At 39.6% G+C, this 62177-nt stretch overlaps 2 protein-coding genes across 3 annotated transcripts; both read right to left on the bottom strand.

Annotated features, from left to right (window-relative positions):
* Nucleotides 1-5119: 5119 nt before the first annotated feature.
* Nucleotides 5120-18613, bottom strand: pkp2 (plakophilin 2). Of its 2 annotated transcripts, XM_046072515.1 has the most exons (13): nucleotides 18390-18613; nucleotides 16566-16636; nucleotides 15002-15621; nucleotides 14753-14891; nucleotides 14019-14226; nucleotides 13606-13783; nucleotides 10349-10466; nucleotides 9874-10023; nucleotides 8137-8313; nucleotides 7012-7165; nucleotides 6674-6866; nucleotides 6415-6502; nucleotides 5120-5870 (listed from the first exon to the last, which is right to left on the bottom strand). In XM_046072515.1, the coding sequence occupies exons 1-13, from the start codon at nucleotides 18580-18582 to the stop codon at nucleotides 5808-5810; spliced, it is 2352 nt and encodes a 783-aa protein (XP_045928471.1). In that variant the 5' UTR covers nucleotides 18583-18613; the 3' UTR covers nucleotides 5120-5807. The 2 variants fall into 2 exon arrangements, 1 of the variants encoding a protein (XP_045928471.1); XR_006828614.1 differs by lacking the exon at nucleotides 5120-5870 and having other exon boundaries at nucleotides 6674-6861.
* Nucleotides 18614-22032: 3419 nt separating this feature from the next.
* nudt4b (nudix (nucleoside diphosphate linked moiety X)-type motif 4b) lies at nucleotides 22033-37229 on the bottom strand. Its single transcript, XM_046072514.1, has 5 exons — nucleotides 36757-37229; nucleotides 28467-28577; nucleotides 26742-26786; nucleotides 26334-26421; nucleotides 22033-25638 (listed from the first exon to the last, which is right to left on the bottom strand). The coding sequence occupies exons 1-5, from the start codon at nucleotides 36850-36852 to the stop codon at nucleotides 25418-25420; spliced, it is 561 nt and encodes a 186-aa protein (XP_045928470.1). The 5' UTR covers nucleotides 36853-37229; the 3' UTR covers nucleotides 22033-25417.
* Nucleotides 37230-62177: the final 24948 nt, after the last annotated feature.

Raw genomic sequence — 62177 nt, 5'->3', positions numbered from 1 at the left:
CGTTGGTATCTTCACCTGAGGCCAATAGGTTACGTTTGTTGAGTTTCCTGGGAAGTGATGAAAGGACAGCATTGTAAGTGGGGGATAAGTGGTGGCGTAGACCCCCTCCCCTGTTCAATGACGGCTTCTCGACCCTGGTGTAGATGGCTTCCTTGACACCTCTTTCAAACCATCCATCTTCTCTGTCTAAAATGTGCACCTGGTGGTCCTCAAACGAGTGTCCTCTGTCCTTCAAATGTAAGTAGACTGCAGAGTCTTGACCTGAGGAGTTGGCCCTTCTGTGTTGAGCCATGCGTTTGTGTAGTGGTTGTTTAGTCTCCCCAATATACAGGTCTGTGCATTCCTCACTGCATTGGACCGCATACACTATATTGCTTTTCTTGTGTTTGGGTGTGTGGTCTTTGGGGTGTACCAGCATCTGTCTTAGTGTGTTCTTGGGTTTAAAAAACACAGGGATGTTATGTTTGTTGAAAATCCTCCTGAGTTTCTCTGATACTCCAGACACGTATGGAATCACAATGTTGTTGCGTTTGACCTTCTTTTCCTCCTCCCCTGTAGTTTTGTTCTTCTTGGATCTTGTGGCTGTCTTCACAAAGGTCCATTTAGGGTATCCACAGGCTGTAAGTGCCCCCTTCAGGTGGTTCTGTTCCTTCTCTCTGGCTTGGGCGCTTTTTGGTATGTTTTCCGCTCTGTGGTGCAGTGTTCTCATGACCCCTAGCTTGTGCTCCAGTGGGTGGTGTGAATCGAAGAGTAGATATTGGTCTGTGTGTGCGGGTTTGTTGTAAACACCAATCTGCAGACTCCTGTCCACTTCAATGTGTACAGCGCAGTCCAGGAAGGCCAAACTGTTGTTGTGAACATCTTCTCGTGTGAACTTGATGTTACTGTCCACAGAGTTGATGTGTTCTGTGAAGGCTTGTGAATATGTTTCATTCAAAACATTTTATTCATATACATACATACAGTCCCCTCCAAAAGTATTGGAACAGTAAGGCAAATTCCTTTGTTTTGGTTGTTCACTGAAGACATTTGGGTTTAAGATCAAAAGATGAGTATGAGACAAGAGTTCAGAATTTTAGCTTTTATTTCCTGGTATTCACATCTAGATGTGTTAAACAACTCAGGACATCCCACCCTTTGTTTGAACCCACCCATTTTTCAAGTGAGCAAAACTATTGGAACATGTGACTGACAGATATTTCTTGTTGCCCAGGTGTTGCCTTTTAGGTTGATTGTCCAAACATTAAATAGCTCTGCATGACTAGTCTAAGTTTTCATCCTTGTTTCAAACCTATAAAGACTGGATTTCCTGTTAAAGAGGATAAACCAACATGAAGACCAGAGAGCTGTCTATGGGAGAAAAGCCAGCCATTGTCAAGCTGAGAAAAGAAGGAAAATCAACCAGAGCCATTGGACAAACATTGGGCATAGCAAGCATAACAATTTGGAATGGCCTGAAAAAGAAAACTACTGGTGTACTGAGCAACAGACGTCGAACAGGTCAGCCAAGGAAAACAACAGTAGTTGATGACAGAAATATTTTGAGAGCTGTGAAGAAAACCCCCAAAACATCAGTGAGTGACATCACCAACGACCTCCACAGTGCAGGGTGAAGGTATCACAATCCACTGTTTGAAGAAGAATCAGAGAGCAGAAATATAGAGGCCACACCACAAGATGCAAACCACTCATCAGCAGAAGAATAATAAGGCCAGATTAAAACTTGTAAAGAAGCACAGAGATGAGCTGCAAAAGTTCTGGAACACGATCTTATGAACTGATGAGACCAAGATTAATCTCTACCAAAGTGATGGAAAGGCCAAAGTGTGGAGAAAGAAAGGAACTGCTTATGATCCGAAGCATACAAGCTGATCTGTGAAGCATGGTGGAGGTAATGTCATGGCTTGGGCGTGCATAGCTGCTTCTGGAACAGGCTCATTAATATTTATTGATGATGTAATTGTTGATGGTAGCAGCAGAATGAATTCAGAAGTGGACAGAAACACTTTGTCTGCCAATTTATGGAGAAATGCATTTAAACTAATGGGGAGGAAGTTTATCATACAGCAGGACAATGAGCCAAAGCACACTGCCAACAAAACAAAGGGCTTCATCAGGGGAAAAAAGAGGAAGGTTTTAGACTGGCCAAGTCAATCATCTGACCTGAACCCAATAGAGCATGCATTTCACCTCCTTAAGAGGAGACTGAAGGGAGAAACACCCCGAAACCAACAAGAAATGAAAGAAGCTGCTTTAAAAGCCTGGAATAGCATCACAAATGAAGAATGCAGCAGTTTGGTGATGTCGATGGGTCCCAGGCTTGAGACAGTTATTGCAAGCAAGGGTTAGGCCACCAAATATTAAATGTTACTTACATTTTTTTTTTTTTAAATCTGTCCTGCCCAGCAGCCTGGTATAGAGTATGATGAGCTGGATACCATAATGTGCCAGACAGATTTTACTTTAACAAGAGAGCATTAATATACTCCTTTGTCTGTTTTATTATTTATTTAATTATGTATTGATTTGTCACCGGGCCGGGAAGGGGGGAAGACACGGGGATGGGGGGACACAAACAGACAGCACAGAGAAAGAACAACACCTGTAAGAGAAGGGGGATGGAAGGTGGGGACAATAGGGAATAGCAGAGGGAAACACCAATTGCAGAAAGCAACAAAACCTACAATAGAACAGAGAGGGGGGCATGGGGAGGAGAAAAACAACAACATACAAACAAACACAAACAAACAAACAACAAAAATAATAATAATAGTAAAAGACAACCAGCTGAACAGCAGCAATAAACAGCTGACATAGTAAGACAACTAAGAGAAAAATGAAAACAAGAAACAGTCACGCACACTAAATAACCAACACAGCACAGCCAGAGAGCTGGAATAATAACTATTAATTTAAATAAGTAACTGAAAGAAAAGCATCAGGAATAATTCTACCAGGGACAACCTAAATTTGTTTGTGTCTATGTGTGAGACTGTGTGTCAGTGTGCGTGTGGGTGAATGTGTCTGTATGTGTGTGTGTGTGTGTGTGTACATGTGTGTGCACATAAGCCTGTTAAAGAATGTAATTGTTAGTGAGAGTGGGATGCCACGACTGTGCCACACCTACCCCAGCAACAGGCAGGCAAGAACCCCAGTAGCCAATAGGGGTGGGAGAAAGAAAAAAAAATAATCATCAGTCATCAACATCAATGCACAAGTGACGAGCTCAACGCGCACACAGCGCAAGCACGGCGACACCCAATGCCCGGCAGCCCCCCACTAATCCCGCGTGCAAGGTCGGGCAACCGAGAGAGAGCGAGCGGAAGAACACGACAGCGAAAGACAGCGGAGAGAAAAACCAGCAGCAAGTCCCAGCCCGGCATCAAACGCGCCGCGCAGGTCACAGTGCACCCGCCAATAAAGGTCCCTGTCCCCCCAGCCGCCGGAAAAACTAAGGCCGCCCGTGCCAGCCGACATCCCCCATGCACAGCACGCCCCCAGGCTGCCTTGCAACACCAGCCAAACCAGGCAAAATCAACCAGCTCAGCTGCATGCCACCACCAACCCACCCACACGTCAAGGACCGAGAACTCCAGGCACAAGCCCAGAATAATCCGGAGCACAGCCCTGCCCCGCACCCACACTGCACATCCCGAAAACTAACTTTATACTTCAGTATCCAGAGGGGTCCAACAACTGGCGGACAGAGAAATGGGGAAGCATGGATCTGAGGTCAACGAAGCAAACCAGGGACGCAAACTGGTCCCTCCAAGCCAACGAGGAAATGCCTCCCCCGGACTCCAATGCACAAACTAAACGCCCAGCAGCCATTCAGAGACCCTGCACAGGGAAAAAGCACAATGCATCAAGATGCATCGACAATCGCCCTACAATCCCACCGCAGCCCTCCAAACCGCAACCGGATCAACCCACGCAGCGCCCAGAGACCCCCACCCCCAGTAGCCAGGGCACCCCGCAACCCCCCAAAGCGCAAAGGACCCCAGACCACATGTCCCGGGGGAAGCTGCACCCCGCCCCGAGGAAGAACAGCAGAAAGCTGTGCCGGGAAGCTCCCCGCCGCCAGGGAGCGATAACGCGGGAGAACCCAGCAGTCCCCCAGCCCGACAGTCCCCCAGCCCAGCCAGAGGCATCCCTCCCCAGAGTGCAGGCAGAGCCAGCAGCCCCCGAGCCCTGTGAACCTGAGGCCGATCTCATCCCCGGACGGGGGCTCAGCCCCCCCAGTCAACCACCCCCAAGGAGGAGCACCAAAACCTACCCCGACAACACCGGCCATGTGCCCCATAGACTCCCGAATGCCCCCACTGTGAGAGAGCCGGCAGGGGGAAGCAGCGGGAGCCGCACCCTTGCCAAAGAGGGCCCAAGCGAGGAGAGAAGACAACGGGCCCCCAGGCCCAGGGACACACCACCCGCCCAGAAATGAGCAAAAGCCACAAGCCCGTGTCCCCAGATCCAGGTCCAGAGCGGGCCCCCACGCCAGGGGAGCCACGCCCCCCCTCAGTCCACCAATCAAGCAAGGCCGTCACCAACCCCACGGCACCCCCGAAAATTGAGGGGTGGCCAGTGGGGGAGGAAGAAGGGCGAGGCCGCAATAAAGCAGCCCCACCCACCAAACGCCCTGCAGCCTGCCCGCCCCCCAGAGTCCTAAGGGTGTATGTAGTGAGACATGACCAAAGGGGGAAAGGTGAAGGAGGTCATAGGGAGGCTAGAATGGTCCTCCTCACTGGGACCAGATTCTTGACTGGCCCCATCATGTTATTTACTTTAAGATTATTTGTTCCATTACTTCTGCTCACCTAAGAATGCTGTGGTCTAATACAAACGGTGATATGTCCTAAGTTGTTTAACACACCTAGATGTGAATACCAGGAAATAAAAGCTGAAATTCTGAACTCTTGTCTCATAATCATCTTTTGATCTTAAACCCAAATGTCTTCAGTGAACAACAAAAACAAAGGAATTTGCCTTACTGTTCCAATACTTCTGGAGGGGACTATATATGTGTGTGTGCATATTATTTATATATATATATACAGTGTGTATGTGTGTATATATATATATATATAATAGATGGATACAACTCAAATCAGAGAGCAAGAGATTTACAGCAGGAAATGATTTTAATTATTTAATAGACTATATACATTTACATATAAATTCATTGGTTTGTCATAAATAATGGTTGGTTTGATTTTCATCCTTCACAATTTCTTTAGTGTGAATAATTGAAATTTTCCATTGTAGTTTTTGTTAAATGACTGTCGCTTGAAGTGCTCAAAAAAAACAACAACACACAAAACAGTATACACAAATGTTAAGCTGCCGCTACAGTAAAACTACACAGTCATAAAGAAATACTTCATTCATTATCTTGAACATAGCATCTGAGACCGGAGAGACTTTGTTTTCAGGATGTGTTATGTTTTCTACATTTATCCGTCAGTTTTTCTGATGAAGTATCTGATGAGGAATGTGTTCTGAAATGTCAGTGGGTTTATTGTTCTGTTTCTCCATTATCTCTTTTTCAACATCCAGCTCTTTCCCCATGTCATATAATGAAAATGCAAGTTTATCCTTCAGCTAACACACATGTCACAGGACCTTTAAGGGAAATAAATGTGTTTCACAATATTTTGTTTGCAGCCTTGAGGAAAAAAAACAGTTACTAAAATGTGACACAGACCATCCAACCAAGGAGGAAGAGCGCATTAAGTGATTTGAGACCACAAGCGCAATTTTTGTTGACAATTACGGCTTGAGTTTGGTATTTACAGATCCACGGCTCAGTCTCATACAGAGTTCACAGCCTTTGTTGTCCTTGCATTGATGAAATCAGCTTTCCTGTAGCCACACTGTTGAGAGAAAAGGTTTTGAATATGGACACTATATTTAGAAGAGATTCTTAAAGCCAAAATGTATTTGTTTGGAATTCTTTCACTTGCTGCCCACAGGGGTAGTATCAAAAAAGAGAGCAATGCAAGGTGGCCAAACAAGTGAATTAAATACCTGACAGACCCAATCCTATTAATGTAATATTGCCATGAAGCATCCTCTCTCTCTCTCTCTCTCATAGCCGACACTGTCGAATTTTCTACAACAGGCCTAAATTGTCAGTGTTATGTATGTTATGCTGTACAAAACTGAAATGACTGGCGGCTATTTGCTTTGTCTACGGTATAAAACATGACACCTCAAATAAAAATGTTTTTTAAAGCTTCTAATGGTTCATAAATAGAGCCGATAAACATCAAAGAGGCTGCAGAAATACATGCAGATGGGATGGCAACATGTGTTGAGCAGCATCTAAACAATGACTCCAACCTGCTCACTGTGTGCAGAAAACTTCAGGACAAATGACTAAGACAATAGTATTGTATTGCATGAATAGGAACCCACCTTCTTGTAGGCCCCATGGAGATCACTGTGATTCCACATGGTGTGCAGCAGGACGCATGCTGCCTGACCTTCTCTGGTTGGTCCATGACTAGGAAATTTAAAATAATTAAGAAAAATGCTCTTGTAATATAAGTATTAAAAGCTAGACATTCCAGGCTCTTTGCCGTCACTACATTCTTCATAAATAAATCAAACAGGACATTATTCAGTTTCATATAGGAGCACTTTATGAGCAGCGATAAACTTAGCGCAGACTAACCCGTTGTCCTTGCTGCTGATGTTGATGATCTTTGGGAGCGCTCTCTGGTTGACGATGGCCCTGACGTGCTGCATGTTGCTCTGACTCAGGTTGATGAGGATTTGACACAGAGAAACAGTCACCTCAGTGGGCAGGTCTGTGCCGGTGTCGTTGTTGGGTAGCATGCCCACCACCTCTGGCAACACCTGCTTCACTTCAGGGTAACAAATAAAAGATATGTTGAGAGTGTGCTGTTTTTTAAGGTAACATTCATGGTCCAAATGTAAACAAATGTTTTGTGGAGAGAAATAAACATGGTTAAACATCAAAGTATCTCAGGTTTGAATGGAAACTGTTACCGATGTCAGGGTGCAGTTTTTGGTAGCGCGAGAAGTTTTTTATTAGCGATATGGCCGTCCTCCTCACATCACTCTCTCCTTCCTCTAACATCTTCTTGACATGCTGAAGGCCATTTTCCCGTTGGACAATAGTTAAGGCAATAGCTTCAGTCACCTGCAAGGCCACAGAAAACACATCAAATGTGTGAGTTTGAATTTGATTAATATAACAATGTTTTTTTGATGCTGTTAAAGCAGTAGTTCTCTAATGGGGGGGGGGGGGGGCACTTCAGATGGGTCATGGATGTTGAGCGGACCTAAACTTGCATGAATATGATTCAAGCCGTGACATAAAAAAACAAAGGTGCTCTGATGCTAACAAGACTATTGTGCTAACCCGAATCTTGCTTATTCCAATCGCCTGTATTGTTAATGATTGATAAAAAATGACATCCACTTTTGCTGGGGAGGAGGGGCATGAACTTTTTTTGGCTTCTTAATGAGGGTGTGACAGAAAAAGTTTGAGAACCACACTGTGAAAGGTTTGTTCAATAGTTTTTGTAAACAGTCTGACAAATAGTTTTTATTGTGATCAGTTTTCCATCTACAATTCCCTGTACACTTTGTCAAAGAAATACTCAGTGTGCCTTTAAAAAATAATAAAATGAGTGACATGAATGAGTCAGATTTTTTCCATCACATGAATTTCTCCATAATCACCAAAAATACCTCATAATTTTGAAAATTAATTATACATAAAAAAAAATCAAGAATTTGCTTGCTTAACTCTGTGTTATATTATAAATTTAAAATTAATTTCCATAACTTTCCAAATGTCTCTACTCATTTTGTAAAATCACTTCAACTTAGTTTCAGTCATCAGACAGAGATGTAATCCACAGACTGCTGGTAAAATAGGTGCGACCCCACACTCACTAACATTTAGTATCCAAAACATTTATTACATTTAGTACTTTGGCGTTTTGACTGTGGTTCAGGAAAGTACAGCAGGTACAAGTAAAACTAAAAATACAGTAAAACTAAAACATTAAATCCAAATATGGATCTACAGAAGTCTACAGCTGTATATGTCAGTAGTCTTTATATGTTATTTTCCTCTTTGCAGAATGAACCTGTAAAACTTACCACTCCGTTCCCAGCTGTGATGTTCTGCAGGGCTCCGATGGCAGCTTCCTGGGTGTAGTGACGCACACTGCGGGCCATCAGTGACAGGTACATCCGGATAGTGATGGTGCTCCACAACCACTCTATGCCACGGGGGTTGGCCTTCTCCTCCAGCAGGGAGCACTGTTGCTCCAGATGCTGCAGAGAAAAAAGGGTTTATGAGCTGCAGCTGATTTTATATTGGTGGTGTTAACTGGGTTCATAATGACGATGAGGCCACTATTATGCAGCAGATTAACCATGAATTACATGCCTACTTTTTTGTCTGTGTTGTTTTTCTTGCTTTTTGTGCTTGAGTAGACATTTAAAGTTTATTTTATGGCTGACCATCCATGCCATTTTGCATCATACTGTAAATTCATAGAATTATAAAGAAATCACACTGCCTAATGCAGTCAATGAGCAGCTGCAATGCAGATTGGATGGGCATGCAAAGACTTTTTTCATTAAAGACACAGTGAAATGAATAATACATTTTCCAAACTGTTATCCCCTATCCCTGTGTTTATTTTCTATTTGCTTGTTACATACTAGAAGTCTTGTTACATGCTAAATATATGTTAAAAAAAGAGAGTATTATTTTATCAATATCCCTCTACTTTCTCATCCTGTAGAGCAGTAAAATATTTTTGATGGCTTTCACTCCCCTGATTTAACACACAAAGTTCAGTTTTCTCATCACAAGAAGGGCTACTCTGCCTTTGAGAACTGTTGTATAATGTCTTCTGTGACTCTGGAGGAAGTAAAATAACCTTCATTATGTAATCAGGGTTATCCATACTAGGGACAATACAGTAAGTCAGGATACCTCCACATAAATATGACACCCCTCTCCACACATATGTGTACTACCCTTAAATTCAAGTAAGGGAAATCTTAATGGTATCGCATACACTGACATTTTATATAATTGTGAGCTTCTAACTTTTTGCAAAGCCTGTGGTGTGGCAGACCTTCACTGGCCTGCATAGAGGCCTGAACTCAACCCCACATATACACATACATCTCAAAGATATACTAAGATAAATGCAAGCATTCATTTGGAGTTTTGTTTCTGTCCACCTGACAAAAGTCCATTTGGTCACTCTCCTTTTAGCTCTGGTTTGGTCTCCACCAACTCATGAGGGAAATATCAGAATCTTTAGCTCTACTATGCTGCCTAAATAGTTGCTAATTTTGTTTTATCTGCCATTGGGTGCTGGACAGGAAGCATACAGTCAGTTTTTAGCGCTCCTTTTGTCTGGAAACAAAGGCAGTGAGAGTGAACCTTGAACTAAAAACACTGCAGAACTGAGGGGAACTGCAGTAGTCATTATTCTCTGTGGGTTTCTAACTGCTTTTGACACCTTTCATATTAAACATTTCATACACTGTTAATCTAAAAATATTTATTTGATCTAATTTCTTAGATATTAGAATGAATTTATTAGTAGATATTAATTCTAGATTTCATGAAGAATTTAAACTTTAAGTTCTTTGCACTGTTGGCACAGACGCACCAGGAAACAGCAGGAATGTAAAATGTATTATTTGGTTTGACGTTTCTCTCCACATACATACTTTGTATATAAACCTTTTAAGAAGCTGTTTTATGGGTTATTAAACCTGCAGCAGTTTTCACAGAATATCGCTCTCAGATATTATACAGCAAGGACATCTTTTATACTGTCAATGTGGATTATTGTCTGAAGGGATTACCTCTGTGATCTTTGCACTGCGATAAGCAAAGCAGCCGACGGGAACCAAGTTTTGTCGAGATTCCCGAACATCTCTGATGTACTGGTTAGGAAGCTCTGCCTCTATCTGATAAGACAGGTTGTGCAGGATGCAGACACAGTTTTCTGTGGACTTCATAGCAGATACATAGATAAATATCAAATTAAATGCAGCATGGCAAGCTGTATAGTCCAGTGAGTTTGGCTTTGTAAGTGAGACCCAACTGTTCCTGAACTATTGACTTTAATCCAGTGAGAAGCAATAGGATTTATATGAATGACCTGACATGCACTACAGGATAGAAAAGTTACAAAATATGTGCATGTGGAGGAGAACGATTTAGAAATTCCGACATGTAGACCAGTTATAAGTTGCACAATAGATCAAACCACTGAGCCGGTTGATGTGAAACAGACGATAAATGGTATCTCTGGAATGCTTATCATTTTCATTTCACCTTGTCATCTGTCTTATAGTCAGCTATGGATCCCCGGATGTAGTAGACCAGAGAGTCAATAAGATTCTCACACTCCCTCATTGCTTTCCTGCTGTGTGGTCCAGCAGAGCTCAGATTTCTAGAAACAGAAACAGTCAAAGTAATGTGATATTTGTGTTTGTTTCAGTCAGATGAGCATTTTTCAGTCCCACTGAAACCATTTTAGAAAACTTAGCAACATTAATGACAAATAATTCTGATAATTATAGTAAGCCAAATGAAAATTGCATCTTATGTCAAACACATCTTTTAAAAAAGTTAATGGATGCACCATTTTGGATCTCAGGCATTTTCATAACTAGTAGCAAGCATGAGAAATTATTTCAGACTACCAAACCATTTTTATGTAATCCTACTTCCCTAGGAAAATAAATACAGCTATTAACATTGTAACTCCACACAACAGGTTCTTTGTGCTGTGATGAAATTTAAATTGGAGAGGAACTCATCATTTTTCTCATCCACAGGGAGCTCAAAAGGTTTGAGAACATGATTAGGAGAACATGATAACAGCAGAGCGGAGAGAAGAGAGAGCCCAATGAATAATTCAGTCTTCTCTCATTTGATTTGGCTATAGTTGCCAAGGGAGTAGTACTTCTGATATCTCCTGCTTGGTAAACAGAGAGATGATATATGTCTTAACAACTAAGCCAACAATATGATACATAATCTTAGACCACAACATTTAAATTGTAGTTTTCCACAATACCATGGCAGTAGAGAACTTGTATAAAAAATCGGATAGGGATTACTTATGATTTTTTTGTGACTAGGCTTAAATAGAAGCAGTATTAGTCTTGTTGTTTTTAGCCACGCTAGCTAGATGTAGTGGAGAATGAGGCTTTTCGCCACACTTTATACTTTCATTTGAATCCCTCAAAAACTGAATATATAATATATTCCCTTTCAATGAGTAATGGAGGTCTCAACTCGAAATGGAGTAACCTGACTCTCCTTAAGCTTATTCAGTTCAACTTCAAAAGATATGGACTGTCAAATACGTCTTGTGCACTTGTGACAATCATTCTCATCGTGGGGTTGCTGTGTCTCAATTCGCGCCCTTCCATACTAACACATACTGTTATGAGTGCATAGGTGCGTTCACACTGACAAGTATGGCAAAATGAGTACCCGGATGGAAAACTCTTAACGGTCAAAAAGGTGAGCGTGGAACACTGGACACTTTTCACCCTCAATGGTTTCCATCTTGGCTACGTAGCGGAAGAGGATGGAGCATCATCTTATTTTCAAATAAAATGGCGGTAGAGGAAGCTGCGGCAGTTGCAATTGTCAAGTACATTAATTTTACTCATAAAACTGAAGTTATTGTTTAATAAGAACGACTGAAAGTCAGTGCTCAGCTTCAATCGGTAATATTAAAAACCACAGACCAAGCCAGAAATCTTGGTGTAGTCATGGACTCAAACCTGAATTTAAGCAGCCACATTAAGACAATTACAAAGTCAGCCTACTATCACCTGAAGAATATTTCAAGGATTAAAGGACTTATGTCTCAGCAGGACCTGGAAAAACTTGTCCATGCATTTATCTTTAGTCGATTTGACTACTGTAACAGTGTTTTCACATGGCTCCCTAAAAAATCCATCAGACAGCTGCAGCTGATTCAGAACGCTGCTGCTTTCATCCTCACTAAGACCAAAAAAGTGGATCACATCACTCCAGTTCTCAGGTCTTTACACTGGCTTCCTGTATGTCAAAGAATTGATTTTAAAATCCTGCTGTTAGTTTATAAAGCACTAAATGGTTTAGGGCCTGCTTTCCGATTCCTTTCTGAGTCTAAACTAAACAAGGAGAAGCAGCTTTCAGTTTTTCTGCTCCATATATCTAGAACAAACTCCCAGATAACTGCAGGTCTGCTGAAACAGTCGGTTCTTTTAAATTAAGACTGAAGACTTTTCTTTTAACCACTGCCTTTAATTAAATCAAATGTAAGGCTGCAGATCAATATTGTACAATGCACTGTGACTTTTACAGTCCTGTTTTACCCTGTTTTTATTTCCTATTTAACTCTTTAAAATTAATTTTATCCTGTTTTTCTATTTTACCCTTTCTAAAAATTATATTTTAATGTGTTTTTTTTCACTTTCCCTATGTTGCTTTTATGTTTTATGTAAAGCACTTTGAATTCCCTTGTTGTTGAAATGTGCTATACAAATAAACTTGCCTTGCCTTAATGAATGTGAAACCCAACCCTGTTCTCCCCTATTGTCATGACTTTGGTAATCCGCTGACTTTTGCTCTTGCACCACCAGCAGTTTTTTGTGGTTTTAAATAAATGTCTTGACAACTATTGGAATTTCAATAAGTTAATTACTCTGGTTTATAAGCAAATTCCTGCTAAACTAATGACATTCCCATCAGCTTCTCCAGTACTGTGTGATTAGTGCTCACTAGCAAATGTTAGAATGCTAACAGGCTAAACAAAAATGGTGAATATAAACCTGCAATACTGTGAGCATGTTTGAATAATGATGTTAGCATTTAGCTTAAGTAGGCTACAAAGCTACAAGCATGGCTGTAGACTCTCATTGTTAAGATGACTGATAACTGAAACTGAAGACACTGAATATTTCTTTACTGCATCATCAAGTTACTGTCCTGTTTGTTTCCTTCTTTAAATTCCTTTTATTGGGAGTTTGCCACCAAGATTAATTGGAAATCAAAATGACTAATAGTCCTTTCCACAGAAATCCTTGTCAGTATTTCTTGCTTATTATTGTAGCACAATAAAGCTGAAGCAACAGTTAACACCTTGTTAATACCTTGTTGTTTACGCACAGCCTGACACTGAATTGTAGTTCAGCCATCTGTAAACTCTTGCCCTTTGTAATATCATCAAGTATTGCCTTATTCTGCACAATTACCAAACAATAATTCTACTGTGGATCTTTTTTACTGCTGATAGACTGTAAACTCTTTAACTTTTTCCACCAGTTTTTTTTTCCAAATGTGCCATTCTGTTCCATACTGATCACAAAGTATGACTTTGTGGTCGTTGGTGATAAAGTGAAATCAATTTTTATGTATTTAATGTCCAGCAAAGCACATGCCTATTGTTGTAGACATTCTCAAATGCCATATTTAGTTTGGTACGAGCTGATTATCTAACTCCAGTAATGTGTCTGTTTACTTTTCTATAATCAACACGCCACAAGCCCTCTGAGTATCTCGTTTTAAAGCTAACAAAAGAAGCTTACCGCAGGCAGCCAGTAGCACTGTAGAAAACATCAGCATCAGCTAGGAGCTCGTCTTTTGGGTTTTCCCCTTCAGAAATGCCAGAACTGGGCACCAGGACTGACTGGGTGAGGACTGATAACGCCTCTCTTGAGAAGCGCTCCTTCAAAAGGTCATGAGAGGAGAGGTTCCACAAAAGACCTAGGAGTGAGATGGAAATTTACTTTTTTATTTGCAAAGAGCTTTATGTCAAATGTTTTGCTAAACTAGGTCTATATTTAAAACCCCTACAGTGCCACCCTTAAAGTCAGCATGTGTATATAAAACAAGTACAGTCGGGGTGACAGTATTACCAAATAGTGCAGCAATCAAAAGTAGAAAATGTGGTTTTAAACATTGTCGAGATCCTCTTTATGTAGGTAAGTAAATAGCTGACCAGTAAGTTCCCTTCTGGTCTCCACATCTCGGCTGCTCTTCAGTGCATGCAAAATGGTGGCCAGGCCGTCATTTTCCTTCACCTCCATCTTGTTTTCGCTGCTCTGGTAAACTACATTGCGTAGTGCCCCAGCTGCGACACGCTGCACTTCCTCATTGTCGATGCTAAGAAGCTGCAGGAGCTTTCCAATCCCACGGAGATAGTATACCTGGGAACAAGAGTGGATTATTGATTGACAGATTCATTGGCAGACAGACACAGAATCTAAATAAGCCGTGCCATTCAAATGTCACGTATTAATTCATTGACAACATGAAAGATAACACTGCTGTTTCCCAATTTTATTGTTCCTTCTAAATGCTCTGAATCTACAACATTTAAAGTGTGTCTGAGATGTCTGTTGTTATGTGATTGAGCTAGGGTTTGAGGAGAAAAAATACTTAAAATCTTATATTTCAAATCAGGCTTGGACTATTTTGTTTAAAAACGGTTTGGATACACTACAAATGATAATAATACACTTTATTTAAATAAATAGTAGGGTGGGTCATATGCAAAAGACACATTTCAACCCCACTTAACATGACTTGTGTCTGTTGAAATGTTGCAGTAAAACCTACTACAGACATTATCTAGAGTGATAAGATGTGGTAATATGTTGCAATAAGTGCCACAAATGAAAACTTTGAAATCACTGCAAAATGATCCCAGACAATGCATATGATAAAACATACCATCTTTTTAGCATCTGCACTCTTGAAACATTGACTCTGTATGTGGCTGGCTGCACAGATCAGGGTTTCGTCATTATCCTGGGTCAGCAGGTTCACGGCCCTCTCTAACGTCATCTCTGGGGGCTTCTTCTCTGACTTCCTGTGTGAGAAGACAGCCATGAATGCAAAAAAACCCCCCCCAAATGTCTCAAAATGCAGTTCATGGCCTGAATCAGACATTACAGGACACAAACAAACACATAATCTTACAGTGTCATGACATTGTGTGCCTGTATCTGCTGAGTGGGGAGTTCTACTTCCATCTGCCTCCCCATGTCCACCTCCATGCTGGCGACCGAGGGTGGGTATGAATTCAGTCTCCGGGGACCCTGACTCACCCTCCTCATTTGACTCAACCAGGACAAGCCTTCATCATGCTGGATAGCTCCAAACACCATATCACCATTTCTCTGCACTGTATGTTTCTCCTGTTTGACAACACTTTGGTTAGGATTCCAGGAAGAGCCATATTTGCCACTCTGAAACGCTGCCTTTGCAAGCACAGGCCGTGGTGCGACTGTCTGTCTAAGTGACCTTTGGCGGTAGGTCCCGAGTGCAGATGTGGACATGCTTGGCCGCGTCGCACGGGGTGCCTCTGAGAAGGCATAGCGTTGAAATGAATCAGCAACCACTGAGTGGTCTGACAGAGTGCCCCCCATGTGCGACTGACTGGGTCCCGGATGGGAGTATGTCCCAAAATGGAGACTATTATAAATGAAGCAACTGCGAGGTAACACTGGGCTCTCTGGTGGAGACACTTCCACTCTCCTGGATGGTCTCTGCACATTGTTGCTTGAAAGAGAGCGGCTAGCGAAGCCCAATCCATTTACCTGTGAGAAAAAAAAAAACACAATCCACACTTTTATTCAATCCACATATTTTTTTCAGCTGGTTCTTTCAGTTTAAAGTCCTTTATTTAGTATTTATATATATATATATATATATATATATGATTACTGAGTTATATAATTCATTAAAAAACACATTCATTCTCATTGTATTTAAAACTGAACACCCGCATACAGTAGAAACTCCACTATTTAATTTACACAAATGAAATGTTTGAAATGTATTGTCTTAAACTGTGCTGTACGAAAAAACCGGGGTATTATATAGTAATATAATATAATTCCCTATTTACACAAGTTGTCATGTACAACATTTTTTCTTTCTACAATAAGCACATTGGCAACATCTCTTGTATGTGGAGCCAGGCAAAATGTGGTAAAAGGTTATCAGACAAGTCAAAAATATAACTGAATATATCCAAACATCTTAAATTAGAGTTTAAAAGGAATCTAAAATTTTATATTTTTCCTTTACCACTAATCACATGATAAAATACATTACACAGTCAGTTTGAGGGCTCCATATACCTAGAGCTAACACGGTCACAAATGATCTATAATGTCAAACTACATGTAAGAACACAATGATTCATTTGATAAGCCTGGAAGCTCTGAACAAACTGCAGCAACACACCATTTGACTACATTCAAATGATGGAGTACAATTTTTAACGTGCAGCCTGATATGCATCTACGAGTACAAGTAGTTCTTTTATAATGGACAGGTACAAAATTAAAAAGAGGACAACTCAAACACGCAAAGTATTGAACTCATGGCTATCTGTCATGGAATTTGAGCATGAGTTTTAACAGGGTGAAAGGACAATCAGATCAGAAGTTTTAGTGACAGAAAATGATCGATGATAGTAAATAGTTTGTGTGTGTCTGTGCATGAATAGGGAGAGCAAGGTAAACCAGTCCCTTACCTGTCTCTTTGGTAAAAGTCCATTTGGAGCAGCAAAGCTGTTGGCTGTGTTTTTCTGTAAATGGACACCAGCTGAAACAAGTTGAAGAGGTTTTGTTAGTGTACTGTTTCACACTGTAATTCCTAAACGCATGGATACACTACCACTTCCTTGGGTTGGGGGCATGACTCCTAACCCGGCTGCCTGAGCTGAGACAGTACAGTGCACACTCATAGTGCTGCAGGGGTCTTTCTAAACTATCGCAAACCAAATATCATGTCCATTTGCATTATGACAAGAGGAAGGCAGATGAGATAGATATTTTAAACCCTGTCTATGTCTGTTATTTAAGTGTTTCATTAAATCATATAATTGCCACAAATACCAAGTTCCACGTTATTTATCAAATAACATAGTTAATTGATACTTTCTTGACTTTTGGTTGGACAAAAAAAGACATTTGAACCTTCGGCTTTATGATATACATTTTTAAAACGATTTCCCCATGTTTTATAACCAAGCAATAAATCACTTATTATAGAAAATAAGTGCCAGATTAATCAATAATGAAAATAATCGTTGTAGCTGCAGCCCTATTAATATGTAATTGACAAATTTCCCTCTAGACTAAATAATTTCTGACTCAATATTCATTAACGCTGAGCTTATTCTACTTTTTATTTCAGTCTTCAGGTCTGAAATGACTTCACACTTATTTTAGTTATGGAACTCGCTTGAGAAAGCCAGCTGAAATAGTTTCATTTTTTCTTCCTACATTAGACCGACATGGTAAATCATCTTGTTTAAATTCATATAACCTATTAATAAGTAGTGACAAACTTATCTTTTATAGAACAATAAAACAACAAAAATATTATTATTATTTTTGGTTTACGACTGACTGGAGTTCACAGCTGACCCACCCTTCACTTTATTTAGGCTACCAGTGCAAAATAAATAAGGGCATAACCCCATGGAAAGCAGGCCAGCGGGTGAGATATTAAATTCAAGCTTTGTCACCTGTCGCTTTGATCTCCCTTTAGGTGGATGAATGAAACTGCAGAAACCTGTTGGACAAGCAAAACACTATGCAGCATGCATTCCAGTCTCAAAATATACATGTATTTAGTCTAAATGATAGTAGACATCCAGTAAGCTAACCACAGAGCGTATCCTCTGGATAGAGAAGGCCGCTTATAGGGTCTATAGCAGTGGTTCCCAATTTAGGGATTAGGACCCCTCCACAAGGTCAAAAGATAATTAATGGAACACGAAAAAAGAAAAACATTGTTCTGCTGCTCAAATTTCTTTAACCTAATTGTTGCTTTTTATTCTCTTGTAAAATAATATAATATAATAATGGTTTCCCCTTGTTGGGGTCTAAAAGTTAAAGTAAAACAATCAAATGAATCAAACTGAGAGGTTTATAGGAGAAATCAGTGTCAACCAATGATGATGGGTCACATCACCAGCAAGTACACACTTCATTAAAAGCAGTCACGAACCAAAACATGCTGGAAACTATTGTTTAATAGCTTATAGTTAAACTGTCTTATACAGTGCTTCCCAAACAAAATTTCAAAAAGAGAAAGAGGCCTAGATAACTAGTCTTTGTTGTAAGTATGAATAGTGTGATGGAGCCTTGTGAATATTTGGCGCCCAGAGTGTACCACCCTCAGTACACACAGGCAATTTTGAAAATAGTGGGCTATCTCATAGGGTTGACCTGATGTGCATCCTGATGCGGATACATTTGTTAACAGCCTAATATCGGAGAGCCTATTTTCGGTATCCTGTGACTCATCCATTCATTAATCAAGACAATATAAGAAAACTGGATATTACCGTTTGATGCGGGCTTTCTTGCCTTCCGTGACAGTGTGAGCTGAACCTGCTGGTGAACGCGCAGACTCCGGTCGTTTGAATTCAGTTTCGTCGAGGATCTTGGAGACGGCTCGGCCGGCAGAGCCAGACTGGTGTCATCCAGCACGAAGGAGTCCTGCGCAGGTAACGCTGATTTAAAAAACACCTCTTCCATTGTGAACAAATTCAAATCCGCTGAGAGTCTAGGTCGGTCGCTTCATTTGACTCGATGTGTCGGATAATGTCCTTCTTTGTTGTCCCACTCAGGTGGGTCGACCGACGTCCTGACACTGAGGAGGGCGGGGCTAGAGGCGGACTTACCTGAGGTGTCAGGTGTGGGGAGGTAGGCCTATCGGTTAACATTACTTTTTAATATTACAATCAGTGTGGGATGTAACTAAATAAATTTACTCGGTCACTGCAGACTACTTATAACCAGGGTAGGTAATATATTTCAAATGCATTTTTGTTATAGACTATTTGTTGAAATTCTCTTTACATCCTGACAGCAACTAATAAATCAAATGCCCATAAACCCATCCAATCATTTCATTAGGCTGAAGTACAATTAATTCAGTTGTACTGTAATTATTTTCAATTCCTGCTACTTACGCCTACTACATTTCAGAGGGTAGTGTAGGACTACTTTTAATCTACATTAATACAGCTTGACTATTCAAGGCATTGTAAGCAACTGATTCCAGGAGTTCAACTGGAAAGGATAAATGTGATTTTTTTTTTTCAAGGTACAAGGTACAAGGTACAAGGTAGATTTATTTGTCACATTACAACAGGTTGCAAAGTGAAACTGGGTTTGTAACTCCCTTCTGCTACAAAGCAGACAATACAGTAATATAAAAGCAATTATAAAAATGGTAGACAGTAATAAACTATACTAATTTCTTTCTGTCTGCTCCATATATCACAGAGAAATCAACACATATGTTTAATCTTTCTATCGCAACTGGCTTATTCCCTAGTGTATGGAGGTCGGCTCAGGGAGTCACTGCTCTACATAAAGGATGTAATAGAAATGATCTAGATCAGGGGTCTGGGAGTCTCAAGTCTGAGACTGTGGGCCTCCCCTCAGGCTTGGCAAAAGGCACCTCCTTGACCTTCCTTAGTTTCCTTAGAGGTTAGTTTCACTCAAGTCCAAGATGCCTAAGGGATCATGATTATGTTATTTGATGCCATAGACTCAACAATTGAACGAAAACAACCTAATATTGCTGTTTAACATAATTTCAGACTACACCAAATACAAAAAGTGGTCTGTCCTGAGGCATTTATTGTTTCTGACTCTGGGAAAGTGGGAAATACATTAAAATTCCCCTAAGCTACTGTATCTCTAAAATATCTCTTCAACCAAATCACACACATTTAGGATATTCTATCTCCTTTTTATAACTAATGTAATATTTTTTCACTGAGCCTCCCCTGGAACAGTTTAGAAACCCCCCAACTTGGAACACGTCTGATCTAGATAATTACAGAACTATAGTAGGTAGTGTCCAGGGTGAGAACACAAAAGGTGTTCTGCAAGGCTCAATTTCGGGTCTGTCCTCTTCACCATTTATATTAATAATATTGTCACATCATTAAGTGGTTGGCAAGTCCGTCTTTATGCTGATGACACTAGTGTGTACTGTATTGCTGATTCTGTACAATGAGCCAATGAGAACCTGCAACTTTCCTTTAATGCTTAAACTGGTACTTAATACAAATAAGACAAAATTCATACTGTTTACCAGAGACACCGATATTGATCATAATAGTATGCGTATATCCATGGCAAATGAATCTAACATTGAAATAGTTACTGAATATAAATATCTTGGCATCTGGCGTGATGAAAAAATTTACAGTAAAAAACCATAAAGACAATCTTCTGCAAACTATGTCAAAAAAGTGACGGAGCAGTTTACAGGAGAAATCACACATTGTTAACCAGTGACAATGGGTCATTAGCACACACTGCAATTTAAGATGGATAATTTATCTTTATTATAACTATGAATAATGTGAGAGAGGCGTGTGAATGTTTGGGACTGCCATCAGAAAATAGAAACAAGTCTGTCATATAGGGGTGGCCCGATGCCCGTGCATCTTGTTGCAGTCACCTGTGTAATAGTATCTGAGAGTCTATTGTGTGGTATTATGCGATTCATCATATATTAATCAAAATCACAGAAGAAAACTGAACGGTCTATCATTCTGCCCTCAGATTTATTACTGGTGATAGCTACGGCACTCACTATTGTATCCTGTTTGATAAAGTGTGGTCTTCTCTGGAAGAGATGGACAATAGACATTGTTATTCATTAAAGTCCTTGTTGGAAAGCTGCCACCTTATGATGCTGGACTGGAACTTTGGAGCCAACCTAACTCACTAAAAATTATATATCTGATTTATACCATAGACTGTTTATACGCGTAAGGTCCCCCGAAGGTGTCCCAAATGCTTGGAATGATCTTTAACACACACTGAAAATCAATACTCTACAACCTATACCAAATTTCCCTATGTGTAACTGTTTTAACAGATTTTTCTTTAATCTCATATGTAATGTAACAGCTGTAGTGTAACTTAACTTTAAATATTATATCACATGGTTACAAGACAATTTAAATTATGGTTATAAATGCACAATAACGTACCCACAAAGTAGTTATTTTTAAGTAGACTTTTACTTGTAATGAAGTATTATAATAATGTGGCATTGCTACTTTCATTTACTTGTACAACATCTGAATATTTTTTCCACCACTGATGATCATAAACACACCCAATTTTTTCTGAGGGCACACAAAGTCAACTTTCAACTAGCAGGTGCAGGCTTCTGCTCACCTTGGGATGAATAAGTAATAGACACCTTTAGGAGTCACGATTAAGTTTTCCACACTAGACCAGAACATCGCCCCCTTTGCCTCGAGTTGTAAGGGGATAGCCAGACAGAAGAGGCAGGTACCACCACGTTTGTCTTTGCAGAGAAAGGAGCCGCTGCCAGTCTTTACACAGGTTGTTAAGTACAGTTAGACCATATATAGCCATGAATGTTTACACTATGCTGCAGGCGCCTGCTTGACCTGGTTTCTCCCCCTCCTGCAGATGAGAACAAAGACCGGCTTCTATTCTGTTCTATTGTAAATTTTTTAATAGGTTAAATTATGTTACTGCCAAACAAAGCTGGATTACTGAAGGTTTAAGGTCAGTGTGATTGTGGTTCTTTGATAAAAATCTCCTGCCATTTCATCCTGTGCGAACTGTTTAACCCAAAATTGTCAATGCCAATAAACGTATAACATCACAGATGCTAATCCCTGCTGAGAATGGGGGGTGGAGGTGTGAAGCTGCCCAAATTTTTTACTCCCGGGTGCTACAGTAGATTAATCTAAGCAAAGTATTAAAACATAAAACCTTTAAATGTTTTGACATCATGGCTCATTAGGTGTTGGGCCTCTCATTGACAGGGCTTCTTTTTCTTCTGCTGCTGGTAGATACAAAGCCACAGAATCATTTGCCAATTATTATTATTATGCCAAACAGGCATAATTATGACATTTTGCCTCATCGGCAATGTATACAGTAGATCTTGCCTTCAAATAAATGAAAATTCAACAACAGTTACAATAAGATGTTTCCCCTTTAATGCAGTATTTTCTCAAAATCACTGTTTCCAGTCCAGGTCTTCAAATCACATTCACATTAAACTTTTCTGTGCATAATATTTGTGACAAATCTTTCGTTTGCTTTGATAAAAAAAATTCTCTGGATACATCCATGTGACATTACAATGTGTTCAGCAAACAATCACGCTGTCTAAATCTGCAAATCATTTAGTGGACGCTTGTGTCCAGGTTGTCTTGCATTGTTGTGCTTGGGCACATACATTTCATATGTGCTGTCGTGCTTTACCCCTAAAAGGAGTGTTCATAGCTCAGCACAGACCCAAGCATCAAGCAAAAGGTTTCAACAAGTGAAGGAAGAAGGTGTTTCAGGGGGAAACTGAGCTCAAAATATTATATTAATGAGTTTAAGTTAAATTGATGTCATATGGATTGTAATTTCATATGCTCTGGTACATGAGACTTGGCTTTATAAAACAGCATGGAGTAAAAAGTACAAGTTCCTGGGGTTCACTAGTTATAAATTTAACAATGAAGAAAGCAGAGCACTAAAAACACACTTTTCACATTATAAATGATCATATTCTGAAATTGCATTGATTAAATTCATAAAACAAGGTTGAAGATATTTTTTTTCACAAAGTGATTGGCCTAAAAATCTGTATAGTATAATGTGACATCAAAAAAGGTTCCCACCTGAATACCAACACATTTTTTTTTTTTTTTGGCACATCATATTTCATGTTCATCAACCACCAATACACACACACACACACACACACACACACGCACACACACACAGAGGTTTGAGGTGGATGGAGTCCTTATTCTACAAACAAGGCTGAACGTTTATAATGGTTGAATTGGTGCATCAGAGTTTATGATATTGCAGATAAGACCTTGTAATGGAGCAGGTGAAAGGACACTAATGTTGTGATGTCTGAGTCACATGGAAAAACTGAAGTGGACATATGTTTTTACTCCTATAGTTGGAATAACACATTTTCATTGTCTTACCAAAGCCTGCAAAACATTCTTCTGCTCATTACTGTTCCGCCTTTGTTTTCTAAAACGGCACCCTCCCAAAATGTTATAAAAACCCGAATTCACAATTTATGTCAATATTTATTAATACTCAGTCATGTGTATCTGACACACACAAGTTGATTAGCAAGATGCTATATATATATATATATATATATATATATAGCATAAAAGAGTATTTAACCATCGTGTCTAGAAATATTTTTGAAGATCTGTTTTTGCCAATCTAACGTTAAAAGTTAACTTCTATCCTGTCCTCATTTTGTGCTGTCTCACTGAAAACCTCATTCCAAAATCCAACTCTTCATCCATAATTGACAAACACACTGGTTTTACCACATCATGATTTAAAATGCATTACCTCCACCATCTGTATTTCATTATTTCATACTAGGACACAAACCAACCAACCTTCACATCCTTAAACACGTGGCACATTGTCATTGATACAAATATACTGTACATACATTTCTCATTGGGGTTTCTACATGTTTTTCCCCCTGCCCTTTATACACTGTTAAAAAATATAAAATATAAAGAGACATTTTAAAGGTTCGCTCAGGTTAAAAACACATGTTCAATGTTTCTCTTCAGCGCTATTTACAATTCTCTGTATAGTTACCAGTCGTCATTCAGCTGTCAGCACAGGAGTATGTGGGTGTCTCTTTTCAATAAGAACAGTTACTGCTTATGGGCAAAAAATAATTATCTGAAATGTGACATTTTAAACTGCTAATTTCAACCATTTTTCTATCTACAGATCCAAAATGTAGATGTTGGTAGTTGACAATATATAGTTGAGAGACATGCACCAATCGGCCGGATTTGAATCAGAGATATTGCAGAAAAATTTAGCTTGTTTAGGCATTAACCCCCAAACCAGGAAGAAATATTTTTATTATACTTATATATTTTTTAACCAGTAAAAGCGCTTTTCCTGATAGAGTGCAACAACTCTTGATCGACAGACACTGTTACAGGCATTTTTCACAAGTTTTACAGACCAACCCATTGATAGGCCAAAATCATCAGCAGATCCATAATGAAAATAATTATTAGTTGCAGCCCTAGGTGCAAGTAATCTTAGTTACTTGCAGACATTGAACAAAACAATCATATTGTACATGGAAATGTCATTTGGTGGTCGATTTTACCATATTGTAGAGTAGTCAACCTTAGACATTTTGATTTATGGTGAAATATACAACTGATTTGAACAGAATCCACTTTTTTTTTTTTTTAATTACTAGATTTTAAATCAACTCAATGGACCCTAGCAGCATGGCAAAGATGCACTTGACACCATGAAATGCTTTCACTTGGACAACATGGGAAACAGTAAGCGCTCATTAAAGTTATGTGGCTTTAAATGGACAACAACACCAGTTTGTTGGATCAGTCAAGGTTAGCGGGATCGTAAATCCGGAGGCATTGGCTGAAGTTTAACTATGAACACGGAAGTACCATGTCAGGGGATATCGAGCACAGCCTCATGACTCAGATCCAATTTACTGAGGTATCACCTGGTACAGTCCTGTGAGAAAGTGCATCTTTCACCGTTCAGGGCCAAAAGCCATTCCTGTCTGGCCCTTTCCATTTGCTTTTGCTGTTTATAGTAATTGTTACAAATATTTGCACTTATTTCCATTCATTTGTTTTTGAAAAATATGTGATTTTATGTCAATTAACCTAACTAAAATGATAATTACTGATTAGACAGTTTAAAGAAAACCCCACTTTACATTAAATAGGGAGGAGATCTCTAAAACACATCACTGCTTGAGTGACTTTTTAAAAATGCGATCCCATGAAGTAGAATGTGATATATACGGTTATTATCATGGGTTGATGACCAAGACATTATTAAGTCTAGCAACATTCCCCACATGAACGTCCTTTGGGGTTAATTAATCTTTTATTGACTAGAAAGCATATCCATTTTTGCTTAGAAAATAAAAATAACCGACAAACAACCCAAATACAACATTCATACAAAGTTTCTGTAAGGCATTCCTTCACCAGGTCATTCACACCAGCAGACTCTGCTGCAGCTTCCTCTTCCCAAGCTCCAGCTCATCAGTCTGTTGTTTCCCAGCAAAAGAAAAAAAGTGTTCTCGAAATAGCTACACCCACAGTTTTTCTGTCAGAGACTTCTCCTGCTCTGTCACACAAGTCTTTAACACAGTTCTGGCCATGGCTTTGGTGTGTCCAGCAGATAAGACTAGAAATTATACATACAGGAGAGCCGTAACTCTGAAAAACCCTTAGATACATGCAAGACTGTACAGACTTTCGGTGACCGGTCAACGCAGGACAGGACACAAGGTTTAGGTGCAGTCCTATCTGCAGGAGGTGCCCAACACGCTGCCCGTTGAGGGGGTGGTGGCGGTAGCGCTGTAATGAGGGTAGTTGTCGTTTGTTGGTGGGCCTGGGAGGATGGAATTTCCGTTGGTTGGGGAGCAGCTGAGCTGGAGCCTCCGCAGGTACTCGGCGTGGACGGGTTTGTGGCTCTGCAGCACTTTGATGGCCTCGTCCACGGTGAACCACTCCCGCTTCCGGCCTGCAGAGGGAGGCAGAGCACAATGTAGTTCAAAACAAGCTTTCATGTTGTGTCTTCCTTGTGTCCCCAAATATAGTGCAACTAAAGAGAGGTAACATACATATTCTACTCTTCACATCACTTATGTGTTTTTATGAAGAAGACACTTATTTAACGCTGCCTTTTCCACAGGTGGGACATTACATTGTATCAAAGCTATTTCTTGTAATATAAATGCAATAAAGGAAGTCATAAGCTTTAACATCTGCAGCATGTTACTCTCTCTTAACTATAGTAGGAGGAGATGTTTCACCCTAATAAAGGAAATTGGGTATATAAATTATAATGTAAACATTTTGGAGTAAGCAACCACAACAGGTAGCGTGTATTTAAATGTTATCCTCATGATCAATTGTGTATATATTTTAATACATTACTTACCAAATGCTTAGATGCTGTTCATACTGTACATACAACTTTACAATTTGCACTGTCCATTCTCCAACTCTGTCCACTTCTCTTCTACAGGTTTTTAATATATTCACATATACAGTATAACATTTGTATATTATAACTCAAATGTACATATATTAAAGATAAAGCATAACTGCACTTATTTCTGCACTTCTGGTTAGATCCTTGCATTTCATCAGGTCTGTACTCTGCATAATGGCAATAAAGTTGAACACACACACGAAGGTAAAGGGAAACTGTACCTATGTTGACGGAGTCTTCCCAGGCCTCCAGTGTTTCTGTGACCGTCAACACGTACACGTACGTCCGGTGCTTTCGATCCTGGTTTTGCTTTAGGGATCAGAAGGAAAGAAAACTGAATAATCAGTGATACAAAACCATAACTACACACAAATGCAAAAAGAAGTGTGACAGGATAGTATTCACACCTGCAAAAATTCAAGCACTAAAAGTAGCATCTTAGCCATTTTCTGTTTATCTGTCCAATTCTTTTTCTTGTCAACACTAATCTAAACCAAAATACTTGTTGCACAAAAATGTTTTTGTAAAAAAGTACATGGTTATTTGTGCATTTTATACACGTGTCAGTGCACTTTGTTATGCATATGTACGATAAAGTGTCTGAGGACGATGAAGTCGTAAAAGCTTACCTCAAATACACCGAGCAGACGTCCTAGCTTGCCCTTCACGCCAGCCTTTTGGAATCAAATGAAGGAGAAAAAAAATGTTAGAAAAAGTGTTTTAGTCCCCCACTGGCCGCAGCATGCAGAACAAAACCGACAACAGGGGACACTAAAACGCTTTTGTGAGATTGTTTAAAAGTTTTGAGTAGCTGTGGCCTTTGAATAGAGGGTGAAAACATTTGAAAAGCAGTTTGCAAACCACAGACTATATTCTGTGTCAAAAACAATGGGCATTGTGTATTTCATTTCAATGTTTTAAAGAACCTCAGGTCCGCCTCTATGTACTGAACTCGACTGTGACCTCCCAGACTTTGTTTCAATATGGAAATGCTTGATGAACAATTACCCAAATACTAAAACGTTCAGATCTGAACTACAGAACAAATCCTGTTACCCAGAATGACATATTTTTGGAGTTCATTTTTGTCCTCTGTGGCCTCACAGCTTCTTAGTTTTTTTTGTAAAAACAGTCAGCCAAACTACAATAGTTGTTTCTCTTAAAAAGGTGTAATGACTTCTATTTGAAACTGTACTGTTTAAGACTGGTTGAGTGAAATATTGATCATTTGTAATTTCCCGTTGCATAGAAATAAAAAACCTGGCACGGATACAGAAAAAGTGTTCCCGAAATGCAATTATGTCCCTTTCATAACACTTAACGGTTGCTTTATTGATTCAGATGTACTTCACAGGAATCAAATTACTGTCAAGACACATGACATCTGTCCTTTCACCTTCTCCAGTCCCCTGCTCCGCATACTTCACAAGTGTCACTCTGTCTCACTGATGTGTCCGGTGTCTGTGAATGCACAGGAATCCAGCGAGGAGCCAAGTTTAGACCGCTGACGTGGCTGAGAACACAAGGTTCTCAACCAGAGGGACCTCTGGAATACCAGCGGACCCTTCGGTCACCCAGCCACTGACACCGTTGCCCTTCAAAAATCCCTTAGCATGCACAATGCAGCCAACTATTCGAACCCCGCAACTCCAGCTCCGGTCACTTCGGCATGTTTCTTACTGAAAATGATGTGTGAGAGACCCCGTCATGTGACCCCAGGGATGCACAGACGTGTATTGAGGACATTTTGCATCTAAAGCATCACAGGTGTAATGTCCTCAGCAACCAAATGGCAACACTGACCCAGAAGTCATGCTACATATAAAATATATATATTTTACATTACAGCAGTTTTATACTCCTATTTTACTTTCTTCAACTATGAAATTGACCCATCTTGTCCTTATATGGGACTAATCCATTAACATAATCATTCTATTCATAATCATTTCTTGGTTGAAACTACCATAGCTGTTGAAGCATTCAGTGCATTAAAATTACAAAAGTGATGATTATGTGGAACATAGACAGTTGCAGGTATGTTGGACTTTTATAGCAGCAGCAATAACACCAAGACATTTCCAGAGAGCAAATGTTTACATGCTGCTATAAATACCATACCATAAATACATAATGACCCGGTGAATGAACAGGTTTTTTTTGCTGGTTTAACTATCAAAATAAAATGTGAGGCTATTTTTTGGCTGTAAACTGTTCTGTTCAACAACCTATATATACACACCTTTGCTTTCTCATCATGAGCTCATTTTATGGTCGCACAAAAATGACCTCACTTTTGGAGTCGGTTCGGTTCATGTGATATTAAAACAAAACAAATTCTTCGGTTTATTCACCTCCTCAAACACTTCTCGCACGGCGGCACCACATGGCTCCTCTTCCGGCTCCATCCCACCTCCGGGAACGATCCACTGGTCCGGATGCCGACTGCTGCTGACCAGCAGAACCTATAATAAAAAGCACACATTTAAGAATTGGATCACATCTGACTTAATTTGTTTTAGAGTGAAATAAGGAATGTGTGTCTTCATGTGCCCCAAGAGGAAGCAGGATGTCTCACCAAAAAGGTTCTGTTGTTACAGAGGTACATTTAATGGGACATGGTTTTCAGCACATAACAGTACATTCATATTTACCTCTATTCACTAGCCTTGACTTAGTACGTCACATTGATACTGAGGACATAAGATTCTGGAGAAACCCAGTACCGGGACAAATACCATGATATCGAGCCAACAACGACACAGCATGTAACGAACATTACTTAAGTTGTGGGTTAGCAAACTGTCATTACAGTCACTGCTGCAAAGCAAACATGCAGAGAGGACGAGACGGTCGCAGAGCCAGCACACCAGCTCCAGACAGCGATGCTCACAACTCTCCTGCTACTACAGTTAGGGCTGGGCAATAAATCAATAACAAAAATTAATACGATCTAATCTTCCTCTATGTAAATGTAACAAATGTTCAATAAATGTTTAATTCATTTGAATCACGAACAAATCAGAACTTAACCGTTTTGTTTGTTCAACTTTCACTCAGGAGAAAAAAAATCAGCCTTTAAACTTGAAAGAAATATTGATTTGACATCGATACGATATGAAATCTTTTATCGCGATAACATTTTTGGGCCATATCACCCAGCCCTAACTATAGCTAACATTTCAACAACAGCATGCGTGTGTGTGTGGCGGGGTAGGGCCCACTTTGGTTGTTTCCCCATTTACAGAGCCAGGGGTGTGCACAAACACCAGATTATTTTCAGCACACACATAGAACAGACAGCTTAACCGTAACGAGTTATTCGCTGAACCAAAAGACGTGTATTGGATTAGACTCTCATAACCTTTAACAGGAGACCTGACCCTTTACCCATTTGACTCAGATCTCAGGGTCAGATGAGTGATGATTGGTGCCTTCTCTGCTCTTTATTATTCCATTGTTGCTTATGGGATCCTAAATGAACCACAGCACTTATAGCTTTAAATATTTAATCCTGACATTATATTTCATATAAATGGTCTTTTGAGTGACAGAAATGCATGGAATTAATGTAATATGCGTAAAAATATGAGAATGATCCACACTCACAAATAGTACTTTACTCCATTTAAATGTCAATTGATAATTCCAATTGTTTTAAAATATCACACATTAACGTTATTAGACTCTTAACTAGACCAAACTGATTTATCCTTACGTTTTTGGGGACCTTAGCGTGTATCCATTATATCTTTTGGTGATAACATTCTCCTGTTTTTGGTTACTAACTATTTTGGTTTCCCATTTCCCAGATGCTATATCTGGATCCTTCTGCCTTGCAAATACCATTTTCCAGCACACAGTGATGAAGCGGTTACAACACAACATGACCCCAGCAAACAATGCATGTAAACCAAACATGAGCCACTCAAAAGCTGTCAGCGCTCCACCGATGGGCCTGCGGGGCTTGAATTACACTACAGTTGCAGTGTACACTGATCTGCGCAGATCGGATGTGCCTGTGTCTGCAGTTTCTTGTGGTACAGCAATCACAACAGACACAAGCACACCTGCTGTGAACATTATCGCATTTGCATGGAGCAATTCAGTCATTAGTAAAACAGCTGGTGACAGGATGCAGGTCTTGTTTATATAAGCAGCCAATACATGAAAAGCCAATGAAAGTCTTGTCGGTGGTTTGTTTATTTGTGATTCAACTGCATTTTAGGAATCCTATGCCACTTATTTGTCAGTATAGAAATTATTCTACAATACAGATGAATCAGTGACTGTAAATATACGCATTAAAGAGAGAAACGTGTATAAAGCAGCTTATGCAGGATATGCTGACGTCCACGTCTGCCACCCATCTGATTACCATATCCAGTAATCTGCCAAAGGAGTCAGTCTGTCACTTAATCCTAACTCATCTTTCACATAGCTTCCCTTATGTTCTCTAATGGGATTGTGGCTGCAACTACCACAGGTTTTTCCGAGGATCTTCTACACTTGGACGGCACATGCTTAGGGCCTTGACAAGTGAGCGCTGTTGGCTCCTATCTGCCTCACGTGCCGCGTTCACCCAGCTCGGCCAACTGCTTATTCCCAGACGATATAGGTTAGGATGAAGGGGCGGTAGGGAAGAAGGAGTACTTACTCAGCTGCCCCTACAAATGTCAGACGTGACGGTGTGCATTAAGTGAGTGCACGCTCTGAATATTTTCTGGAGATGAAAAAAACGCAACTTATGTTTATCCTATAATCCAACAGGTGCATGTCTTTTATAGTGTGCAGTAAGTGACGCCTGTTGAAGGACGGTGCATTTACGCTTACAGCACAAAGAGTGCACAACATGACATCTTCTCAGTAGAGTGCAAATGTACAAAATGTGCAAAGTAAGAATTTTGTAACCAGCTTGAGTGAGCTCTTTGATGAACAGGCTGGCTTTTGGCAGTGAGTTGAGCAAAAACAAACTGGATGTCCACTTTTTGTACTTTAACTCACGATCTGTGGGGCGTTTAATTAAACTAGATAGTAATTGCTATTTGTTGGAGGACCTTTGGTTTTCTTTGTGAAGCAACATGTGTGTCATATGTGTCAGGGTTAATTTGTCCTGCTTTTAAACATGAATAGCACCTACCAGAAGTCTGTTATTTCATACAGGATAATATTGTGCCATGTACCTCCATGTGGGGTGGGTTATTTCATAAAATTAATTAATTAATTCTATATTTTTTGGATGAGATTTCATGGCACTCCAACCCACTGCCCTCACTGTCTGACTGTGCGCTGAGCTGCAGCCAGCGAGGCTTAAAGGGAGATCACTGGTGTCAATGTGTCCAAAGCCGACAGTATGAGATGTATACAAAACAAAAGCCACAGAGCTTCCGGGGCAGCGAGGACATGGCATATCTCTGCTCCGGTTGTTCCATTTTTATCTTTTGCTTGTTGCCCCGACTCTTATCTGTCCATCCTCAGAATACCACACAGGCTACACTCAGTTTTGTTTTAATGAATTTAGGAATGTAGAGCACCGAATCGACATATTACAAACTGTATGTAATTAAGAATGTGTTTCTTCGCATGTGCTTCTGAGGTGAATAAAGCTTCATGTTCATAAGAGGGAGCAGCAAGGCTTTGGTGCTGCCTTTAAGCTCTGCAAAAGGAAACTTTTATCTAGAAGAGACATTTGTCACCACAGCAAAAATCAAGCCTGCAAGACCGGTCGATTCCCTGAAATGTAAGTATATGACGTTAATTAAGTGGTCAGTAATGTGGACGGTGGTCCCCACGCATTTTGACTGACATACCCCAATTATTAAAAAAAAAAAATTATATAAAAGTGGACATTGGTTCTATAACATTTTTTAATACAATGAAGCATTTTAGCTGCTATTTCAACCAGTGAACCATTTCTTGAAAACCATCTATCTACCTTTAGCTATTTTAACCATTAATCCACTACTTTTATCTATCTTTTGTTTTTTTACTATTTACCCATTATTTAGAGAACTATTGCAACCATTAATCTATTACTTTTAAAGGTTCAGTGTGTAACATTTAGGAGGATCTATCAGTGATGGAGCAGTTGGTTGCAATTCGCAACCCTCACCACTAGATGCCACTAAAAACTACACACTGAACCTTAAATAACTATTTCAACAGTTTATCCATTACTTTTAGCTATTTAACAGTTTATTAATTCCTTTGAGCTATCCATTTCAAACATTTACACCAACTACTTCCAGTGTTACAGCTGACTAGCATTTTCAATGAAAGTGTAGTTCCCATTTTATCAAATTAGTTGTGCTACTGTACAAATCTTTCCAAGTACCCCTTGGGAAATGTAGAAGACAGACACATAATCTATATCCACTCAGAACTTTACTCTTTCTGAACGGTCTTAAAACCTCTGACAAACTGAAAAAAACAGCATTGGCTTAAACTCCAGAGGCTACAGCTAAAAGCGTGAGGAAAAACCAAACAAAATAACTCACACCCTCATGACAGGCCACAACGGTCAGCTGACAGCTGAACTGGGAGAACAGAAAACCCACTTATATTTGAAAACAGGGGCATGGTGAAGGAGAAACCCCAGAGGAACACTGAGTGTTTCCCAATGACATTTTACTGTTTTGCAACTCACACCACTTCCCAGGGCCCTGCCCCCAGTGTGAAAAAGGAGGTGGGCAAATTCTGAGGCATACAGTAAATCTTGTCTGGGTAGAGAAACGCATGTCAGACTCATGTGGCATTATTTCAGCTTTTACTTAACAATGCAAAGTTACACAAGCTTCACCTCCTGGATAACCGACGTGGCATGCCATATGTATTAATGTGCAAAAGTTTGTCTTGTAATTGATTTAAAAAAGATGATAAGTCCGCCTCAACTCAATTTAAGATGTCAGAACCACCATAGTAAAACACAGGCTATGGCAGTGAATCCTCTGGCATCGGCTCAAAAAGGGACAGCCGCAGGGTTAATCTGGAATACATAAACACCTACTCCTCCTCCCCAGGAGGAACGCCCCTAGCTGTCAAATAAAGAAGGCTCTAAATGCCAGGCTGGGCCGGGTGCCGGGAGGAGAGACTGATGGAAAGTCTAAGTCACTCAAGTACACAAGTGCAGGGGTGGAATCAATAGTGGCAAGACAGTAATATAGTCGCTGCATTATACAGGTATCAACAAATAAGAGGAGTCGTAACCAGGGACTGCCAGAGACAAACAGCAGGAGTGGGCAAAGACAGAGAGACTTGATGCCTACATTTCAGACTTCCATTTCATTATCTGCAATCTGCTGTTCTACCTTTAATAGATAATAGCCTCTGGGTTACAATCTGGTAAACATGAAAGTTACTGCTAGAACTGTTTTCCTGACCAGAGAGTTCCTCTCACTCTGTATAATGTATGAACCCATGGCATTATATAAAGTTTATTTTAATAAAGCCTCAACACTGCCAAATACTGACAGATACAGTATGTAACGCATTGGGTTGCTTCTAAATGATGAAACACACAATATGTTGGTTGGGATGTTTAAAATTACACTGCCCAAATAATACTTCATTGTTATTTAATAAACATTTTAATATTTTGAACACTTTCAAAATGTATTATTTGTGTAACAACAATTTGGAAGGGGAGGAGTGGTGGCACTTTATGCAACTGATGGGTGACGAATGAAGGAGAAAACAAACAAACATCGATATCGAATGAACCTCTCTATTGGTATCGGTATCACTTTAAGTGTACTAGAATTGGTACTGGTATCGTAAATTATTTAACGATACCCAGGCCTCCTGATGAGAGCGGTGAGACTGAACCAAAACAATAAGATGAGGGGTGTTTTAAAGCTCAGCAGAGTCAGGTGATACATCGCTGTAAGTTGGCAACTAATTTAATATTCCGCATAGGCATTTCATCTATTGTTGATTATAGCAGCTTTAAGGCCCTAAAGCCCTACTTTTGACTGCATTTTCATTATTTCTGTTCAGCCCCCAGGTGAGAAAGTTGTGATGATATACCTTCACAGTAACTGTTCATCAGCTACGCAGCCCCAAATTTGTGGCTTTCACTAAGCGCGTCACAGTATCTAATTAGAATAAGTTAAAATGTTCATAACCTGCTGGGGGAAATTGTTACCACATATAGAATCAAAAAGTTACTTGTTCAATTTGAATTAAGTGTATGAATGAGTAGACTTCATCTAATCTTTTGGAAAAGATTCTACAACCTATCACTGCCCTGTTACGATGTAAAATAATTAAAGAAGCTCTTGCACCACGCCAGCCCCCAAGCAGCTCACATGCTGTTAAACTCTGGTGCCCTACTCAGCTATCACTGCACTGTCAGGTTCCCCTTTCCTCCTGTTCGGAGTTTAATTGCTACCATAGAATACTAGACTACCCCACCCTGAGCTCAGCTTTCTACTTTTCCTCTGCAAAACGAAACAGCTCAGCAGCATGTATGTCTCTTATGTCACCACAGTTGGGTCTCCTGTGTCTAGGAAATGATTGTGTGTGTTTAAGGAAAGTATTGATAGCACAACAGCCCATATCTCAAGCTTCTTTAGACAGAAACTGCCATTGTTAGCACCCAAAATCACAATCAAGAACACCAGATTCTCTTACGTATGTGATTGCGTGAGCAGACATGCCTGTCAAAGCTTGAAAATCCTGAGGGTGATGGTCACACCTACACCCTTCTGTTGTCACAATATTCTCCGAAATGTCCTTTCCTGTGATTTCAAGTTAGAAGAAAAGAATCACGGAGTACAAACAAGTTCTGAGAAAAATTGCGCAAGAGCTCAGTTCACAAAGTTTTGTAAGAAATACAAATCCATACCTCATATTATATACAACCAATTTTAGAAAATCTCTAAACCTCTTTTATGGTCCTAAATGTAAAACTTAGATATAATAATGAGATAACATATGTGTAAGCGAGCAGGTATGGTGTGTAAATCTTCAGATCTGTATGTTGTACAGCCAAACACTGGAGCTCTCTGAGCCAGTCTAGAGACACCAAACTGGGCTGCTTTTACAGTATATTGTGTAACAGTTTGTTTATGCCCAGCTCAAAAGGGGGATAAATTTGGACCTGCAAGAATATGCCACAATAACAGAGATAATGGTCCTGATGTTTGGACATAAATATGACTTTCTAGTAATATGGCTATACAGCTATTATTAGTCTACAAAGGAACCAGTAACTTAGCAGACAAAAATATATGTAGGAATAACTTGTGAGTAACCCAAAACAAAACATAAATTACTTAATATAACAGGGTTCTACTTAGACTGCCTAATCAACAACATACTAAAATATGGACCCAAAAAGTAGATTTTTTGTAAATATAGCCATTGTGTCGCTCCATCCATAACTGGCCTGATAACTTGAAAGAGAAAATTACATTAATTTAGGCTCTCTGGGTAAGTATATATCTATATTGTTACTCTTCTTAGCATCCATGTCCTAAAAACAAGGGAAAAAGGGAAAACAAAAAAGTCTATAAAATATCCAAGTAAATTGATGTTTTGTGTATCCACTTGTTAAAGTTGTCAGACTCACTTAGACTAACCCCTTAAAAAAATTATTTTATTAATTTTTCTGTAGTTTTTGTACCGTTTGTCATCTGTATTTGATATGGGTCACTGTGTTCATTGTTGGCTTCTTATATATGTAGCATGTAAAATATTGTAAAAACCCAGAAATCCAACAATATGTTATTAGCTCTTGAAATAGTCCTAATATCTTGGGAATATGACAGACAATGTGTTTTTAAATTAGGTTAGGAGTGGAAAACACGTCTGAAAGCTGGATCTACTCTACCGAGAAAACTCTTTTAGACACATTTATTATTTACATGGCAAAGGCCCCTTTAAATCCTCATCCACATAATTGCTACGCAGCTGCCGCTCAAGGCCGGCGGGATGCAGCACAATCATGAATGGCCACTGCCTGGTCATGGATGCTCACCCTGACGTGGCATTAAATGTGGTCAAGTCACGCGACATTTGATATATTTAATAATAGACTTACGACCTATATTCTTAACTCTTCACTCAACACAGGCCGAGGTAAAAGCCAAATATTAAAGGAAACGTGCTACAGAGTGCCTCGCCCCCTCTGTGTTAGCTACCCTCAAGCGAGCGAGAAGCCAGCAGGATGTAGAGAGAATGTGTCTTCAAAATAAGAGCTTTTCTTAAAGCTCAAGTGGGGTTCTTGGTCCGGTGTTTTATTTTGAAAGTCGTGAAAGTCAGTCGTTCTTTGTTAATTGAACCTACCTTGACAATGAGCCTTTTTTTCGTTCTTTCTCTACGCGCTCCTCAAACTAGCCTAAACTGGATGGCTCAAGGCGCACGAGCAACAGCAGCAACATCACGGAAACACCAACCAAAACAGCGGCATTGAGAAAAACACAAAAACAGTGTAATTGCAGCTACACATAGAAGGAGACGACATAAATCACAACCCATGTTTTCATTAAAGACTAATGTCAATTTTATCCGTTAACACCACTGTGTTGTTTGAATGACAGGGTGCAGATAGGGGATGAGTAGGCCAAAGTCATGCATACCCCCTGTACATTGTTCATATGGTCCAGTTACATAGACATATAACGTTACACTGCGGGATCTCACCTCTTCTTCACGCTCATTCTTGAAGCACAGACATGCTGCTCGCTTCTTGAAGCCCTCGCCATCGTACGTCCTGGTCTGGTTCGGTTTGAGCTTCATTATGGATTTATTGTGTCTCCTTTAGATAGGACCGGAGAAAACAGAGAGAGACGGGGGGATCCAACGAGTTAACAGCAGAGCCGCCGCATCGCTGCTGCTCTCTGCATCCGTAGCCCGAGATGGTCAGTAATGAGAGGAGGAGGGGTTGCTGGAGAGATCCCAAGGTAACAGACTATCCTGGATTTATGTTTTTTCCTCGTTAAATCAAGGAGCCCGGATGATGAATGCAAGGCAAGGCTCAAGCTGTTGCATGTGATTTCCAGTCGGCAATGTGTGCGTGTGTGTGTGTATGAAGTCCGGCAGGCACAGATATGTAGACTACAACCTACACAGCACAGCCCTCCTCTGGGTCCATTTGCGCATGGCCGCTGACTCAGTACAATGATCAAGCAGGCTGGAGTTTTAGATATACAGATCACTCCTCTGAAGTAGGATTGAGCTCATTGGTTGGGTTAGACTCAGTGGGTGGAGCTACAGTTCTGGTCAAAAACAGTGATATTATTAAACGAATGCGTAATTGTGCTGATTTCAGAATCTCGCACAACATAAGATTATTTGGCAAGTAGACTCGTACTATGTCAGAGTGTGCAGCCACTGATGGGGATGTTTGTGAAGAAAATTCAATCAACTTTCATTTAGGAGTGTTTTGTGCTTGGTCAGGGCTGTAGCCATGATTTTATACTGAGGCAATGAGTCCTACAATACCACCCACAATACATGATCTAAAATTGTTAATGTTTTAGTTATTCTGTTAACTGCTCACTTACATTTTCTTTTATTTCCTAATTTCAATGTTTAAATGATGTTTCAAAGCATTCAGCTTACTGCCAGGAATACAATTCTGGTTGGGAAATATTTCTTTCTTTGTTGATTAAGTAATTTTATATGAGTCTAAAAATATTGTAATCAGCCTATCAACCCTGCCCAGGTTGTTATAATTCCCAGAATAAATACACATGACTCAGTGTCTTCAATAGCTACAGCAGTGATGTCTGTGTGGTGCATAACTTGTAAAATGTTTTCTTATTATGCATGGAGATTAAAAACCTACTATGACAAGTCAAAATATTTGCTGTAAAAAAGATCGTCAAAAGTGAAACACAAAGGATATAGACAGATCATCCTGGAAATGGAAGGTTGTAGGTTAGGTTCAATCCGAACTTATGTAACCTAACATGTTTTGCTCTATATCAGTGAGGTATAAAGTACCAATTCTGAAATCAAAGCTATAAATTCCCCAGAATATGTTAAGAACAGCATATTTATCATAACCAACAAGGCTTGTTGCCTTGCCTTGAACTATTAAGCCTCAGGCTCATCTCAGTGTTAATGCCATACACAAATAAAACCAGCCCTATAAGCTCATGTATTTGTCATCACACAGTCAGCATGACACTTTCATTGCACTTGTATGGGAGTTTTCTTTTTGTATTTCCACATTTCAAGTTCCACCTTTTTCTAAAGCGACATGTTACATAAACTTTGTTGGAGATAGAAAAAAATAAGTCCACGGGTTGCTTAAACTGAGTACGAAAATGTTACTGCTGACACTTCCTAAATAGATTCTAGTTTTTGTGTCTAGGGTCTTTTGGTGGTGTTTTTGACAGAACTGCATGCAAGATCACATACTACATGTTCATTAGTTCCATCTAATCCAGTGTGCTGGGAAATCAGTCAGCTACTCCCAACTTTCATTGAATTTACATCATATCTTAGGTCATTTTGGAGGAGTGTCCCAATCAGTGTGAAAAAAGAGGGAAGAGCTGAGGGTCCGAAGTGTCAGTGTTGCAATACAGTCTGTTTAGCTGGGCCGGGTTCATCCTCAATTAACTCTTTAAGTACTCCACTAATGCGATCCCTTCCATCTTTAATAACTACTCCACAGGTGGGGTTTTAGAAACTGTGATTGCACTATAGGGTAGTGACGTATTAACTCATTAAATGTTTTACTGTTTCAATTATTTGAATAATAAATGGCGTGTGATACAGTACATGATTAAATGATAATATAATGGTGACACATGTTTTTCTTTGTCCAGGTGCTTTAACATCCTCCTGCCTGCTCAGTTCACCTTTGACCTGCAGGCTGATGATGAACCACATGTTGTAACTTCCCCGATAACCTCAAAAGCCAAATGACTATCAGGAGACAAAGATTGATCAAAGAATGAGATTGATCAAAGTGGGTCAAAGTGTGAGATAATCCACTTGATTGTCAAGATTATCCAGTGTTGTTGCTAGTCATTCTTTATCTTATCTGAGTGCCTAGTTTCGGGCTATGGAAGACAATGTGCTGGCAAAATCAAAAAATCTGCACATTTACCTCCTTTGCACCATATTTATTTTAAGCTTTGGGACACTCATACCTTTGCCAGAGAATAAAACATGCCAGATATGTACAGAAAAGTATATAGTATAGTAAGTACTTACAGTAATATAATCTGTCACATAGAGGAGGGATATAGACATTAATGCATTTACAGGATGAATTGTAATAACTTTGGTAATCCCTTAACTTTTCATGTAGTTTCATTATCATGTCAAAACTTTAATTTTCTCAATAATTCTATGTTTACAACTACCTTCTGACTTAAGAACACTGAAACACAAATGACGCTCCCATCAGCCTCAGCTTTAGGCCTACTGTTTAGTGCTAAGTAGCAAATGTTAGCATAAATGCTAACATGCTAAACTAAGATGGTGAACATGGTAAACATTATTAGGAAACATCATCATCTTAGCATTGACATTATGAGCATATTAGCATGCTGACATTAGCATTTAGGTTTAGTACCTACAAACTACAGAGCTGCTAGCTTAGCTGTAGACTCTTAGTTTCCTTGTTATTGATGTCTCTCTTCATGCGCAGCAACAGCAGTCTCACATAGATTTACTGAAAATCACTGGGAGAACCAAACTAACTGATGAGCTCACTAATGGTGTCATGGGATTTAATGATCCAATCTGTGAAAGTCCTCACATGTTAACCTCAATAACCCTTTTTCGCCCATAACCCCAAAATCACTACATGCACTAGTCATTATTTTGACAATGTCATCACCTGAATGTGATGGAAATACAATAAGCCTGCAGGGCATCATGTTAGTGGGAGTCATACAGCATCATCGTCTTGTTTTAGCTGGTTTATACTGTCATTACACTGATCTGATCATGATGTGATTTCTTGAATGATGATTGCAGCCAATAACAAATAGTGTACAATTATAGTAATTAAGTCAGAAATAGATGAAATAACAGATTACTTATTGAGTGCCTTATGAAGATACACACACAAACAAAAACAGACATCCACATGATGTAGAAAAAGGGAATAAAGAATATTAAGATAACAGTTACTAGATAGGTATTTCTTGAAATGATGGTTGTGGGTATCTGTAGATGAAAGCAAATGTTTAAATGAACAACGTGGGTCGCTATATATAGCTCAGGTAACAGTATATTTGATGGATTAAGAGGTAATCTTCAAGTCCAAAAGTGATTGAAAAAATCAGATTATATAAGTGAGTGAACATTTTGGAGGATTATTATAGGATTAGTACAATTTTAGAGGACTTGTATCAGTGCTATCAGAGTTAGGGAGACATGTTAGAAAATTAATGTATTTATAGAATTGTAATGTCATTAGCATAGATATATGATGTTAAGTAATTTATTATGGACTAAAATTAGTATCTGGCTCTCAATTATAACAACAGATGCTCAGTCATGTTATGATCTTAATGGCATCAGTCGCCTCAGAGGAAAATAAATCTTTCTGTCATCATGCTACTTGAAGTGGTTTATCATCATCTTCTTGCATAGCAAAGAAGGTCAATGAAGAGGTCTCCTTTTAGCTGAGGTGTGAGGGGAATAGAAGGATCCAGTTTCTCCCTGCTTGCATCGAGACAGATGGAGGAACGAAAGGAGCCAGAGCTGTACGTCTGCCTATCGCTGTCCTCACTTTATCAGGAAAGTCAGAGGACATCTGCTTTCTGACAACACAGCAGGCTTAAACTACACACAGTATCACACACAAAGACAATTAAGCTACTACACACACAAATACATATACCACACACAGTCAAAACTGTACAAAGAAATCCACTGCTCATCTGTAGTTACATCTATACAGATACACAAACAGACAGAAACACTCTCACACACATGGAGTATAATCTTCCTCTTCTTTTGCCTGTGATCCACTCAGTGTTTGCAGCCAACTCCGATTACGCGTATAAAATCCTGAGCTGATTAGCTCACCCATAAGTCTCTTCTTTGACCTCAGTGCCGAACCTTCAGACATGAGGCATGTGAGGGAATGGCTTCTTGCCAGACAGGGAAAATTAGAGCCACAAAGCTGAAATGCCTTCTAACTCAAAATTCTAACCAAGATGACGACAATGAGGCATCATTTATTCCCTCCTAAATTTAGTGCGTGGATAATCATGCAGTGGCTCCCAAGCTAATTTTAGATTGGGCCATCTGTTTTCCAGTAACATCTCCATTATTAGACACCTCAGCTTTAAATTAAGCTTTTGTAAACTCAGCCTTCCCTTACATATTCACTAGGACAAACAAAGATAGGACAGTTGTTTGCAGGTACTCAGGGTGAAGTGAATCATGGGATAGAGCTTATCCAATGATGAAGTGAGCTCCTGACAGCCGGCCAAGGCTGCTAAGATGGAAGTGAGCTGCTGTCACTGTTGAATATAGAGCCTGTGACGTCTCTGGAAATGGATCTCTGCCCTCCATAAAGGTGGTGAACCTGAGCCTTTCTGCTTTGTCCTGAGCCTACTGTTAGTTTAATCAAAACTTCAGTTAAATAGCTTTTCTCTCAAAAGTCTGAGGCTTTGGCACAAATGTTACATTTTAGCTGGCAGGACTCAAATGCGTGACTCAGACAGGGTTTTGATGACTGGCAAAAACTTTATTGTGGACAGGGATTGATGACGGGGAGGAAGCCGGTCCGTGGCTGGGTGAAACTTGGGAGGTATTGGTGGTGGGGAAAATGGAGTGGCTAAGCCGAATAGAGGTAAGTGTGGCTGGCAGAGAACAAACAGGAAGCAGGCAGTGATCCTGTAGCACAAAAGAAAACAAGGTTACCAAGAAGCAAACCTGCAGGTAGGTGCGATGAGGAAAGGCAGGTGAGTTCACTGGATGGGATGATTGTTGGCTGAAGATCAGGTGTGTAGAATCAGCGGTGCTAGGAGCCACTCCCACTCCAGCAGACACAGACAGACAACACAAAAACAGACAGGTGCAAAAAGAAACACAAGGAAAGGGAAGAACACCAGTAAATACAGAAAAACTAACACAGCATAACACAATATTGATCCTAAACATTACAGAGAGCAGACTTTAGTTTTAATGCATGTTGAGTTTTACCTGATTCACTTTGCTCTAATAATTTGTTACATAGCGGCCATCTTTAGGTTGATTTCTGAGCTCCATCACATTTACTGTAAGTAGCCTAAAAGTCTGATGCATTTGCTCTGGACAGTCAAAAACATTTGTAAGTATGTAAATAAACTTAATTTGTAGCGCTTTTCACAGACAGAGTCACAAAGTGCCTTACAACAACATTAAAGAGGTGGTATTATGCTCATTTTCAGGTTCAAAATCTTAATTAGGGGTTGTACCAGAACAGGTTTACATGGTTTAATTTTAAAAAACACCATATTTTTCTCATACTGCAAATTGCTGCAGCTCCTCTTTTCACCATGTGTGTTGTACGCTCCGCTCTGGAGCTACAGAGTGATGCATCTTACTTGTAGAAAGTCTTTGTTGGGAGTTGCACATGCGGAGTTCCCAGGTAAGGACTACTAGCCAATCAGAAGCAGAGAACGGCGGGTCGTAAGAAACAAGGTAGTGTGATCCAAATCAAAGCCGCTTCAGACAGCGACCGTAACCTAGCAGATGGTATAAGTTACTCAAGTCCACAACATCATTGTTCCACATCTTACCATCAGGACTAAACGTCGAACTGTTGCCGGTGTTCTGACGATCTATGCTGCCTTGCCGAAAAATGCTACCATAGCGCAAATCGATAGACTCGACTCTACTCGGCCCTGCTCCGTTTTCCATTGCAGTTAGTACCCAGAGATAGTACGTAGCTTGTTGTCATAGCGACGCCACACACAACTGCCGCGACGTAATGTTCAATGCGACACACACACCAGCGATCCACACAGCTTTCTCTTTTTTAAGTTAAAACATTTCAACATTACTCAGAATGTAAAGACAGATAAGCGGTATGAAAACCTTCCAGCTGTGTTTTCCTCTGCCGTTGTTGCTGCAGCGGTCTGTGTGACGGCGGGAGCAGAGGGCTCTGTGAGCGGGCTGGCACAGGCTTCCCCCGCAGCCACTTGCGGAGCTCCTCAACTCCGACAATATTCAAGCACATTTTTGTTCCGCTGTCACTTCTCATAAAACAATATTCGAAATCTACACAGCTGATTTCTGACCTCAAAACTTCTCAGAAGTGGATTTAGTGAAGAAATTCCATACGAAAACTGTAAAATTTTAAACTTTCTGTTGCTGGCCTCTGTCTGGTGCACGCACTGATGATGCAGTGAATTGTGAATATTCTCTCTGACCAATCAGCAGTCTGTCATGTTTTCACATTACATTTTAGTATCCCTCAGCTCGCTTGTAACCTCGACGGAGGTGAGCTGATACGAAAAAAAGTACCTGGAAGCAGGTACAGGTACAACATTTCAACAATGGAAAACCAAACAAAGGCAAGTGGAGCCAAAGGGCCTCCGCTCAAACTAGCTTGGTTTGAGGTCGTGCCTGACCCACTAACTGCTTGGCAAGCTTTATGACACGTTTTCATTGTGACGTCACAAGTAAAGGAAGTGAAGGGCTGGACTACAAACGAGCTGTTTTCAAGCGGTTCAGAGCAGAGCTTTCTGTGGGAGATGGGAACTCCCTTTGGGCTGGACTTTGGGCTTTTTCACTTTGCTGTTACATGCACAAAAAAGATATATAACTCAATAAAGGAGAGGGAAAAAGCCTAAAAGCATAATACCACCTCTTTAACATTTACAAAGGAAAAACACAGATAACAGGACACAGACAAAAAAGGATAAAAAAAGATAAAATGACCACTGAGCCACATGAAAAAGTGAGCTAATAATTCACAGTACATAGAAATATACATGATAAATACACAGTAAATGCACAATAAAGACATAGTAGATAATACAAAACACAGATAAATCCATAAAACATAGACCTGGTGCATACAGGTTACCCAAATGCATGTCTAAACAGGTGTGTGTTTAGCTGCCTTTTTAAGAAATCCACAGAGTCAGCATTCAAAATTTTAGATGTCACAGATCAACATGGTTCTAAAAGCGAGAGCTAGGGACAGACACTTTGCTTGTTAGACCTAAGAGATGAGGAACGGTGTAGTAGTTCACTCACATTTGCAGGAGCCTGAGCATGCAGTGCTCTGTAAGCAATAGTGAGACTCTTGAAGTGGATCCTGTATGCGACAGTGAGCCGGTTAAGAGATCTCAGTAAAGGGGTGATGTGAGACCGTCTATTTGTTCTAATGAGTCCTCCCGTAACATGAGTGTTAAAATGATGCGGATTGATCCAATATTACCAGTACATTTTGTAGGTTTAGAGTGGGCAGCAGAGGAGAGAGGCCCAATAATTTGCATAATCATAGGGGGAAGTTTTTCTGTAGCAACAACCAGTGTTTCTGCTGTCCGGTCCCTAATAGTGTTTAGACAGTCAAGGAGCCTAGAAAATCCTGAAGCCTCACTGGGTTTAAAAGAGAAATGGAGCTGGATGTCATCTGCAAATAAATGATATGTGATGTGAAATGTGTCTTTGATCTCCAAGCCCTGGGGAACGCCACAAAACAGTGGAGAGGAATCAGACTATCAGAGGTCTAGAGGTACTAGCATAGAGCGCTCACCTTAATTACATTACCACTCTGTAATAACATGGTAATAGTGGGCTAATAGTTTGATAATAAAGAGGTAATAATTAAGTAATATTATGTAATTACAAAGTAACAACCAGGTATGCTATGGCATCTGGCAACGCATGTACGGATATAGATACAGCAGTAGCTCCTTCAAACTTCCCTACACTTTGTTTTTGATCTGTTTTTTTACGGCTTTATTGCCGAAACACATATTACCTATGACAGAAATACAGTCATTGGAAAAGGAAGACGGGGTTTTGGATGGACACTGATTCCCAAATGTCAAACTTTTTATGTGAGGATGAAACCACATTATGACCATGTTGCTGGTGTTTACATTCACCACAGAGTAAATAAAAAATGTACTGCAGAATGTTCTGGGTGTATACCTGTATGTATATGTATGTAAATAACTGAACCTATTGTTTTATTTTTTTTAAACTTATTTGTTACCATATTTTAATCAATAATCTGTTAAGTTCTGTGTGAAGGGACTACAAACTTTATTTTTGTTATACAACCTTGTGTCGCATAATGATAAATAAACCACCTTGTAGGTAATTGCTTGATATTAAAAATGGGTATATCTGGGTAACAATAGACTGAAATGTAACCAGTGTAACAGTGTAATAAGGGGTCACAAACAAAGGGCAATAATGGGGAAACGTATTTGAAGATAGCAACAAGACAAAACTATTTAGTAATATTTTGGTAACAACATGGTAACCTTCTAATGATAAAATTGTATTAGTGCAATATTTGGTGACCTTAATGGGGTAATAACCTGATAATAATGAGGTACTGTGAGATGATTCTGGACAACTAAACAAGTGCCACAACGACCGCCATACCTTATACCCCAGTGAAATGTCAGGAATGTAAGGCAAGGAAAAAACAGATACCGCCCAAGCCTACTTGGAGGAGAGGCCAAAAATGAAAATGATTGATAGGCCTCCTATTTGCAAAACAGAACAGCTCTGCCAAGTACGAAGTGTAAAACAGGTAATTTAGCATTTCGCAGGCTTGATTCATGATCATTAAACAAAAGCTACCAAGTGTTTCCAGGTAATCCTTATGCCTCTTTACCATGAAAATACATAGAAACAGAAAGTTTAGCATTTTGCAGCCATGATTCATGGAAGCCTATTACACTACCACAAATGTTTCCAGGTAACAGGTCATGGAATTAAACATATATTATGTGCAGTATTGCCTTGAAACAAACTTGAATGTTTTGGTAGATAAGGGAGGATGAATTTAGCATTATAATATGGTTATTAACAATTTTGACATTTAAGAACGTTCATGTCATTTTGAAGGTATTACACAGATAGTAGCCTATAATGTGAAAACATCAACCACATTACCTAATTTCTATCAGGTTAGTACCCCATTAAGGCCATCATATTACAATTTTTAATCCAAATATTGCACAGATATAACCATTTTATTATTAGAATGTTACTATATTGTTACCAAAATACTACTGTAAGATAACTACATAGTTTTGCATCTTTAAATGTGTTTACCTTTTATTACCCTTTGTTTTTGGCCCCTTATAACCTACCCAGCTATACCCATTGTTAATACCAAGCCATTACCTGGTTATTAATTTGGTAATTACATGGTATTTCCTATTTCTTACCTCTTTATGATCAACCTATAACCCTTCTATTACCATGTTATTACCGAGATGGAATGTGAAGTGCTACCAAACATTTATTTCTGTCCTGTCAGGTTTATTATTACTGGGATTTTAAAGTTTTGCTGAAAGTCTCACTGTATTTGAAAAAATAAGCATTTCACATCCAACATCTCTTTTCAGAATCAGCGCCCAGCACAATGGAGCTGAATAGATATTCCACTGAATTAAGAAAATTTCCGTTGGAGTATTTTCTATTGAAGAAACAGTCCGTTTGAAACTGTCCACAGTTAGAAATTTGCATCTCTCTGTGTTCTTGTATTGGGAGAAATCTCTGAGTCCATTATTTACTCTCTTTTTAGCTCTGTTTTGGGTCTCCACCATCTCCCAAAGAGAAACATCTAGCTCTTTAAATGCTAAATGTTCCACTGTGTTCACCAGCTAGTTTCTAACCATGTCTGTCTTAAGATTGGTTGTGCCTAGTTAGAGTACAGTGTCTCAGTTTATCAGAGCTTTGTTTTGATGAAAACTGATTCTTACTGTGACTGGAAATGAGGCTGAGAAGAGCAGTGAGATTGAACACATACAGTACTGCTGCTCAGATTAGGGTGCCTGGCATGAACGATGAGTGCTAAATACAGGTGCAACTGTAGGAACAACACCATCCTTTTTCCATTGCTGCGGAGATTTGAATCAACAAATCAACATGTCTCTTTATACAGTTTATACAACAGAATAAATACAGGTCTCAAGGCTGCAGATGCAAGAATGACAATAAGTTGGTTGTGAGGGCTGAAGGACACAATGGGTGATTGTCGGTGCATATTCAAGCCTGTTATTAGGATAGACTCAACATGGGTAAACATCACTTAGGAATGAATTACGCAATCAGAAAGTCAGAGACAAGTAGGGTGGGGCCATGGCGTATGTTTTATCAGCAAATTAATATAAAAAAAGAGAATGCAAATACATAACATAATAGAATATATGTGCAAACATTTTTTGAAGCTCTAAATATGGAATAAATACTTCACTGTGTAACACCTACTGCTGCTCAGACTGTTGAGGCTATCTGCGGGTAAATGTTCCTCTCACAGTGATGCCTCTGTCTCATTGAGGTAGAACAAAAACACAGACACTCTATAATCACATGAAGATTAGGCTTTAAGGGGCATAAACAAAGCCAGACAGTGACAGTGTGATTGCCAGAATGTGGGAAAGTTGTCTGAGACAAAGCCCCACAGTGATGATGACACACGCGGTCTGAAAAAAGATGTCATTCACCTAAACAGGTAGGTTGTTAAGACTCAAAACGGGACTGCGGCGAGGCCTGCGGCAGTGGCTGAAGGCGAGGAAGAGGAAGTCAAAACCTCCACTCGTACCTGAGAGCTGCCCTGAACAACATTGTCATCTCTGAGACACATCTGAGAAGTAAACGCCTTGACTGAATGAAGCCAGGGCATCTTTTTCAAGTCGAGATTCGTGTTGGTGGCCTTCCAATTACTCATTTAGACAGCACTGCTCCCGAAAGATACTTTGAGACAAGGTTAGCTTTCGGGTGTTTAACAGAGGGACCAAATCACAGTTCACTGACTTAAGTGCTGCTGTGGGTAAAAAAATTTAAGGTTTATTATTACAGTATATGCTACAGGCGTCTAAAACTGATATAAAGGGAGACGTTTTAAATCTTTAAGGATCAGCAGAATGTGAAAGAGAATCCAGTTATACGGCTTGTATGTATTGTCATAATTCATGTAGGTGAGGAAGCTTGTCCAAGAAACATAGTTTACAAAGGAAGTGATATAAAAGGAAATAAGAGCAGAAAAAAGAAAATGATTGCTCTTGAGACCATCATCAGTTCTACTGACACAAAAGCAAAAGGGGGAAAAATCTATAAGTCGCACAAGCATGGGCCAACAAACAATCCACCGTGATGGTGTTCAATAATATGTGTTCTGACAGGCCATGTTTTGTTTTGCCCTCATACTGATGTTTGCAAGGGCAGGAAATAGAGTAGGTGACACTGGGTGAACTACATGAAAATCATTTATTGAATGACTGGAGTTCACACATCTATTTTATTTCCTGCCCTAACAGAATGGGGGCGAAACAGCTGGACCAGTCAGAACACGCGTTATTGAACACATCACTGCCGACAGAAGGCAAGTCTCACATGTACCCCGACATCTTTAAGAAGCTGGTGAGCCCGTCTCAGGATGTCTTCTGTTGTCATTCAACAAATCCATCAATATGTGGACAGACAACACAGAATGAAAACATAGGCTCATATTATACCTTAAAGCCTTTACATCTGCTGGTCTTGATGATGAATAAATGAAAAAAAAGCATTCATTATCTGTCCTATTAAACATAAACTATTCAGAAAGTATTGCCAATTATAAGATTGTTCTGGTGTTCTTCCCTTTTATTCAGCTGCATGACTGTTTTGTTTAGCCCATGGTGACTCATTTGCTTGTTATCTTAGTTTGTATTTTTCCTGCAGTTGTTTTTATTTTAGGTGGAACATAGGATAATCTGGTGAACAAAATGTTTTCTGTTAGTGTACTTCTTTTTTCGTATGTTGTCAGTTTCTCTGAAGTATATTATTGTATGATTTAGTATCTTCTTTATAATGTGCATTTCCTCAATTTCTTCCAGTTTACTCAGAGGCCCTGGGAACACAAAACATATTATTTGAATGTTTTTATAAAATCTGGTCAGTGGTCATAGAAATGACTCAACCTGTGGAGGAGTTATTTTCCCATTTTGTAAAACTTATGTCAGGGTTTTGTGCAGGAAATTGTTTAGCAGAGGTGGTAAGCCACCCAGATCCTGAAGCATCTTGCCTGGTGATCAATCAAGTGGTTTAATGATGACCCAAACAATAACCCCACTCATTAAACATACGGCATTTGTAATTTGAAATAGGAAGTGCGCTGTTCTTCCCTGGAAGATCATGTTTTATCGTAAGACCATAACTTTTTTATAATGTTATGTGTGTGTGTGTGTGTGTGTGTGTGTGTGTGTGTGTGTGTGTGTGTGTGTGTGTGTGTGAAACCCTTTATTTATTTATAAATCTTTTAATATAATAACCTCTGGCACTGTAGTTCCATCTGCTCTGCTCTGGTCCCTGTCTCCAAGCAGTTACCCTATTGGCTTTTGTCTCTCCGCTCTGGTCCCTGCTTGTCTCCACCTTCTTGGCATTCCACTGTCGACTTCAGAACACCCCCTGGATCAAGCTCATTCCCGCTCTATATTCATTAAGGCTGTAATAAAAGCTCATTCCCGCTCTATATTCATTAAGGCTGTAATAAAAGCTCATTCTTGTTCTATATTTATTAAGGCTGTAATAAAGTCACCTTTTAAATTATATTGCAGCCTCCTGTCTCTCTGTGTCTTACTCTTGTGTTCACTAGCTCCGCTGTGGACTAGTTGTAGTAGTTTTGGCTACCCTCTTCACAGTAAGAAAGATATTGGTAACATTATGTACTTGTAATTGTTATCTTTTGAGGCTAGGTGTAACAAAACCAACCAAAACCTAAAACAAGGCAACTACATAGCCTTGATATAGATTGAACAGATTATTTTGTTATATATAAACAACAAAAATGTCATAAATACAGTAGTATTTTTACATTAGAGTTGGACCATGGTTTCACACCCCATCTGACCAGCCTCTACTGAAAACGCAGATTCTGCACAAAGGGAACTGCTAACATGACTAGAGATACAAGGTTTAACATCTAACAGTTACTGTAAGTACATTGCAGCATGGCGTGGCGTGACCTAACACAGCTTTTTAACACTGCAGCAAAATCCTCCCTGTTTTGACGTTTTCTATATGTCTCAGCGGCCGTCTACAGTCTTTTCCTCATCCCCTCCCTGAGGTGTGGTGCTGTTTTATGAATGAGCTGTTATGCAAGAAAAGGTGACCTGAATACAGATGGGGAGGGGGCATAGGGCGGGAGGGAGGGTTGAAAGTACTGTATGGCTGCAATTTGAGCGACGTCATTGTGTTGTGAAAAAAAAAAGTCAGAATCACATGATTCATTTGTGGTTGTTTGCTGCTAAATGACATCTACTGCGGATTAGGTTACATCAGTTGCTATCATAAATAGCTGTTGTATTTGCCAGTGTAATCACGCTAAAGCAGGAGATTTACTCAAGGTATGATAATCATAATAACCTGATGATGACCTGCACTGATTCTGTGGTTGTCACAGTCTCTCTGCCAGACAATGTGACAGCATGCCAAGGAAACAGGGTTTAGATGGATGTGACGATCTATCACTCACCACCTCACAGAGTAACGCTTGAATTTTGTATACAGTTCTGCAAAGGAAAATCCACTTAAGCTCAGCTACTGGCAGATTTGACTACACTAAAATGAGAGAGGGGGAAGTGTTTGTTTGTTTTGCAAATTATTTAAGCACAAAAAACTACCTAAACTTTGTACCCTTTTTTATACCTGCTGTCTCATTTACGGGCCATCCCACCTGCCTTATCTCAGTCTGTCTTTGTTTATGCGAATTCATGGTTGAGTGTTCTCTCTATGCGACATTTGCTACATGAAATCTCAAGGAGTCAGTGCTACTGATCAGTCAGATTTGCTTTTATCATATTCATATCAGTCAATAAATATAATTATTATAGCTCAATGATTAGTCAATCGATTCTTCAACTATTTTGATGAATGATTAAACGTTTAAGTAAATTTTAAAAAGACAGTCTACAGCCATGCTAGCAGCTCTGGAGGCTGTACTTAGTTAAAGGCAAGTTTAGTGTTTTAGCATGCTAATATTTTCTAATTAGCAATACACAAGAAAGTCTGGTGGATCCAACAAAAGACCAAACTTGTCATATGTAGAGCCACGCTGCTAGCATGACTTAAAATGACCAGCTTCTTGAATGTGACAATTTTTTGGTTTTCCTAATTTTCTTTGAATAATTTGGACTCTTGGTCAGAAAAGTGGTCAGATTTTTTTTGCAATTTGTCACCTTGTACACCAAATGTTGAATTAATTATTTCAGAAAATGACTCGCAAATTTATCAATAAAATAAAGTTAGTTGCTGTCCTACTTAACACTGCTACTGAACCAATGATTAATATGACATTTTGGAATTCACAAATTCACCCTTATTATTCCCTGGAGGGAAATCAAGTTTAAGTTTCTACTTGCTGGACTTCTTTGACTCACAAATTAGGAACAGGGAATGTGACATAGCTTAGTTTTACACACGGGGAATCTTAGGGAATCATGGGGAATCAGTGTTACTGATCTTACAGAGGAGTTAAAAATGTGTTCTGTCAGCTATCACAAACTGGTGTCCCAATAATTGACCAAACTCTAGTCTCTATTAATGTAATCTCTCTGTGGAAACCCACTCAAGCTGAACAGACAAGATATATTAAACCCTGAGTGCTAAAACCTCACTATCAGCACACTGATATGTTATTGATCAGCATTGTCAGCACCAGCATGACATCCGCTGGTGTGACTCCCTCTGATACAGTAACATGTCATCTATTAGTGCACAGTCGCAGGTTTATTTTCATGTCTGGGTGGTGGTTTCCCTGCTCAGGCCCCATAGAGAAAATCAATAAATGGCAACCGTTAATTATTTACATTTATCATTGCTGGGTGAGACTACCAATCTTGCCCCAAATGACTGTATGTACATTGGATGAGATCTGCGTTCGAACGTAATTATTTTCAGTATCTGATCACTGATCCAAACATAACAAAGTAGAAGGATTCCAGGCCTGATTTATTTTGCATTGCAACATTAACCTCCGCACCAACCACAGGGAGCTGTTTGTGTAATTAAACACATACCTTTGGTTAAGATCATTGAGGGGACAGAAGGATGTTCACACTTGCTTCTTAGAAAACTTTCAAAATGCATTCTCATGCCCTGCTTGTAGATTCCCATCAAAACCACACATCGATTTTGTGATGTGGCCTTATGTGCCATTTAAACAATCATCAGGAGCTGAATAGACTGAACGGTTACAGTACATGCTGTCATTTACCTGTAAAATGACAAGTTAAAAACTGCTACTACTACTAAGCATAAGGACAGAGTGGCAGCACTGCACAGGTGTCTTGTTGACTGTGTGGCTGCTTAAATCTATAGCAAAGCACCTAACCCTTACATTCGGAGGCCTCTGCAAGCACACAAAGGTGCACACACACACATATATAAACACGCCCTTCTATCCTTCTCCGCAGTGGCTGTTATATATAGAAAGAGAGCAGGGAAGTGAAAGAATGGCCCAGGACAGCCTGTTCCCGCAATGGATGAAAAACTCACAGGGGCAGAAGAGGAATCCCCTCCATCCCCCCACACACACACAAACACACACACAAACACACACACAAACACACACACACACACACACACACACACACACACACACACACACACTCACACACAGTTGTTTACTGTATCCACAGAACAAACAAATCACAAATTGTAAAATGTGTTGTACAGAAAATAGTGTACTATATGTGTAAAATGTAAAATGCATGAAACTTGTATTACAAAATTCTTCTATACAAATGGCTTGTGTATAACCACCATGGCCAGCAGCTCTATGGTGCTTTACTTGAGTTAAATGCTAACACGATTGTACTAACATCATGCTCACCGTAACAGTGCTAGCATGCTGATGTATAGGTAAAAATGTTTACCATGGTGACCATCTTAATTTAGCATATTAGCATGCTAACAACAACCAATAAGCACTAAACACAAAGTACGACTTAGACTGACGGGAACCAAACAACTGAACAAATAACACTTTTGACCTTGATAATTCATCCTCAGAGGACCATGAATGTCTGTACCAAATTGCATGGCAATTCATCCATTTGTTGAGATATTTCAATAAAATAAAAATCTGCCACATAGTGGCGGAAGACGAAAAGTCAGTAGGATTTATCCTCTGAGGAACATGAATGTCTGTACAAAACATTCATGGAATCCATATAATAGTTGATGAGATATTTCAGTCTGGACCAAATTGGTGGCTTACAAAAAATGTCTGCAAAATGCAAGTTAAATATCTATAGATATAGAGTAACAAATAGAATATTTCTCAGCTAACCTGTCCTTAAAATAATACTATATAATGGATGGCTGCCATGCAATGACTGAAGTAGATGTACAACCTGCATCAGAACAATGAGGAAACTGTTCACACAACAAAAGAATAAGATTTTACTCCTGAATACCTAATTTCTAAAAGGCTGAAAAGGCTCATTTGTAACTTACATTTACAGCAAAATTAAGCACCTGCATCAGCATTCCACTGCAGCTGTCTTGTGATCTGTGAGCGTCCTTCACCTAATCTAACTTTTGAAAAACATAATGAAGTCTTTTCAGATATCTGCCATGGCCGAATGAGGGATTCCTTTTTGGCTGACTCACTTTTGTTTTTATGCATGGGAGAGTAATAAGGACGGTTATATAACATCAGGAGGGCACAGGTGAGAGGGTGCTGTCTGCAGTCCCCCTCCACTACATCTGCAGTGGGGCGAGGGGGATGGGGGTGAAACACAGGGGTAAAGGAGAGGAGAGGAGAGGAAAGGGAGATAAGAAAGGAGAGGAAGGAGATGGGAAGAAAGATGAAAACTTGGAGAGGAAGGGGAAAAAGAGAGTAGAGAATAAAGAAAGAGGAGAGGGAAGAAAGGAGATAAGAAGGGGAAATGTAACAGAGGAGAGGGCAGAAAGAAGAAAAGAATAGGGGAAAGGAAAGGAGAGGAGAAGAGAGGGGGAATGAAGGAAATTAGAGGAGGTAAAGGGGGAAGAGGAGAGGAGGAAAAAGTAAATTAGATATGAAGAAATGAGAGGAGACAAAAAGGCAAAACAAATTAGAGAAGGAGGAAATAGGTAGAAGAGAAAATGGAAGATGAGAGGAGAGAAAAGTGAGAGGAGAGTAAAAGGAAAAACTAGGAAAATAAGGATGTAAGCTAAAGGGAGAGAGTAGAAAGTGAAGATGAAGAATACAAAAAATATTCCAACATAAAGCTACACAGTTGCTGCAAATAAGGCAAGAGAGGAATACTGGTGAAATTGTTAATTGACTCAATGCAATCTCAGTGCCTCACGTTTATTTCTAATGTGACAGCAGCAAATCATAGAGCTCTTAAACTTGAATTGCATTTAGCTCACACACTGTACCATGATGAAGGATACATAAGCTTAAAAACATCATTCAAAGTGGTACGTATATTGCTATGCCTTCCTTATTAAAGAAGAGTAGCTCCATGGCATGACCTCCAAACTCGCAAATTAAAGCAAACGTCAGAAAAACTTGAAAGGAAATGGCGTACCACCAATGTGGAAGAATCTCGCTTAATCTGGCAAGATAGTCTTAAAACATATAGGAAAATAAGAACAACCCCTGGTTCCTTTTCAGCACTGTAGACAGACTCTATTGTGCCATGTATTCCTATAGCCCTCAGTTGTAACAACTTCAGGATCTTCTTTAATGATAAAATTCACATTATTAGAGACAAAGTCCATCATCTCCTGCCTTCAGTGTCAAACTTAGAAACCTTAGAAACAACAGTAGAACCAGATACACTGTATAAAGAGACTGCTTTGCTCCCGTCGGTCTTCACTAAGTTCAAAGAATTCTTCTTCTATGCCATCAACCTGTCTCTTAGACCCCATCCCTACTATGCTGCCTAAAGAATATTTACCCTTAGTTAACACGTCTTTAGTAGATATGATCCATCTGTCTTTGTCAACAGGCTATGGACCACATTCATTTCAAGTAGCTGTAATTAAACTTCTTCTTGCAGTTTATCTCAATTGCTTAAACACTATAACCAGGCTTCAGAACTAAAATTTCAAAACCTTAACACCGTTTATCAAAAATTCCACTCATTTCCCTAAACCATAAACACGGTTCCCTGTTTTGACACATCACTCAGATTTGTTGAACTGTCACTGCAAAACTCTACACACAAATCCTTTTATTTGTCATTGCCTAGACCATGTGGTCATTTAGAAACCACTAACATTCAGTAATGTTCATTCAAGTCAGCACAGCGTGAGCTCAATTAGCACACAGTTACCCAGGTGGAAACACAAGGAGTCATAACTGATAACACATCAATCAGAACCTTCAATAGATAGATAAAAGGGCCAAAGTCAGGTCATCCAGTTTTGGAACAATAGATCTAGGGAGACATAAAGGACAGACACCGGAGAGGAGGACGAGCAGCAGGGAAAGGAGGAAAAGCTGAAGAAAGAGGAAGAGTAGGAGTTGGAGGACGAGTAGTGAGAGGAGGAAGAGGTGGAGGAGGAGGATGTGGTGGAGGATGAGATTCTCTGGCTTGTCCCAGACCAAAGACTAGATGCTGGGTCAGAATCATATTTAAGTTGTTTGATGTATTGTACTGTACAGTACATGAAGTGTTGAGTTCACCGTGTACAAGCAACATTACTTATAACTGTTTTTTGTAGTATTGTTTTGAATTTATCTCACTAGTGTGTTAAGACTGTGTGGTAGTGTGTGTGTTTTTGAGGTCTTGTGCATCATGTCTGAGGGCAAAGTTTGCTTTTTCAGCAAGATTGAATGGTTTTGAGTGGAGAGCTTCATTTTCACCTGGAAATAAGAAGTTCGGGGGATTGGCTGAGAAGTTATGGATTTGTGTTTAGATTTTTGAGAAAAGGAGGCATCAATTCAAGAAATGTGTTAAAGCAATCGAGAAAAACTGTAAAAAGCCTATTCCTGATCCAAGGGTTTTAGCCAGCTATGGTCCTATATCTAACCTTCCCTATCTCTCTAAGATCCTTGAGAAAGCAGTCACCAATCAGTTGTGTGACTTCCGAACAATAGTTTATTTGAGGACTTTTAGTCAGGATTTAGAGTGCATCATAGCACAGATGAAACTTGTGAAAATTACAAATGACTTACTAATTGCAGTAGACTTGTCTTTGTACTTTTACTCAGATCTTAGTGCTGCATTTGACATCATTAACCATCATATCATTTACAGAGAACATTTAATTGGCATTAAAGGAACAGATCTAAGCTGGCGTAAGTTCTATTTATCAGACTGATTCCAGTTTGTACATGTTAACAGTGAATACTTCATTCACGCTGAAGTTAGTCATGGAGTTTCACAAGGTTCTGTGCTTGGACCAATCCTATCCACCTCATACATGCTTCCCTTAGACAATATTATCAGGAAACATGTTCATTCTTATGCAGATGACACTCAGTTATATCTAATAATTCAGCCAGATGAAACCAATCAGCTATAGCTAAACTTCAAGCATGCCTTAAGAATTTTAAAATCCAGATGACCTGCATTGTTCTGATGTTCAACTCAGACAAAACTGGAGTTATTGTATTTTGCCCCAAACACCTCTGACACACATTATCTAAATATATAGTTACTCTCAGAGTTATATTTGATCAGGATATGTCCCTTAACTCGCACATAAAACAAGCATAAAGGACTGCCTACTACCTATGTAATACTGCAAAAATCATTTGAGTTGTTGAGTCCAGCCACCTGAAAATTTGTGCATTTGAGTTTTGCCTTTGTGAAGGTAAACCGGAATGGACCAGTTGGAAAATTGAATAAATGTATCATCCTCATATTGGTTTTATTCAGTACCCGGACTTTTAGGTGTGAACCCACCCTAAGACTCTCCAGATGATCTAGAACTAAAGAGATCATATTTCTCCTGTTTCAGCTTCTCTGCACTGGTTCCCTCTAAAATCCGGAATATAATTTAAAATCATTCTCCTCACCTTCAAAGCCCTTACTGGTCCGGCACCATCTTATCTTAAAGAGCTCATTGTATGTCTGTATCACTTCCACCGGTACTGTTGTTTTGTATTTCTGTGTCTCTTGCATTGGGCGCGCCCCCCCTCTAAAAGGGAGACTTTCCTTACTGTTGTTGCCAAGTGCTTGCTCGTGGTGGTAAGAGTACAGTCTAGACCTGCTCTATATGAAAAGTGCAATGAGAGAACTTCTGTTATGAATTGGCGCCATATAAATAAACTGATTTGAATTATTCTTTTAGTGTATGCATGATAGTACAACCATCAGCTATCATAACAAACAGACCATTTCAACACGTTCTAGACTTCAAAAAACACAACTACTGACTAACATAGGTGTCAGGCTTCAAATAAGTGCTGATGCGATTGACACGCGACAGCCAAAAGTGGATGTGTGTTGTCAACTTGGCGGTTCAACCCAAACTGACGTGACGAGAGTGTTTTCTCTTGCAGTCAGCAATCACTGCGAGAGATGATCTGCCCTGTCAGAGGAGCAGGGCTATGTTTAGGGTGCTGCATGGCTCCACGTCATGTGTGGCAGTAATCACTGTAGTTGTAGCTCTGTATTGTCATATATTTGCATGATAAATGACACTGTATTGGAGGTCAGACAAATGTGTCAACATAAAAAGGCATTGAATCCCCAAAATGTTGGCAATCCATTCTCAAATAAGGAGCAATGTGTAGTTTTGTTCATTTCAACTCCATGTTGACTTGCTTGCAATGCCTGCAATTTTATAGCTGTCCATTAAATATGAGGCTACAACTAGTGGGCGGTTAGCTTACCCAAAGGCTTAGCTTACCACCTCTAAAGTTCACTGGTTGACACCTGTTTAATACAGTCTATGGTTGGCACGTTATATGTTGTTTATTTATGACAATTTTATATTTTACAGGGGCTTATGTGCTGGACTACTATCAGCGAAAACTCCAGGGAGTTACTACTCCCAGCCAAGAAATACTCCCAACATTAACAACAACATTACATAACTACATTATAGAGTTATAAGCCATTAATTGTTTACTGCTTACAAATGCCAAATAAGTTACTGAGTTGATCAAGTACTTTCTTCATTTTGCATTAGCCAATCTTAAAAAACAGGTTGTGAATTAACCACATGCTCCACAGAAAGACAGGAAGAATTCATTTTGCTTTTAAAATCATGGCATGGTCATGTTAGGTAGGTAGGTACATTTATTGTCACAATATAACAGTTTATATAAAGAAATTGAGCTTTGTAACTTCCTTCTGCTACATAGCAGACAATATACATTAATACAGAAACAATTATAAAAATGGTAAACACAAATAAACAATATTCAATGATCAATGGAGCAGTGCTGAGGATGAATTTGAGTTTAAGAGCCTGATTGCTTGGGGGAAAAGGCTGGTGGTGCAGCAGCTGAAACTTCTATAGCTCTTCCCAGAAGGCAGCAGGGTTAACAGGCTGTGGCTGGGTGGGTACTGTCCTTTAGTATCCTTTGGACTCTGTAAGCAACTCACCTCACCGATATCACCAATGCTTAGGAGAAGGGTACCAATGATCTTCTGAGCAGTTTGAATCACCCGCTGCAGAGCTCCCCGTTCCTGGGCTGTGCACATCCCATGCCAGTTTGTGATGTTTCCAGTCAGGATGCTTTCTATTGCTCCTCTGTAAAAGCTGACAAGAACGTGGCGTGGGAATTTGGCCTTCTTAAGCTTCCTCAAGAAATACAGGCGTTTCTGAGCTCTCTTCACCAGCATGGAGATGTGGGATGACCATGTCAGGTTCTCTGTGATGCTGATTCACAGAAACCTGAAACTGTTCACCTGCTCCACCTCAGCTCCACTGATATACAGGTGCTGCTCATATAATTAGAATATCATCAAAAAGATGATTTATTTCAGTAATTCCATTCAAAAAGTGAAACTTGGATATTATATTTATTCATTATACACAGGCTGATATATTTCAAATGTTTATTTCATTTAATTGTGATGATTAAAACTGACAACTAATGAAAATCCCAAATTCAGTAAATTTGAATATTACTTAAGACCAATCCAAAAAAAGGATTTTTAGAAATGTTGGCCAACTGAAAAGTATGAACATGAAAAGTATGAGCATGTACAGTAGTTGGGGCTCCTTTTGCCTGAATTACTGCAGCAATGCGGCGTGGCATGGAGTCCATCAGTCTGTGGCACTGCTCAGGTGTTATGAGAGCCCAGATTGCTCTGATAGTGGCCTTCAGCTCTTCTGCATTGTTGGGTCTGGAGTATCACATCTTCCTCTTCACATTAGTTGTCAGTTATAATCATCAAAATTAAAATGAACACTTGAAATATATCAGTTTGTGTGGAATAAATGAATACATTATCCAAGTTTCACTTTTTGAATGGAATTACTGAAATAAATCTAATATTATTATTATATGACCAGCACCTGTAGACAGGAGTGTGTGTCTCTATCTCCTGTTTCCGGAAATCAATGATCAGCTTCTTAGTTTTGTTAGACCTTGGAACAAACTCTGATGTGTTTCAGCATCAATGTCTGTTTGTTTTAAGGTATAACATGACCGTGCCATGACAGTAATGGCATTTTACTTATTAAAAAGAGAGCAACCTTGGAATTACATTGTGATTTTTCATATGCAGTTTACATCGGGAAAAAAAGCCCAGCTTTTGGAGAAACACTCCAGATCCTACTCTAAAGTAAGCATCTCATGCTTCTTGTCTCTTGTTCTACAGTCACGTGTTGAAAAGGCCAATCGAACTTGAGATAAAAGCAGAGCCCATATTAAGTCTGAATAGATAACTTACAAATTGCAGTCTTGGTTAACCATCTTAAGAGATAAGACCACGAAATCACTGTTTTCGTGCCAGCAGTGGCTCACATATGAGCTCATGTTTATAAATATCAAATGTGTCAAGTTATATCGACTGACTAAGACTTAAAAATATCAAGTTAACCAGAGATTGTCTTAGGATAGACAGTGCCATAACATGCCCTTCCCAGAGAGGACAGCCTCTGAGACTAGTTAATGTTTTGGCAGATTTTTCAGAGGAGGGGGGGATTATTTCTTGCAGCTCCACTCAAAGAAGAGCCGCATACCAGCTTGAATGACTCACTGTAGTCCTATAAACCAAGCCATGATCATAAAATATTATAAAACCCTTGTTTATGGTGAGGAAACATGGGCATCCAGGGCAGATCCCTCCACTGTGGTAAAGAGGGGACAAAACCTTTGACACAGACTATATAGATTGTATTTGCTCAGGTATCATCTTGCTATGGCAACCGGCAGCACTTGTAGAAGCAGCAGCCAGTAGCTCCTTCAAACTTCGCTACACTTTTGTTTTTTTTCCCAGCTTTATTGCCAATATTTTAATATAGGCCTATACTTAGTTATATGGGGTGTGTGTGTAGGACAAAGAAACTACAAAATTCGTTTTGTTATGCAGCCTTATGCTGTATGACTAATAAACAACCTTGTACCTTGATTTGACAAATAGCCTACCTTTGACTTCATTGGATAACTTCTGAGAAGATGTTATTTAGAGACACCTAGCAGAAATGAATGTGAACCCTGAGGGGGAACACATTCCAAAGCATGTAAGCTGTCAGAAAACCCTATACTCTAATGAGGTACCTCAGTACTAGCAACCGAAAGGTGACATTCTCTGGTTTAGGTCAACTTTGTATGCACCACCATCTTGTGAAATTCTATGGAACTGCAGGAGAAGGAGTTTGTTGCCCACAAACCTTTTTCACAGCACACACCTTGGACATTATTGTAATTATCCTAACATCAATAACGACTACATTCAATAAGGTGATCCAGTTCATACACAGTCATCATTAGGAAAAGCAGATTTACCTGTGATTTTCTCTCATGGAAGCAAAGAATTATTAAACTTTTATAAGCAACTGAATACTTAATGTTGCAATTTAATACTACTGAACATTGTATCCTGATTTTTTTCATGTATACACTACACAGAAACATCACAGAATGTTCTGTAATGAAAATTTGGTTTAAAGCCACGAAAATGTATTGGTCTGAATTAGTGCGTTTTGTGAGACTCACTACAGTTAAAGCTTCAATGCCTCCCTCAGCTGGACATGAACAGTCCTACATCCGGCAAATAAAGATGGAATTTAGGGGTTTTTTTTGGTCACTGTGGGGCAGTCTCAGGGATATTTCACAACTTCAAACCATCCATGCGAAAAACAAACATTTTATGGATGTGTGGCTCTGATTAAGGTTTGACTGAACAACCAACACCCCAGACACCTCAAAGCAGATTCTTTGGGCTGCAATAGAAATGCATTAAAGATGCATTCTCACAGCGCAAATTCCCATGAGACATACACTCATCTAAAGGATTATTAGGAACACCATACTAATACTGTGTTTGACCCCCCTTTCGCCTTCAGAACTGCCTTAATTCTATGTGGCATTGATTCAACAAGGTGCTGAAAGCATTCTTTAGAAATGTTGGCCCATATTGATAGGATAGCATCTTGCAGTTGATGGAGATTTGTGGGATGCACATCCAGGGCACGAAGCTCCCGTTCCACCACATCCCAAAGATGCTCTATTGGGTTGAGATCTGGTGACTGTGGGGGCCATTTTAGTACAGTGAACTCATTGTCATGTTCAAGAAACCAATTTGAAATGATTCGAGCTTTGTGACATGGTGCATTATCCCGCTGGAAGTAGCGGAGGGTACATGGTGGCCATAAAGGGATGGACATGGTCAGAAACAATGCTCAGGTAGGCCGTGGCATTTAAACGATGCCCAATCGGCACTAAGGGGCCTAAAGTGTGCCAAGAAAACATCCCCCACACCATTACACCACCACCACCAGCCTGCACAGTGGTAACAAGGCATGATGGATCCATGTTCTCATTCTGTTTACGCCAAATTCTGACTCTACCATCT

The sequence above is a fragment of the Micropterus dolomieu genome, linkage group LG16, assembly GCF_021292245.1.
Source record: "Micropterus dolomieu isolate WLL.071019.BEF.003 ecotype Adirondacks linkage group LG16, ASM2129224v1, whole genome shotgun sequence".
NCBI classification, from domain to species: Eukaryota; Metazoa; Chordata; class Actinopteri; order Centrarchiformes; family Centrarchidae; genus Micropterus; species Micropterus dolomieu.
This window is presented reverse-complemented; position numbering and strand designations above follow the sequence as displayed.

Bases quoted from the DNA above. Each gene is read 5' to 3' on its own strand.
- nudt4b (XM_046072514.1), bottom strand. From the start codon at position 36,852: ATGAAGCTCAAACCGAACCAGACCAGGACGTACGATGGCGAGGGCTTC. The intron at 28,578-36,756 runs GTGAGATCCCGC...TTTTTATTATAG, and splicing joins AGAATGAGCGTGAAGAAGAG to GTTCTGCTGGTCAGCAGCAG. The intron at 25,639-26,333 runs GTACAGTTTCCC...CTCCCTCTGCAG, and splicing joins GGAAGACTCCGTCAACATAG to GCCGGAAGCGGGAGTGGTTC.
- pkp2 (XM_046072515.1), bottom strand. From the start codon at position 18,582: ATGGAAGAGGTGTTTTTTAAATCAGCGTTACCTGCGCAGGACTCCTTC. The intron at 6,867-7,011 runs GTAACAGTTTCC...GTTACCCTGAAG, and splicing joins AAAACTGCACCCTGACATCG to TGAAGCAGGTGTTGCCAGAG. The intron at 6,503-6,673 runs GTTAGTCTGCGC...TAAATTTCCTAG, and splicing joins ATCAGCAGCAAGGACAACGG to TCATGGACCAACCAGAGAAG.